We start from the raw sequence: 61,071 nt of genomic DNA, 5'->3' as shown, positions 1-61,071 counted from the left end.
CAGACCAATCAGGAGATTAACATGTAACAATCGAATTCTTCACAAAGCCCCTGTGAATGCAAAAACACTTTGAGTGTAAAAATACTTCTGATTGAAAAGGTAGAATCGTGCAACCCATATCTATAGGCTATATAATGTTTTTCATTATGTGTGCATACCATCAAGAGACACACATATATTTTCTACCTTGGGTGTGGAAGTATTTACCAAGGGAGTTTATATCGCACTTCTTTATTCACGGTTGATTACTCAAGAAGGGTGTTTGTGTGGTATATTGTGTGCTGGGTAAGCAGCTAAAGTTATGAAGGAAACTGTCAGCAAACATAGGATGAGCAAAAAATGTGTCAAATGTGGCAATGGTAAGGAATGAAGTGATTATACTGCTTTATAGCAGAGGTACAACGTACAGTAGGAGCCGGCAGCATACGGATTCATGTTAAACATTTACAGAGTCCCTGAAAGTGATTCGTTAACAATGGAGTAAGAAAGAAACTGTGCTGAAGCCTGACATATATATCACTTCTGGATTATCCAAATATCTCGGAAAATGGCTTTTGTAAACAGCCTTACTCAACAGCACCAAAGTAAATACATAGTTATTTATTAAGTCTGTGAATATTTTCAAGCTTAATCATGACGCTGCCTGGTCGGTATCAGATAGGAAGGGTCAGATGAGGGTGTAGCTGATCGGACAAACATGGAGACTTGGCCAATAATTATAAATCAAAATGCTCCGCTCGCATTGGTTTATGTTTCGTCAGAGGAATCCAAACACTTTTTTAATGTTTCATAATGTTTTTTTGCTTGCCAGACCCACACAGAAAACATTTGTAAATTCTTTGTTGTAGTTTGGAAATGTGTTATCAGCCCTAATAGAGGGAATTTTTGGAGACCGACCGCCCCCTGCCCTTTATTCTACTGTTAACATTTGTAAAAAAAAAAAAGAAAAAATTATGTTTGCCAGTTTGTTCCCAAATGTTTAGCATAATTGCATTTATTTCATTTAAAAAAAGGGACGATTCAGTAGGGAATCGAATATTGGATTTAATACTTTATACTGGAACAAACTGTCATTTTCACTGTAATAAACACATAAAGAGCACAGAATCAATGAACAATAATAACAATAAAAAGTTTCAATGTACTAAAGTGAAATGCACATGGCCCAAAAGCTAAACATGAAACTTGATAAAAAACCATTTATTTAACACATAGCTACCAAATAAGACCGTCACTCAGTGGATCAGGACCAATGCGTATCGACATCTACTGGACAATTATAGTAATGTAGCTTTTCATGGTAAGTTAATTACAATTATTAACAGAGAATAAAATGACATCGGGCAAATTATGTTTGGAAATGTCCTCATTTTTGAAAGCTGTACAGAGTTAAGCCACATCAACGACAGCTTTATAAACATATCATTTACCTTGTATGTCAGTCAAGCAGATTTTGGGTTATCTACAGTAATTATTGACATATGCAATTGTGTCATTTCAGAATTTATAATGATCATTTCATTAATGCTTTAATCAATCCTTTATAGCTTGAGTTTTCACTTGACCATTTTGAAAGAAGGAAGATCCATGAATGTATCGGCAATGGCTGGTCAGGACAAAATGTTAAGAGAGTGCCTCATGCAGCAGGAGACAGAAAGTGATGAGGAAAATATATAAATAACTTCATAAATTCTATGTTTGTGTATAAGTATTTAAGGAAACATGTTTGATTTTTTGAAAAAGTCACGGCAAGATTGGCATTTTATGGCTACTTTTCATAGTTACACATAAACCATCTAATAGTGTACTTTTAAATAGCTGGAAGGCTGGAGCATGTGGCATGAAATACATATTCACATTATCATAAAATGATGCTCAAATTCAGAAATACCATACATAAAGTCATATGTCATTCACTATTTATCAATTAAATCATTTTTATACAAATTAAGAGATGTTGCACCAAGCAACAAATGACCATGACAATGTATGTAAAACCTTTGAATGTCAGCGGCTCAAATGGAAAGTCTCCAGGATCAATGGAACACAAATGTTTACTCCTGTCACATGTGAATCAAATAAACCCTTTTGCTGCGCGTAGTGTCTGTCAATAGTTGGAGATCAACACCGACGGATAGATAAGCTTCTGAGATTGAAAGGGAATTGCTTTTGGGTCAAAAGTTGCAAATCACATAAAAGAAGGAAACAGTAGTATTCATTCATTCATTCATTTTCCAACCGCTTATTCCGTCACCGGGTCGCAGGCCAAGCTGGAGCCAATCTCAGCAGTCAATGGGCGAGAGGCGGAGCACACCCTGGACAAGCCGCCAGTTCATCGCAGGGCACAGTAGTATACAAAATCAGTAAATGTCCTAAAATCTAAGTCCCCCCCCCCCCCCCCCCCCTAAATAATGTTATTTAGGTAAATAACATTATTTACCTAAATAATAAAGATTTATTTTTGAATAATAACATTTATCTGACTGCTGCTCCTTGCTTGATCAGGGCTAATAATTACGGCCAACATAAATATGACCACAGTCTGTGTTATTACTTGAAATTACTGAAATAATGTCATGATTTGTGCTCGAAAGGAAGATGATTAAGATGCGGAGGCCATTCCTCCTGACTGTGAGCTGACAAACAGTTCAGAGGTCAGGGGTAATTAAATAGGTTCAAGTGTTTCCACGTCTGAAAATAAGCAAGGATCTATAATCAGAATATTTATACATAGCTTTAGGGAGACAGCTGCTTAAATACGATTTTCTTCTGATCACGATGCTAAGAGCCACAGAATAGAATATGACACAGTTGAATGCACCACGCATGTGTCTCTGCATCATCATCATCATCATCATCATCATGATTCAGAAGGTGGAATGGCCTCAGCAGGTAACCCAATCATATGTCCTAATAAACAAATACTATACCAGAAAGGTTAATCATATGGGGAGGGTGAGGCAAAAGCCATACGTCACTTTCACAGTAATTTAGGTTACTGTTTTTGTTACTGTTTTTTGCAGCGCTCCTCAATGTAATTATTCATAGCAATATCAGTCTCACTGACACAACTACATTTAGATTTAAATGTAAATCTAAATTTACATTTGCAAATCCTGCCTCCCCGTGTCATCAAGGTCTAAAACTGTCGATTCCTAAAAATCTAAAAATCGAAATACAAAAGCGCTTATCCTGAGGCTTAAGTCACGCCCACTTCGACACGTGTTACTCAAACCAGAGCTGAGAGGTTTGTGTCTTAACGGCTTCCGTAGTTGTTAGTGTTGTCGGTGAAACGGCAAGTAGCATATGTCAGACGTATTTAAGCGAGCTGTCGGATAATCAGGAGAATAAATACTTTGATAAATGATTGTTTGATAGGTAAACTTTAGCTTGATTTGTTTATTTAAAGGACACATTGTCTCATTGAGCAGGCTGGTGCCAAGGCTCGGATTTGCTAGCTAGTAAGCTAACGAAAAGAACATCACAAACAAGCGGCCGGTGGGTGATAGAACGCATACCGCTGTTTACCGACGTCTGGGATTGGGAAATTAACGAGAAAGTCACAGAATGAACGTCCCTAAAAGTGGCTATCGTGTATTTTCTGCGAACTCCTCTGTAGCATCCACAGAGTTGGCCAAGAAGATCACAGAGTGAGTGGAACGTTGTCTCGTGTTGTTCTCGTGCTGGCGCTAGTCGCTGCATGCTGATTGTAATACACGAGGCATATAGAGACATTTAAACTGTTAACCTTCATATATATATAGTTAAGCAGCAGCATCCCAAAGTTTGTTCTTGAAGGGTTATATATACACATATTTAGCTTACTAGCCAAATGACGCGGACAGCAGAACCGTCGTACAAGTTAGAAGAGTGTAATCATCCATCCATTTAGTGTGGGATGTGGACTTCATGTTCTCCAATCTGAATTTCGGGAAGCAGTGACTTTCACTGCAGAATTATTTCTGTTTTTAATGCAATGGCGTCCATTATTGGTTTTTGGCCTTGTAATGTTTTTGTCACTGTAGGTAAGGATTGTTGTTTGATATGTTGAAACAAAGTTCTAATATACAGGAGAGGTTTATTAATCCTGCCTCCAGCTGTACGTCTCTAGGTGGTTAGACTATGTTTGAAATGGTATGCTCTTGTTTTACAGAAGGCTGGGAGTTGAACTGGGCAAGTCGGTGGTCTTTCAGGAGTCTAATGGAGGTGAGTAGCTTGTCATTTTAGAGGCTCAGTAAAAGTGTTAATTTTACTGTTTAAGACGGTGATGTGCGGTCAGGGGCTGGACTTTATTTACAAGTAAAAGCAAGGCCATAACGTTTTTTTTTATTTATAATTCAATGTGTTTTTTATGTGTGCTTGCTATGAATAAAGAATGCTGATGTGAGATTTTTAATCCAAACTGTTAATTGCTGCCAATCAAATGGAGTGTGAAATACTCTGTAGGGTTCATCAGTTTGTAAATCTAATTGTGATGAAGCCAGTGCCTCCCCAGCCATGAAGTGAACCGCACGCCACTGGTCCAGAATTAGTGTACAAGTTCTATAATACGCAATGTATTACAAACGGCAGGAAATGACTCAAAATGTGGTAATTTTAATGTACCTAGGTAACTTTAAAAAATTGAGATTCTGAATGTTAAATCTACAAAAAGCCACAAAGATAGTATTCTATTGTTCACATTGCTTTGTTGACACTAATATTTGCTCAGATGTGTGTTGACTCGATGTTCAAAGTCACAGAAAACAAAGAAAAAGCCTTCAAGATATGAAGTTGAAATTGCAAAATTAACAGAATGCATCATTTGTTTCCTCACAATAGAAACTAGAGTGGATGTAAAAGAATCTGTTCGTGGACAAACCATCTTCATCATCCAGACAATACCTCGGTGAGTAAATGATAGTCCCGCATTTCTGTTTAGTCAAGTATACAAACGTCTTATTCAAATTAAAGCGCCACTATCTTGAATAATGAGAAAAGAATCCTTGGTCCAACCTTTTCACTGGATCCGTATTATAATTTATTGGGTCTTTGTTGCAACATGCCAAGCTCTCCCGCCACGTTTCATTTGGTTGTGTGTGTGTGTGTGTGTGTGTGTGGTGGGGGGGGGGGGGCTACTTTCCGGTACTTTACCACATTTTCTTCCACTAGATTGTTTTGGTTACTCATTGTTTTGTAGATTTAGATTATTCGTGCGAAGTATAAATATTTATATCTGTGGCCAGTTCTGGAAATCCTTTGCAACTGATACTCAAGTCTTTTATTTATTTTTTGCCACAGAGATGTCAACACAGCCATCATGGAGCTGCTGGTTATGGCCTACGCCCTCAAGACATCTTGCGCCAAGAATATCATTGGAGTCATTCCTTACTTTCCCTACAGCAAACAGTGCAAGATGAGAAAGAGGGGCTCAATCGTGAGCAAGTTGCTGGCGTCGATGTTGGCGAAAGCAGGTGAGGAAACCAAAAAATAAAGGCACCATTAAGTCTCTTTATCCATCGCCATCATGTTCACACAGAATATTAATGTCATAGTAGTAAGATGCAGCAAATCTATGCTTTGTTTCTGCCTCCCCCCCCCCCAAAGGAATAACACACATCATCACCATGGACTTGCATCAGAAGGAAATCCAGGGATTCTTCAGCTTTCCAGTGGACAACTTGCGTGCCTCCCCTTTCTTGATTCAGTACATCCAGGAAGAGGTAATAATTCTCTTTGGTCTGTCTGGCTTGGTAATCGCACCTTAAAAGCACATCTGCCTGACTGAAACAACGACATCTGTCCTGCTTTTTTGTTGTTAGATTCCTGATTACAGAAATGCCATCATCGTAGCAAAGTCCCCATCAGCAGCTAAGAGGTAACTGTTGAGAAACGAATCACACAACCTCTCTCTCCCCAACATTTAGTAATGACATTTGTTTTGCCCATCAAAGTTGAATGATTTATTTGCAATGATGGTGACTAACTGTGCTTTCATTATTCCCAGGGCTCAGTCCTACGCTGAACGTCTGCGTTTGGGTCTGGCTGTGATTCATGGCGAGGCTCAGTGTGCAGAGTCTGACATGGCCGATGGAAGACACTCCCCACCCTGCGTACGCAACTCCACCGGACACACTGGACTGGAGCTCCCTTGTAAGGAGACCTTTCAAAGCTCGATAGAAAACATAACCTTGTTGAAATGTATTCAGTTAGGTGCCTTTTTTATTTGCCACACCGTCATCAAATATAACTAGAAATGACCTAGTTGCTTAAATCCCGTATTAGAACTCCTGCAGACAATCCAAGTGCAGCTCTCATTTGTGCGAACGTGTTTCGTGCTGTCGATTCTGCTGTTTCTCACTCCCACCATCAACCATACCCCCCCAGGAAACTGATTTTTGTGTTACTGCATGTTTTATGTCCACAGATACGCTACCTCTACTCATGCTGCATCCTCTGACAGCTGCAACCCCCTAACTTACAAAAAAGTGATGTGCTCAATATCCTGAGAAGCATAGCCTGTTTGTTGGCGCGCACTTTGAGTTAGAATATCTATTTTTTTAAGATAATTACTAACATGATTGTGGCATATAGCATCCAACATATTTACAGCATTAATTCATGTTAAGGTCATAATAGTCTAATAATATTAATCCTAAGTATTTGTGTCCAGTATTCACTGGGAGGATCAGTCAAAAATATTTCTGGTCTTCTATTCTCACCCTTGATTTAAACTATTTTAACCATTTAACAGACTCACATTTTAAAGTAAATCTAAACGGCACGAGTCTCATGTGTTGATGTGATTATGTTTAAAGTTTATGTCAAACTAGCGAGAGGATTTTCAAAGTCTAGACAATCATGTCTTTGTCATGTCCGATATTTGTGCATTTGTGTTAACGTGGTGTTTATTTGTTGCTAATAGCAGGCAAACAACAAGCTCCGTTCCCTGGCATAGAGCTCCCAAGTACGACCGTAAACATATCTTACATCTGACTATAAAAGATTCCTCTTCGACTGGTTCCCTCGAATCGTGCATGTCTAGATGAAAGGGTTTGTGCTGCATCTTGTGAAAATACAGTCTGGATTCAGGAGGGAGTGTCAGTGAATGCACAAACTGCACAATTCGCATTGACAACCCCCGTTGAGGCCAATCCACGTCAGTGTGCTCTGTACCTAATACTACTTGCATGGCATGCTTTACTTGAAACAAGCAGCGCTGCTCCATACCGCGCCTTCCTAAGACTCCAGACAGCTAGTTCTACAAGATGGCCAAAGTCCTCTTTGTTTTGTGTTCTGATTTTATTTTGAAATTCACAAATCAAACCAGAACCATTCCAAACTTTGTTTTGTTTTGTTTTGTTTCCCTTTTCACCAAAGTATCTGGACTCATCTTGCCAATTAACACATGGGTGTACCTGTTTGAAACCCGCTTTTAAAAATCTGATTAACCTTTGGTCATAAATGCATGTGAAGACAAAAATAAGCATGTTTTGAAACCTAACATTGATGATTGGGAAGAAGAGCATTCTGAAAGAAATTAGTGATGCATCTATGCATAAGTTTGACCTTAAACCAAAACCCTTAGAGCTTTAACATTTTGCAACTATTGGCATTTAGTTACTATTACCTCTGCAGTGCCAGTCATTAGAAATTTCCCTTCAAAGTATATAAAAAAAAAAAACGTTCAGGTTTATTGGAGGGTTCATAATAAATAATTTAACTGACCAAACATTTCTCAGGAAGCGTGTTGCAGTATCTGGACAAGCTACAACACTTATTTTGGGGAGGTGTGTGTACCGTGGTGATGGATGGGCGAATCCTTGTGAAAGCCTTTGTGCATCTTGGGGCTTTAAATTCAGTAAACAGTGACATCTAGTGGTCAGTATAATTTATAGCAGAACCCTGAGGTTCAATCTTTTTTTTTTTTTTTATCTGTGCAGTCCAAGTCCAAGAAGCCTGAATGACTTTAAACTTCCTTACTTTAAAATATGGATCTGCATTATCTTATGCAGGAATAATGATAATAATTTTTCAACAGCTGGAATGTTACACAACGTTTTTTTTATTGCTAATTATTTTTTGGTGAAACATTAACATGTCTAGTTTGGTTTGTGTGTCCCTGTGAGCGCTTGCATATAGACTAAAAGTTTTATATTTGCAGAGCACTTTGAGTGAAGTTAGCCTTATCTGTGTTCAGAAATGTGTTCATACTTTGGGTTATGAAGGGCTTAAAAAAAAAGCATCAGGTTCAAGTTGTGTGTTATTCTTTGTTCAACACAAGCAACAGCACAATGTGTAGAAGCTTTGCGCTACACAGAAACGAAACAAGCTCTACGGCACTTCAGTATCATCCAACCGTCTGTAGTGTGCATCTAACAACGTGGCTTTTTGCTGTTTGGGATGAGTAGCATTCACCGTATGAATGCGACACTGCCAGGTTTTCCGATGCTGTGGGGACTCGCGATACTCGGCGAAGTGTTTTGCAAGGCATGCTTCTCCTTTTTCTGCTTCTCTGTACTTTTTCCTTCACAATCGGCTTGGATGGCCGATTGTTTACCAGGTCGTTGTTTCCTTTGAATGGACCACATTTACATGCACAACAATGCACCAGATGCAGCTGTGTTTCGTAAGATCAACACATCTAATGGGCAGTTGTCGAGAATTTACGGCATTGAATCTTGTAGCTGCAATGCTTTGAACGTGCGGTGAATTATTTTAGTCCGTCAGAGATGAAATCACTTTCATCTGGTTTTGCTTGCTGTTGCAACCATTTATAAAGCCTACCAGGTTTTTATATGCAGAAATTTAGAAAAACACTTTTATGCTGACAGTTTGTCAGGAAAAGCGCTCGGAACGAATGAAGCCACCCAGATGTGAATAATAAATACAGCTGCTGCATCTCCAGCTGCATGCGAGAGATGCCGTCTGGTTCTTGTGTGCCTGTAAAAGCGGTCTCTGGCAGCCGTGATGTTCGACTGCGGACTGACCCCTGAACATCGGCAAGTGTGTATGAAGAAACCCTCATCGGTGCTTGTCAGCCACTGTTGTCCTGTGGGAAATAAGACTGTGTGGTGCGCGTCATGTGGCTCACATGCAGACTGTAAGCCTGCCACGGTCGGGGGGCCTGAAGTTGTGTGTTTGTGTGTGTGTGTGTGTGTGTCCAGGTGGTTATACGTTCCTTTTCTGATTGGGTATCCTGGGCAGAAAACCCTGTCATTTGATTTTGCATGGCATGTGCACTACTAAGTTTGGGATTTCAGTTTAATCTCATGGGTAGGTGGGGTACAATGGGGGGAAATATTATGATTTTTTTTATTATCAGCTTTTTAAATTGACCACATGACAGAATAATGCACTTCATCCGATTAAAGACCCCATAATTTGGGGTGCAGACTTTCCCAAATCACACAAGCCCAAAAATCTTTCAACCCATTTTACCCAATCTACTGAGATTCACTGTTGATGGAGTGAAATGCAGCACAAGCAACCTCCTCTCCCCCGCACGGCTAACGGGTTCTGCTTTCCTTTGCAGTGATGATGGCCAAGGAGAAACCTCCCATTACTGTGGTCGGAGATGTGGGAGGAAGAATTGCTATCATTGTGGTAAGATGCTGGGAGTTCACCATCTGTGGTCTCTGTGGTTGAATTTAGCCATTTTCAATTTCCATTCATGGTGTTTGCAGATAATTTCTTAGTTTCAAAGGTCATTTCTAGCGAACTGACATGATAATGGTGTGATTGATAGTATTTGGTTTGTCTGTAATTGTTTTTATATGAATCATGGCTCCTTACATACATTGACCATAAGTATTTATGCCTTTTGATATCCTGGACTTTATACAAATTTAACTTTGTGTGATTTCTGTGAATAGCTGATTTTGTGGCATATTTTATAACACATGGATCTTGGCCCAGTAAAGAGGCTATTAGGTTTTGAGATTTATCCTGTCGTAAAGAGGAGGCTCGATCACTTTTTCACTGTCCTCAACATTCTGCTACTTGACTTTATTTACATTCAACCAATACTATGAGAAATAAAAATGAGTCCTATCAAAATAAAATACACAAGCATGGACAACTCATGCTTTCTCTGTCTCTTGCTGTTGTCAGAACAACCAGATCCATGAGATCAAAATCTACGTATTTGGAGGGGTTAGTATTTACGGGTCATTACCACCAGTATGTGGCTGCAATAAATAGATTTCAGATCCACAAAATGGAATTCCAGTGTCTGTGAAAGGTGAGAAGTTAAATCTAGAAGAAGACCAAGCTATGCCCTCAATGTTAAAATGATGTGCTTTGTTCTTCTCGTCCGCGACCACGTCGGCTGCATCATGCTGCACGTTGTGTTTCTGCCATTATCCAAAGATTGTACTTGTCTTCTTCCAGGATGACATCATAGACGATGTCGGAGACTTTGTGGCTGCTGCAGAGATCCTGAAAGAAAGGGGCGCCTATAAGATTTACATCATGGCCACGCACGGCTTACTGTCTGCCGATGCTCCACGCCTCATAGAGGAGTCTGCTATCGATGAGGTGAGGACTCCTAAACCATGTTGGCTGCTGTCGTGTTGAAGTTAAACCACTAACTCTTGCTGAGGGTAGATGGAACGGCGTCGTCTCCTCTGACTCGTGTCCATCGGGAAGCTTCAGGAGAAGTAACAGTGGAATTCAAAAAAATAACAAAACCAAAGAACTAGACAGGAACTAGCATACTTCCTTTTCTGCTGAACTGTTATGGCGTGAAATTAGTCCGTAACCAGAATAAGGAAAGGATTGCTATATCCAGAAGTTGCGTTTCTGTTTTCAGTTCCCCCTGAAGTTACCGGTTTGATTCAGCTCCAGTATTTATTTATTTTTTTAAGTGTATTCAGGATCATGATTTGTGTTTTATGTATAACTTATAATGAGTAACGGTTAGTTTATCGTAGGCACTGGGCAGACGTTTGTAAAAGTAATTAACTATTCTGTCCTGCCATGTTGGAAAAGCCATCAGAGGTTCCTCGACTTTCATTTCAAGCATATTAATCTGTTGAAATCTTTGTCAAAAACAAATAAGCAGCTCGAAACTGCTTCTCTATTCAAATGGGAAACGAACAGTATCATTAGTGTCTTTAATGTCATTTGGCCCCCAGGTGGTGGTGACCAACACGGTCCCCCATGAAGTACAGAAGCTTCAGTGTCCCAAAATCAAGACTGTGGATGTCAGCATGATACTGGCTGAAGCCATCCGCCGCATCCACAACGGAGAGTCCATGGCCTACTTGTTCCGCAACATCACTGTCGACGACTAGGGGGGGGGTGCCAGGGAGGCGCGCTGCGGCGGAGACGGAGGCAGATTCCTCACAGCGCTGTAACGACATTCCCGTCACAACGATCTGACAGTTTACATTTATCCTAATTCATTTACAGATTGATTTTAAAGTTTTGGGAATCACCCCCCCCCCCCCCCCCCATGTAATTTGACTAAGCCTGAAAGTGTGAAACTGAAAACCATTAAAAAGCTGCAGAGCAGACTTCCAGTGAAAAGCTTGCACTCTTATTGATTGGACCTCAATCCAAGCATTAATTTCACTAATAGCAGTCATATAGCAAAGATACTTGAGGTATGAAACCGATCCTTCTGAAACAGAAACCACACACATTTCAAAACGGACATCAATTAAAAACAGGGCTCATAATTACAGCATTCATTTAAAATCATGGTTCTTGATATTCTTACATGTGTTCAATACCGATGTCCTGTTTTTCATGCAATCAAGGTCTGGGTGATAAAGCAAGTCAAAGCCGCTTTAACGCTAACATGTGCTGAGGCAGTGGCTAAGTGTCAGCCGTGCAGCAAAGCAGGTTGAAGCTTTCTGACAGAGATGCTGCTCGGTGTCGTCCAGCCGGAGGTGCGCTGGAACTCGGGCGCGTTCATTAGCATCCTGCACCCGGCTGACCAGGAAGAGCTCCTCAGCATCTGAGGCTTCAAGTCACGTAAAGTCAGCTGAGAAGCGGGCTGAGTCGGGATGACGGCGACCCGGCCTGTCGGATCCTGCATGTGTTGGTGTGTTGTTCCTGCCAGGATGTCCGTCTGTTTCTCACTCAATGGGAATCAGAGTCATTTGATTTTGAACCGATGCCGAGTCCCGATCCAACAATAATTCACACACACGCTCACACGTATGGACAATTTAGTGTAACCAATTTTTAGCATTTTGTGAAGTGTGAAATATAATAAAATACCATTTTCTTTTGCCTCTTAATATTCTCTGCATGCCAACGTAAATGCCCTCGCATGTCAGCCAAGACATCTTAGGTTGTAGCCCCCCGCAGAGCGTCACAGCAGATGTACACGATGCATGTTTGTTATGATAACAGCGCTGACCACTGTGCCACCGTATGTTTATATTATGTGGTTTAGTTGTTGCCTTTGGTTTGTTTTGTTTTTATTTGTGCTAATGTTTTGGTGTATTTTTTTGATTTTAATGAAGAATTAAAACACACAAACACACAGTCTCAGAACTGTCGTGTTTCAGTCAAAAAGAAACAAAATACCAAAGAATCTGATGGAGTACATTTGTTCCTAAATTTAGCTAAAATTTCGAGGAATTGTGTTCCCCGATTTTTTCCGTCCCTGTTGGAATAAGTGGAAGTTGATGTTCCTTTCTATTCTATTCCACCAGCTGCAGCGGAAGGAGAATTCCTAGTCGGACGTTGCTCTGGGGGACAACCGGAAGTTAGCAAACACTTTTAGTAGCGTCAGTTTGAAGTGAGTGAAGCCAGTGCAAGTCGATATTAAATTAGTTTCTCAAGTATTTAGTTGAGATAAGAAAAATGTTTTCGTTTGACTCTTTGAGAGACTTTGTTAAGAAGCGATTAGCAGCTGCTGATGAGGATGTTGTCGGAACCTTTAGAAAGACTGCCGTCAAGAAGGGAGCCAGCCTGCAACCCGAATTGAAGCTACACAGGATCGGTAAGCTAAGCGTCACCTTAATGAACAAGACGGAACATTTGACCATCAGCTAATCCATACTTTATCAAGCGGTAACTTTAGGGTGGCCAGTCGTCCCGTATTTGGACGCAGGCATCGGAAGTGACCTCAATTCTATGCATAGTTCCCATAGTAACCCCCCTCCTCTTTTTACATTGGTTGATTCTGTTTAGCTAATTTGAACTTGAGGGGAGGATTTTTATACAAGCCCTTTTGGCTTCTTTTCCTCTCCTGCACTATTATTTGCCTTTGTAATGTTTTTATTATTATTATTATTATTATTGTGCGTATGAATAAATGAAATGAAATGAAACGAGAGCCAAAATAGGCGGAAGCCAGTTTTACATTGATTTCTTATCGGCCGATGCCGATATATGTCAAAATGCCGAATATCGGCAGATATAACTGGCCCGGACGATTATCGGCCGATCCCTACTCATGTCGTCGTATGTCTTACGTTTGTATTGTCACAGCAGCGTCATCCTCCTTTCGTTGCCCCTCCAGATCGCCCACAGCCTCGTGTCTGTAAGATGGAGTACAGCATGGACCAAGAGGACCCAGAGCTTCTACACCCGAAAGAGGAACCGGAGGAACTCCGCAGCATTCAGGAGGGAGAGCAGCTTGTACTGAAGCAGGAGACTGACGTCGTCATGTTGACTCCTACTCATGAGGAAAACGACCAGAGTGACGGTCAGGCTCTCTACGTGAAAGCTGAAGATGGTGCAGCACCGACAGAGTCTCTTGTCAGCATGCCGGTTATAAGCTCTGTAGTAGGAGCAGCAGACATTGACCTGCTGATCTCTAACAGTTCTCACCTGTCTGTCAACCATGATGAAACAGGTGAGACAAGCAGAAACGATGTTCCGATTGAGCCCCAGTTCCAAACCCCGAGAACAAATAACACCAGTGAGAAGCCACATGCTGGCTCAGTATGTAACCAGAGTTACAAACCACGTGGGAAGTTGAAAGTCCACATGGGAATCCACACAGGAGAGAAACCGTACGTTTGTGAAATGTGTGGAAAAGCTTTTACAAGAAATGGTAATTTGAAAGTCCACATGAGAATCCACACAGGAGAGAAGCCTTACGTTTGTGAAATGTGTGGAAAAGCTTTTGTGGAAAAGGGCAAGTTGAAAAGGCACATGAGAATCTACGCAGGAGAGAAGCCTTACGTTTGTGAAATGTGTGGAAAAGCTTTTACAGAAAATGGCTCTTTGAGAAAACACATCAGAATCCACACGGGAGAGAAGCCTTACATTTGTAAAACATGTGGAAAAGCTTTTATACAAAATGGCTCTTTGAGAAAACACATGAGAATCCACACAGGAGAGAAGCCTTACATTTGTGAAATGTGTGGAAAAGCTTTTGTGGAAAAGGGCAAGTTGAAAATGCACATGAGAATCCACACAGGAGAGAAGCCTTACGTTTGTGAAATGTGTGGAAAAGCTTTTACAGAAAATTTCTCTTTGAGAAAACACATCAGAATCCACACGGGAGAGAAGCCTTACATTTGTAAAACATGTGGAAAAGCTTTTATACAAAATGGCTCTTTGAGAAAACACATGAGAATCCACACAGGAGAGAAGCCTTACATTTGTAAAACATGTGGAAAAGCTTTTACAGAAAATGGCTCTTTGAGAAAACACATGAGAATCCACACAGGAGAGAAGCCTTACATTTGTAAAACATGTGGAAAAGCTTTTACAGAAAATGGCTCTTTGAGAAAACACATAAGAATCCACACAGGAGAGAAGCCTTACATTTGTAAAACATGTGGAAAAGCTTTTACAGACTATGGCTCTGTGAGAAAACACATGAGAATCCACACGGGAGTGAAACCGTAGGCTTGTAAAACATGCGGAAAAGCTCATATCCAAAATGGCTCTTTGAGAAAGGATAGAAGGGCAAACGAGACTATGAGCAGGTCGTGTTTTGAACCCTTCACTAGTGTTTCTGCTCTCTGAACGTTGCTGAGGGCCGTTTTGTCTGAAGGTTTTTTCATATCACCCTCAGCAAAAGTTGTGATTGGTTTCATCGTCTCCCTGCATGCAGCCTTTGGTTACAGGCAGCCAGTAAGTCCACACTCCAGCCTGTCCAGCCGGTAGAAAGGCTGCAGACGGACAAAAGACTCCTTGATTGTTCTTGGGCTTGCGGCGTAGCCATGGTAACAACCCCGTTCTGGTTGTGTGATGTGACATGGATGCCAGGTTTACTGTTGTCTAGCAGGAGGAGACAAACTCCTTCACCTTTTCACACCTGTTTTTGTGCGTTCCCATGTGGCACAATGAGATTTGAAATATATGTGTGTTTTGGCATTTTATAATGGGGGGGGGGGGGGTTCAACTAAGTTGTAATAGAAGCTATTTTCTTAGGTTTTCTGAGCTGTAAAGATTCCTTGTGATGGATGCTGAGAGTTTAAAGGGTTGTACGTTTCTCAGCGCGTCGGTTCAGTTGAGTTTCTAAACTGAAATGTAAGGCTCGATATATTAAATATACAAATATTTCACCTCTTGTCCATTAGGGTTCCCATTATCTTGCAGCTGGATCTCATTTATAGCCAAAAGCAACTTTGTTTTTGATAATTAACATGAGGTGAGGAGAAGAAACTGACATTGTCAAACTTTAGATTTATTATTTTAAATGAAGGTAGTTTAACAAATTGGCAAATGATACAAATAAACGCAGAACCATCACTATAATCTGGATGCATGTAGCTTCAGATGTTGGCTGCGTTTCTTCATGAAAGAACCCCCCTTTTTTTTACCGTGCACTTTGTTTTGCTCTTGGGTCTAAGCTTAAGGAAACAGAATGGTTATTTTTAGGCTTTGCTTCTGTTTCACATTTTGTAAGAAGCTTGTTGAATGTCTTCCAGACATCAGGGATGTACGTCTTGGCATTTTAGCGCTGCATCTTGATGTAGATATTGCATTTCTCCCATTGTCCAACTGTCTGGGGAATTATTCACGATAATTGCACGAAGTTAGTTATCTGTTCCGTCTGGTGTGGCTGTTCCTGCTCACACTGCATCGCTACTGTTATTCCACGTTGGCTTCTACTGTATTAACTGTTCTAACCTTCTGTCCAGCAGTATGGCGTCTGTCAATGAGTGTGAGAATAAAAACATTTGCTTCTCCTTGTGTGTTGTCCTTACAATATTGAAGGAAATCTCTTATATGAAAGAATCCTGTTCTTATGAATAGAAAGCCGAGTTGGGACAGTTTTTGCTGCTTTACTGAACTTAATGATGTGTTTAGTTAGTGATATGGATTTTTGTATAATGTGTATATTAATAGGAATTGTATATTAAACTAGTTTAAAAATTCAATGCAAACTTTGTTTTGTCCCAATTTGAGGGCGCATCTCTATTTTGAATTTTGCTCATAAATGAGGCAGGTTTTGTTATAATTCTCAGAAGTTTTGGACACGTGCAGAAAGCTATGTTTATCCATCTAATCCCAATTATTCATTTCTATTTTTTATTGAAAAAAAGGCTCGTAGAAACATGAATTATATGTAAAATTTGGAAGTAAACAGGAAAACCTTTACTTATATTACAATCCATCATTTGATTGTGCTTCATTTTTGTTCCTTTCGCATGATAAAAAAAACCTAATTTCTGCAAAATGTTCGATTTAGCTGAAAAGCAAAGCGGAAAGTTAAAAGAAAGTAGACATCGTGGTTTAAGGCTTGTTTGAAGCTGCTACAGTCGATCCTGTTGCCGTGAGGAGTCAGAGATCCTGCACTTGTTCACGACTTCTCAGGCATCTAAACAACACTGAGGAGCTTTGACCAAGTCTAGGAGCAGAGATCAGCACAGAAACAAACAAGCATGCACAATTTAATAGATTACAGGAACATTAAGAAAAGCACCTCTATTGCAGAATCCTATCCCCAGTTTATCTCTGATGAAGGACGGCTCACCTCGCTGGGCGCCTCTGTGTGCTGAAAAGCTTTGGACAGCTGCTATTCTAACAAGAAAAGGAACTGCTGAGATGATAATCAGGCCACTTCCTCGTCTGACAAAGCGCCTTGTATCGAAGTGGGTTCTTTTTAAAGAGGAAGTTTAATTTATTTCCCTCCCACTGACCTTTTTTAAAAATCAGTGCATTCTATTTTCTGTACATACAAAGAGGATCTTAGAGAACAACAAAATGTCCAGGACACAAACACATCTATTACTCCTGTATTATGGCAGGAGGGTAGAATTATACTAAATATTATCTTAACTGAATTTTAAAGGTAAATTCTCCCGACATTAAATCCCCATTGAGTAGCTAATTCCACCGCGAGTTAACCAAAGTTTATGGCAATGAAGAGAAGAGTCAGAAGACCCTTTCGCAAGGCACAGACGATGCCGTTGTGCACAAAAAGGCAAAAATAATAGGGACATGTCAGGTAAGGTAAATCATGTTTATTAATTGACTCAACAATTTTAAATAAAACCACAATATTCAATAGACCTCTACAATATTTATCTTGTGCAGTTTATACATACAATACCAGTGAAAGCAATAATCAGCTGTCATTAAACCTGCGTGGAAAGACTGCCTCCCTCTGGCAAGGTCAAAATAATATATATATATATATATATTCAAACGTTTGTGCCATGGGTTATAAAATATACTTTGAGATCAAATAAAGAAAGACAGAATTCTGCTTCTCCACTTGCATTTTAATGAATTTGTGCAATATTTTGGGATTTTGCAGCATGCAAACTGAAAAATTCTGGACTTTTCAGAACAGACGGTTTTCCCTAGGCCAAATAAAATGCACCTTTGTACAAAAACAAACATACAAAAGACACGGCATGCAGGAGGTTGGAGAAAGACACAGTGTGATACATGCAAATCTTAATGGTGCCATTAATATTGTATTTACACATTTCAACCTTTGCAGAAACATTGATTGTTGTTAATTGACTCTACAACATGAATGACGTATTAGGATTAAACTAATTCAGGCTGTTCAGTCCTGACCTGCAGGAGCAGGAGCAGGAGCAGGAACAGGAACAGGAACAGGAACAGGAACAGGAACAGGAACAGGAACAGGAACAGGAACAGGAACAGGAACAGGAACAGGAACAGGAACAGGAACAGGAACAGGAACAGGAACAGGAACAGGAACAGGAACAGGAACAGGAACAGGAACAGGAACAGGAACAGGAACAGGAACAGGAACAGGAGCAGGAGCAGGAGCAGGAGCAGGAACTGATCTTTTCTTAATTCCTTTGAGTTTCTTTATATCACAAATGTTACCATAAATATTTCCACCAGTATAATGCTCCACTGCAGGCTGACCAGGTCTCCTGATGATTTCTGTGCATCAGTCATGTATAGCTTCAAACTGTCGAGATACTTCCCGACAGACGGGATCCACAGGGAGCATACGTAAGGCTGGCTCAGATTTTCTTTCTGCACATCGATGGTGCTGAAGCCTTTGTGCCGTCCATAGTGGTCCTCCTCTTCCCACGTCCTGGCAGAAGCCGTCAAGTTCACCTCATTCCGGTGCCAGTGGACGATGCCACTGGGATAAACCCCGCCGAACCAACAGTTAGCACGGGACTCATTGATGGTGTAGTAAAAGGCATCCAAGCAGTCTGTAAAGATCAAGGGATTTTAGAAAAGTAAAAGAAGGCAAGGACCAAATCGGCTAAGAACCCACGTCGGCTCACCTCGCACGGCAACGACAGTTGTGCGTGAGTCGGTTCCCTGTATGGCGTGCAGCTTGCAGTAGTATTTCCCCTGGTTGAGTGGCGTCACGTTGAGGAGCGTCATGGTGAGTCTGTACTGATTAGTCTCGGCCTTACTTCCGCACGCCACCTCAGAGTCAGCGTGGCGGTGTCCATAGCTACACGTTTTGTTGTTGCCGTGCCAGGTGAATAGTTTCATATCCAGCTGGAGGGATGAGGTGTCACAAGTCAGGGTCACGTTCTCTCCACACCGCGCCGTCACCTCGGAAACAGCCTGGAGCTCCACACTTTGACGGGCTGAATTGTGAGAGGAATGTCTGGGTTAAATGCTGACACGGCGTGACGTGGCGCGATGAGAAGTTCATACAGTTTGAATGATTTTATATAGTATTCATTTTCATGCCGCTTTTCCGCTTTGAGGGTCACGGGAGTTGCTGGAGCCTGTCCCAGCTTGCTATGGGCGAGAGGCGGGGTACACCTCGGATGTGTCGCCAGCGCATCACGGGGCCACACAGAGACACACAGACATTCACACACACACTCACACACACTCACACACACACACTGCGGACAACTTGAAGTAATCGGTGGAACTAATTTGCATGGTTTTGGAGGACACGGGAAGAACATGCAAACTCTGATAGGATTCAAACCCGGGACCTTCTTGATGTGAGGTGACAGCGCTAAGCGCTAACAACTACGCCACCGTGTCACCCTAAATTATTTTATATTATATATAATTCTATTATCACTTCTTACTCTAATGGAAATATATGAGATTATGATATATTTTTTTTTACAATTATGGAAATTAAGAGGCAGTTTTAAAGCACAGGAGGGGGAATCAGCATAGAATGCTGGAAGAGCGGTGCGACCAGGGAATGGTAGCGGCTCTGGCTTCAGGGAAAGTAAAAACATGGCGTGTTCAGGCAGGGAATTAGGAGGCGTGAGAGGGCGTGAGTCCATTCAGCAGGAAGAAGGATAGCAGGATTTAAACTTTTACACTATTTAAAAATTCTTGCACCACAATAGAGTTACCATATATACAATAAATCTGTATTTTTGTACATTTTGTAGGCATATCCTCCACGATCTGTAAAACGTTGGTGTCATTTTACAAATAGTCTGATAAACATGTCTTTTCACGCACAACAAAAAAAGAAGCCTCACCTGCGATGCTGACTGCTGAAGTGAACCAGAAGAAGGAAAACCAGCCATAAGCATGTTGTATTCTCACATCGGCAAGGAAACGCATCACTGTTATCTGTTGTGAACATATGCATTTATCTTATTAGATGAGCCTCAAACAGAGGAGTAACGTGTCCAGTGCTCACCACAGCACTCTCCTGAAATGCAGCAATACGAGATGTTTAGATGTTTTGCGGGGAGGTAAAATCCACTCAGCCTCACCTTTTTAAGAGAAACTCCGTATGGTGTCATGTTTTCACTTCAGCAAGATAAAACCTGCCCTGGAATGTGTGATTGAGAAACATGAGGAGGAGTGAAGGTTTCAGCTTTGGCCTCATGGGGGGGAAAAAAAGCAAAACACCACTGGCCTTTAAATAGACAGACAACATGAAAAACAGAAAATAAAAAAATACATTTTCTTCCGGAATTAAATCTGGATAATATACATCCATTAAACGGCCGAAGGGGTTTTGGTTGAAAGGCCCTTGAAACCACAGTTTCCCCCCAATCATTCTGAGAGTGCTTCCTTGTTACTGTGAATCCTTAATTTGGTTTTTGGACTGAATGCAATTCTGTAATGGCCCAGTTATTACAAGGGCCATCCTCAATCTGATTATGGGGTGCAGAATAATTCTAATATTTATATTTGAAGCGACACAAGCTGCGAAAAGACGAAGGAATATGGGATATTTACGCTGACACTTGTATGAGTCGCATGGTAAACAAACTGTTGCTCACAGTTTATTTATTTATCACTTAGAAGAGACATCTAAAAAATATTGACTTAACTGTGACTCATTCAAGGCATTTATGTTTGTCTCGCATCTCTGGAGGAAGATTCCAGCGAGTTGCAACGTTATCAAGGCATGCTGGGGAATCTGAGTCTCACGCTGACTGAATAACACTTTGTGCATTTAAGCAACATGATGTTTGAGTCGGTCGAATAAACTTTTTACAACAATAGATGTTCCTAGAATATGTTTTTGGGGTTTCTTCAGTGAAGGCTGGAGCAAAATTTAGAATATGCAAGAAGAACGGTGTAGCTATCGGCAGTTTCTTCATTTTAAAGTAACTATTCAAACATTCGGTTCAAACAGAGATTGGCCCTGGCAACACACTTTTTTCATTTTCAGCTGATGTGAGTGAAACTCGGCAAATAAAGAATGTTATGTGGGCAGACATGTGAGCTGCCCTGTTTTGGATTCAGTCCAAGATTTCTCCCACATTTTTGGCACACAAACAAGAATAAAAGTGTCATAAAGATTGAGTAGAACTGGGATTTATTTCTGCTATTTTCAAAGCCGTGGTGCCCCATGAATTTTAATTTTCCTTCCGTGAGCCTATATTTCCACTCCTGCTTTTCCCAGATGTATATTCTCCCATAGTAAATACAATTGGATGCTAAGTGTAAAAGCAATGCTTCTTTGTCCTTGGGCTTCTGCCTCTGAGAAGGTTCAGTAAAGCAAGAGGGGGGAGTCCAAATGAAATAGTGGGAGGGAGAAACTCAAGAAGACAGATGGAGAGAGACTAAAACGGTGAGGCTGCACATGACAGTGAGATAACAAATATTGTAGATAGCAGAGGAGTGATGAGGAAGAATTATTCAATGCATAAATGCAATGAAAAAAAGGTCATGAAAGAGACAAGAAGATAAAGCTTGAGAAATGTCCTGATAGGAGGAGGAGACCGGCATTATTGTCCTTAATCAAACTCTATACAGTGGCTTGCAAAAATATTCACCCCCCTTGAACTTTTCCACATTTGATAATCTTAAAACCACAAACATAAATATATTTTTATTGCAATTTTATGTGAAAGACCAATGCAAAGTGGCACTCAAAGTTTGAAGTGCAAAGAAAAGTATACATGATCATGATTTTGATTTTGTTTTACAAATACAAATCTGAAAAGTGAAATGGGCAAAAGCATCCTGCCCCCTTTTCTCCGAGTGCAACCAGTTGCCTTCAGAAGTTGCCTGACGATTGCCAAATGATCCAATGGACTGAATAGAGTCCGCCTGTCTGTAATCTCGTCTCTGCACAAATACAACTGCTCTGTGAGCCTCAGAGATTTGTTCAGAGAATGCAGTTCAGGGAACATACCAGACAGGGCAGGGATTTAGTTGTGGATAAGTTTTAAAGTGGAGTTAGGCTACAAAAAGATTTCCAAAGCTTTGGACATCTCACGGAACATTTTTCAATCCGTCATTTGGGAATGGGAAGAGTATGGCACAACTAAAATCCTAAACTCACAGGCCAAATTCTGGTGGCATGAGCTGTTTTGCAAAGAAGAAGCAACAAACATTCCCAACTCTACAAGTATAAAGCTGGTAGAGACACACCCCAAAAGACTTGCAGCTGTTGCAGCAAAAAGCAGTTCCACAAAGTAATGACTCTACATTTGTTATACTAAAGTAAATCACACTTTTTACTTAGCTGTTAGTCTAATTAATATTTCCAATTTTACACACAAGTGCGGTGGCCTTTAATTCCAACAGGCCGGCTCACGCAGACTGAAATAGTGAACATGTTGTTGGGACTGAACCAATCCATAAATAACTAGAATGCCAAGGCCCACCAGTCCCCTTTAATTCAATCAATCCTAATCTACACCCTGTGAAAACATATATTTAAATATGGTTAACGTAATCCTAGATACCAACACCTGAACATGTTGTAGTAAAAGTTTATAGTAAAATAAAGATTCCATTATGAACGGCTAAAAGTGCGTATTTTTACCCAAGCATTATTTTACCGTCAGGATCACGAAAATCTGTTCGTAGCTTTTTTTTTGGACGACCAAACTGAAGCGCATGTAAACACACACACGTCCTTGGTCACCCAGCATTCCGGGATCCGTCCGCTGGGTGTCGCTGTCGCTCTGCTGCCAGTCTACAGTGGGAGCTGTCCATGGTGCTGAAATTATATTTCCTCACACTTTAGGGCGGCAGAAAAATGAATGAACAATATTACATGTTAAAATGTATTTACCAGGTCAGTATGTGTGTATGTATATCAATTATACTGATTGATTTATATCGAGATATATTATTTTAATCATATAACAATTAAATTATATTTCCATTGCCCCAAACCGTTCTTGTACATTATTGAGATGCGTATTGTTTAATTGCTCGATTCTCTTTACCATTATTTTCGTTTACCAGTTTGAGACATTAGATGGCGCTGCCAGTAAAACATCAGCAGCTAAAGACCCGTTCATGAAGCGAGTCAATCAGAGTCTCCAGGACTCAAACAGCCCCGCATTACTGCGCACGCTGCCGCCACTGTGCTTCCAGGACTTTAAACAGGGACATGTGATGAAAACGCATTATTCGTCTGCGCATTCTGGAAGAGGACAATCGAGCCGTTGCTGCAGGACGCACGGGCGCGATTTCTGCAGAAGTGGTTCGCAACAAACACGCAGCACAAGAGAGAGCTGTCCGCGTGGAAGTTACGCGTTTTCACCACAGTCACATCGCATCAGCCAAAGTTCCGTTTTTGTTGCTGGCTCACGCACAGTCTTGCACGATGTTCAGGACACCCGGCGCTTTCTCCGTGCGCGCGAAATGATCGCAACCGGCAGCGACCTTTTCATTATGATGAGGAGATGCCTTCTCACTTTCAAACCATTCAGGTAAGGAAGCATGAAAAACCTTCCGCCGTTTACCGACGTGCACAAATCAAGTACTTTGGGTAATATGCTCCGGTTCAATCCCACGCGTCGCGACAATTTTCGTGAAGTGGAATAAAAATGAATGTTATACAGAAAACAACATTGATCGGTGATCAGTCGCCAAGCGAGCGTTTTTATTTCGACGCATTTAAGGGATGTCGCGGTGCAGCGGATGTTTACTGAAAGTCCTGCTGGTTCGGATCGTCGCTATTAATTGGGAATAATTGGATCTCGCTGTGCAGCGGCTAATTATCGACTGCTTACTCAGCAAAAACTTTCAGCAGCAGCAGCAGCAGCTGGAGACGAAGGAAATCAAGCTCGGTAAAACGGAGCACGTTCGGCCAGGTAGATGGACGGATGTAAGTAGGTCGATAGAGAACAGATGCAAGTCGAGTTATTCCCATCATGTTTACTTGGAGGATCATTGCATCAAACAAACGAGAGTTTAATTTGATCGATACGAAACAAGACATGTAGCCCCCCCTCCCCAATTAAAATAATATTCATAATAATAACAAAATGCTCCTTTCATTGACACTACATTCTCTAAATCATTTTGCACATGAATTACAAGTATTTCTGGTCTTTTTTCCTGTGACACTTTTAGCTGAGCAGCTTTTTTTTTTTTTTCCTGCTGTAAACATGATGTACATCCAGATTCCACACATCAGTTTCTGGCAGTATTCTTGAGGAATCTTAGCCCATTCCTCTTTGAGGCATTCAGTTCTGTAATATTCTTTGCTTTCCTGCTGCAACCGCCCTCTCGAAATCCCACCGGAGATTTTCATTTTGGGATTAAACGCGAGTGTGATAGCCACTCATGAATGATGCAGAATTCCTTCTCCAAACCAATGGGAATATTGGAATAACCGGTCACACTCAGGCTTCAGCCTCTTCTCAGATGTGAGATTTGGGGTGACGGTGGCGCGTGTCGTCCTATAATCGAGAAGTTGGCGGTTCGATTCCCGGCTCCAGTACATGTGTACACTGTTGTGTCTTTTCGGGCAAGACTGTGTGACTGTCGGAAGTGGTCAGGAGGGCCGATGGATCTCGCTCTGGTCAGTCTGCCCCAGGGCAGCTGTGGCTACAATAGTAGCTTCACCACCACCAAGTATAGAGTGAATGAATAATGCACAATGTAAAGTGTCCAGAAAAGCGCTATATAAGAACGATGCATTATTATTATTTCTTTTCAGGGATTTCCTGACGTTGGATTGGGATTCATGTTACCTCTCGGAGCAAATCACTGCAGTGTCGAGTGTGTATGTGACGTCTTGGTATTTGGAAACGGAACCAAGATATAAATTTAGGCCTTGACAGGAAAAACACACCGACCCTGCTGCTCGACAAAATCTGTGCCGGCTGGCACGGTGTTTCGTCGGATTTGCAATGCTGTTCTCTGAAAGCGATATTTAGGGGATTAGATCATTTTTAGACTGGTAGTTAGTAACAGGAACATTTTGAGCAGGAAGAAAATATAAATCGGTTGCACTGACTCATTTAAACCTATTTCAAACAGCTGATAAATATTACATTTAGAAAAGTGAAATACAGTTCAGGTTGATTAATTTTGCTTCTATCTCGGCTCGAGGCTTCTTTCAAATGAAGGACTCGGTAGCAGCAGTTGTGATGACGTCCAGTTCAGCCATAGACTTCCCTCATGCTTCACAGCTGCATTACGCTCAGCCAGGACTCCAGATGGGATTTAACATCCCAATGAACAGCTCACTTGCTCATTCTGTACAGTTCACTGGATGGCACCTGGCACGCTTTGTGCTGAATCACTGTTACGTTTCTTCCATGCTCCGTCTCCAACTCTGCCTTACATGCTGCATAGTGATATGGTGCCATCAGTTAATTGTCTGCAGCCCTTTCCGTTGTTGGCTTTCTGCCTTACAAATCCAATAAAGGAAGCTGATGTGTACAGAATGAACGCATCGCAATCCATCCCACAGTGCGATACCTCAGCATCGCTCCCGCGGTGTGCAGACAAGTCCGTTTTTAGAGCAGAGCGGCTCTGTTCAAGGCCGATGAAGTCGAGCGATGCTCAAAGGCTCTTTGCAAAGCGAAGCCGCTCGTCTGTAATTGCATGCTTTTGTTTCAGATGCTGCGTGCTCAAGCGAGCGCAGCGCTGAGCACAGTGTTATTCAGAAAGCTCATCCATGCTACGGTTCATTCCACTTGGCACGGCGACATGAGTACACAAAGCCTTTCTGGCTTTCTGTGGGTTTATTGCTGTAAGCTGCTTGGGAGGGCATGTCCGACGTCCATGAAAACTCCCAGAGACGTTTTGTGGCCTTACCTCAAAGAGTGGACTCTCTGCACAACACGCCTCCTTTTTAATAATTCATTCTGTTATAGCGCTCTCGCGTTTTTGTCTCTCCCTCGAGCTGTGACTTTGTCACGCAATCACCATCTTTGTCTTTCTGTCTGCAGGATTTTTGTGGTGGGGATCGGCTTCTTCAGCCTGTGCTTCCTAATGACCTCTCTCGGGGGCCAGTTCTCAGCCAAAAGGCCGGGCGATTCCCCGTTCACAGTGCGAGCAGAAGGTAAGCGTGCGGTCGCATGTCATTGCTGCTTGGTTGCCTGTGACAACAGCGGCTGTGCCCTGCGCTGGCGACGAACAGACCGGGAGCACGCTGAGAGCTCTGTCGGGCGTCCTTGATAGCCTCCGACGGGCTGGCAGACCTGCTCATTGGGAGGGGCTGCCGACCGGTGAAGCTCCTCTCGCCTCTGGTCGACGCTTGAATCTCTTTTCCTTCACTATTTCTTTCATTGTGCTCAGCGCACCACGCGACCCGTTGACTCACGCTCATTCATCTCTATTAGCTTGTTTCCGGCTTTTGGGGTTCTTGTTATCTGAGTGGAGTCTTGTGGAGTGATGTTGACCTTTGCTCTTTGCCCTATCAGAGATCAGTAATCAAAAGCCATGGCATAAAAAAAAAAAAATCTGAATTCTGTGGAATCAACTTATCTTTCCCTGCACGTCCTGTTTGTGCCTCTGCATATAATCCCCCCCCCCAGAAATTCCCAGAGATTCACCTTTTTTTTCTTTTTAATCTCCGCTTGGCACAATGTTGACACTGTGTGTCATCCTCTGTGATGGGTACCAGCTGGCATGTAGTGAAGCAGCCCATCCAAGGACAGCGGCTGTTTGTGGTTTGTGTTTTATTCTACGCTGATCCCACTTCATTTCAAATGAGGGGGCACAAATCAGATAATCCCCTTCCAAACAATGGGCCAATCGGTGAGCAGCATCTTGCCGCGTTCGCTTGTTGTTGATGCAAAGACGGTGTTGAGATGTTGGCCGACTCGTCTTGAACGCCATTGTGCTTTCATCCTGGCTCGTAGTTGGAGCACCTCTTCAGGGAGATGAGTGTGTTAATGCCGGGAGACAATTTCAAGGATTTCACCCATTTATGAATTAGTGTGCGTGCAGCTTGTTCAGGGAGAAGGAGAGACAGAGACAGAGAGTGGGTGGGTGGGTGGGTGGCGAGGGGGGGGGGGGGGGGCTGTCTGGTTAATTAGCCACTCATAGTCCAAGCGAAGGCGTCCAACCTCTGGCTAATTAAACGCTGCCTCTCCGCGTCAGGCTGTGCAAATGCTCGCCCTCTGTGTGTGTGTGTGTGCGCTGCGCTTGTGCTCACAGCATAATATCCCCTGACCTGGCTTTATCTCACCAGTGGACCTTGTTGGAAATAATAGTCCACACCAATCCAGCCTCGACTGCAGGACATCCGTGTCTTCACGCTAACACGTGTGCGACATCTATTCACGCAGGAAAGGACTCAGCAGTCTGAGTCTTGCAGGATGAATAAAACGGGAAGGCTGGCGGTGAGAGGAACGGGCGCCTCGCTCATCTCGTCATGGCAACAATTGATTGAAGAGCAAATTGTGAAAAGGAAAAGTATCTCCTTTTTGCCTTTCAGGTTTCCACAGACTTTGTTTTCTGCTGAATTATGACTCTTTGACACCGACGGCATCGGCACAGATCGCCAACGCGTCTTTCTTTTTACTGTAGTACAACCTTCAGTGTTCCGTAGTTATGACGACCCACACACGTACTTTGCTGTCATTTCCAACGCCACACACAGCAGGCAGCATGCTGCCAAACAAGGCGTCATCCTCTCCTCCTCCAGTGACCATTGCATGCTGCCGTAACAAACCATGTGTATGTTAAAATAAGAACTTTGGAACGTCGCTACATCATTTAATTTGACAGTGCCCATATGCAGCAGGAAGAATCGCATGCTTAAAGTAATTAATCCGAGCCGCTAATATGAAGCTGGCATCGTGTTGTGGTCTGATTATTTTTTAAGTGAATGAGGTGGGCAGGCTGATTCCAGCTGTGGAACATCAGTATTATTGATTTATGGCTTCCAAGTGAGTCAGGAATTTCACAAGAATTAGTTTTAAATATTTAAATATTATTTATGTTGTGCAAATATTTTCTTCTGAGTGAAAACAGGAAATATATTAATTCAAATGATCCTTTTTTATGCATGGAGGAGCAACGGTCATGCGCTCGCGGGAAGGTTGGTGGTTTGGCCCTGCAGCCGTCATGTTAGTGCGCCCTCCCGACTCCTCTGGCGAATAATTATCACTCCTCTGCATTTTAAATTGTATGAAATGCAGAGGAACAATAACTTTCCTATTTAATGTCAAAGAGAGTAAAAGACCAAACCTCCCTTCCTGGATGAGAGCGTGTGGAGTTCACTTGTGTTTCTGAATAAACAGTACTGCCAAAGTAATAAAGGCATCGTGGAAGACATTTGCATATTCTTCATCTTTACAGTTGACAGTTGTGATTAGATTACCCCCCCCCACCCCCCCCCCCCCCACCGGGAACAGATAACACGAATTGAGAATTTAGTTTATAGCTATTGGTAAATCAATAAATCAAAGGCCGCGTTTGTTCGGAGTAGCAGCAGGCGGCGTAAGTAAACATTGCAGAACATGTTGATGGCGAGACGGTTAGAGGAGGTAACAGAGGGAAAAAAAGTCTGTTTTTAATTTAAACTACAGAGAGACTCGTTTTAAAGACGGCTGCATTGAGAATAATTGACCTTCAATGACAAAGGAGAGAAGCTCCGCCTGGTCTGTAATACATGTTTGAATTAGGGGGGTGAAAGGGTAGAGGCTAATCCATCTGTGCTGCAGTGTGTGTGTGTGTGTGTGTGTGTGGGGGGGTGTCTGAGTTTATGAGTTTATCCTGGTGACAGGTGGAGAAAGCTAATCCAGCAGCATGTTACATTATGTCAAGCCAAACACAACATGTGAGCTGCAGACGTTCAAGGCTTTGGGCTACTAATGAGAAAAGCTGCGTGCGCACACTCTGCTTATTACGACGCGGTGAACTTCAATGGGACTCTCAGAATGTAACGACGAACGGAAGATGGTCTGTTGCTGCCTGAGAGTTGTGGACAGCTTAGTCTTTCAGGGGCCGCATAGGAATGAATCATAGATCAACCAATCGATGAAGGCGGTGCCACGTCTCGCTCTTTGGCTTCTCATTTCCTGTGCCGGGTAATTGGTTCAGGTGGAGGCTCTCCGAGCTTTACACACACACAACTGGATGTGAACTTTTGAAACGCAGCGAAACACTAATCTACCAGAAGTTTGACGCTTTTATTACAAGGCACTTTTAATAGAAATGGTGTGAAGACGAAAAAGCAGGCAGAGCTGATAGAGGAAGGACTTCTTTGCCATTTCCAGATTTCAAAGACTTTAATATAGCAGAATTATTGCTTTATTGGTGACGCTGTAGCCCTGCCGGACTTAGCCGAAAGCTAAATGAACATTGTGGACAGTCAGGATTACAGTGAGACTGTAGGAACATGTTTTTTGTTTTACTTATTTTGGCAATATTTAAACAAAACGAGAGCATTTCTGGCCCAGTTTCAAATCGAATCTCTTTGTGTAGGCTGCAAACACGTACAGTATCACACGACTGCTCAATTGCTAGTAGGAGAGTAATTGGCTCAAAGCTGCTGAAGAGGTAAGCTCAGCTCGCAGAACGTAGCCTTGGAAAAATACTGTCTGTTCACAGCGATTTAAAATGCTGTTGAAATTCTTATTTTAAGTAATTCCTCCTTGCCGGCGCATCTCAGTGGCGTAGCCAGTGAGCCTGCCAAAGGGCAGCTGCTATTACTGGCTGATCAGTGTCCAGTCCAAATGGTGAGGTGACGGGAACCTGTTCATAATATCGATTTTTGCTGTGGCACTTCCAAAATTGAGTCATTAAGTGAGATTAGCTGCTGCTAAATCGGCCCTTTTTATTAACCAGCAGATGAGGAATGACCGATAGGAGTCTCACATTAACTCCTGCTGCACCGCTGGCGGAGTTCCGGACCGAGCAATGGAAGGACACGCATTAGCCAATATTTCCTGAGAGCAAACATGTACAAGGCAAGCTAATTGCAAACATGTACAAGGATCAGTTCTAAAACAAACAATGGGGGGAAAAAACTGCACTGTTTCGGCTCAGTAACGGCGATCTACAGGCGCAATGTCTGGAGGAGGAACATTGCTGTGATGAAATGTGCTCTTCTGAGACTTGAGCCCAAAGGGGTTAAGAAATAGTGCAGCGAGTTCACTGCAGCCGATCGGAGTTCTTGGAACACAGCAAATAGTCTATAATTATTGTGTCTATAATAAATAGATTCTTATTCTTTTTATAGAATTAGATGATTGAGACGTTGTTTACTTGGACAGTATCTTCATTGAGCAGCACGGAGGACTTTATTCCGTCTTAAATCACGTCTCCTTTTTCATGATTCTTTTATAACGTAATCATCTGATATAAAGTCTGAAAGGGGATTCCTATAATTTGCCTCATGCTGCCTGCAGCAGGAAGAATTGTTGTATCACTTCTGAATTATTCAACGGGAGACGTCTTTTGGCCAGTGTAACTGAAGACATTCGAGAAACTGCCGAGGCAAATCAGAAAATATGGAAAGGCAATAAAAGGACGAGATCTGGGTGGATATCTGGGTTCTCCTTCGCAAATTCTATTTTGGTGCTGGAATATTGCAAATTGTGTTTTTTTATGTTTTCTGATGCAGCTTAACTTTCTGTATACCTCAACAACACATACATACACCCACACACATGCACGCACACACAAACCAAGAAGATTCCTCTTTGCCCTTATTTTATTTACCGGTAGTCTAATAGAATGTCTTGACGGAGAAAGGTGGCTTTCACCCCAGGATGTGATGAATGAACTTTGACAGGAGAAGTGAGGTTGCACTCGATGCAGTTTCTAAACACTAATGCAAGTGATGAGAGAACAGTGAGAGGTCAGGCTTTATTTTCACTCCGTGTGCCCACGATCAAAATGAGGCTGCTGCAGTTTTTCTCCAGGTTCCATCCTAAATTTTCACTCGCAGGTCCCGAGAGTGGACTAATTTTTCTTGATTATTTGAATTGCCCTCATCAAAAATTGCTTTTTTTTTTTTTTTATAGCAAATACCTTTTTTCTGAGCTCTTTGGTCTTTTATGTTTAGTGATGCAATTGCATGTTAATGATTCCTTGTATGCGTTGCATGTGGCGCTTTTACACAATAGAGGGATCGAGATTAAACTGGACTGTAGTGATGCAGTGTGTTGACCTTAATGCTTGTATCTGGGTTTTTTTTTTCTTTTTAATTAACTAGGTGTTTGCTAACAGCATTATTGTTCCTTGCCATGAGTCGGGCCTGTAATAATTTGATCAAACCAATATCGTCATTGCCCATTTCTGTGCTTTGCTGGAAAGCTGGCCCCGGGAGATCTGTTCATATTGTCGTGAACAAAAAACAAAACAAAACAAACAAACTGACAAATCAGACGTAAAATAAATTGGTTTCAAATGTGACCTTTTCACAGGTTTGTAATATGGAGTGCGTTTGTGCACTGGCATGGCTGGTAGAGTAAATCACATGAGACTAAGGCAAATATTTGAAATTAGAGGAACAGATTGTTTTGTTCTGTTGACCTTTATGTAAGACTTGCACAGAAATGCACTGTACCATACCGCAACGGCTTCAGACTCGCATCGACACATTTTCATTTAGTCAGCTCCTCCATCCTCCATCTTCTCTGTAAATTGACTTCTTTCCCATTTTAGTCTTCATCTTACCCGACCTTGGTGAAAAGGAGAATTACATTGAACATTCACTGAATAATATTTAAAAAATGTGTCTTTTATTAAATTGTCTTTTAAAACTGCCCGTGTCTTTTCCAGTGCTCGGTGGTCAAGAGTCTCGTGGGGTACTGAGAAAAATCAGCGACATGCTGGAGGTCATTATGAAAAGGATGGATGCTCTCTCCAAGCTGGGCAACACGAGTGAAACCCACAGGCTGGATGAGCTCATCTCCGCCCTGGACAGGTATAAAATATGGGTTCCTAATGCCCTTTTTCCAATTCTTATGCCTGTCAGGCGTGTTTTTATGTCGGGTACCAGCTAGTGTTACCTGCTGCCTTGTAAGGTTGATGTCTGAGGAAGGAATCGCATCACCTGCACAATAGCAGAGAATTGCAGCCAACTGGTGGAGGCACTACACTGTCCTTCTCCTTCTTTATGATTAAAGATTATTGTCAAAAACAAGATGTCAGGCATGGTAAGTTAAAGAGGTACACTCGAGGTGGAGTGTGTTTGAATGGCAATAATATTTTTATTTTTATTTACAAAAGCGGATGAAAAATAATCTCACTTTGTTCAATTAGAAGCTGTTCTTTCTATTGTTGGAAAATCAAAAGGGCTCTAATTTAAATAATGAATATCAGAAGATTTACAACTTTCTATCGGCAACATTGAAACGTGTTGCAGGCGATGACTTCAGTATCGCCAGTGGTGATGAAACGATACTGAAAATCCTGGTTAAATGGCAGCAGCTAAAAGTTCTCGAGGCTGAATTTGAAGCAGACGGCAAAATAACCCGACACACTCTCCAACCAAGAAAGTAGGCTAAGGGTAAACCTATTTAGCATATTAGTAGATAAAAAAAAATAAACATGAAGGGGACCGAGTATAGCCCCCTGAGGCATCCCAGTAGAGCAGGTGCTTGCTACGGAAACCTGATGTTGAAGAAGAAGAAGATGTGTGTTAGAATAAACCTCATTCCTTTCCTCGGGCATTTAGAGAAATAAAAGAGACTGTCGAATAAAAACATAAGATGTTGCTGGACAAGTTGAAGCTGCCAGACCTGAGATGTGGGTGCTCTGCGGTTGTCTTGGCAACAGACCTTGCTCTCATGCCCCCATCGGCTTCTGGTTTGCAGAAAGGAAGCTCCCCCCTGTTTCTGCATTTGCTGTTCATTTCCCTTGTGAACTTCATCATGCTCTTCCTCACTCTTCATCAGAACCGGCTCAGAACCGTCACCCTGCCTGACACTTTTTTTTTTGTACTTTTAATTTGTACTTTTCCTAAAACTGAGGCCCTGAACTGAATACAGTTTCGATTAAAAGCTCTTTTTCCTCTTAGCCATAACTGACTATTTTCAGGGCTTTTCATCTGCTACGTGTTTTTCTTCTTTGTAAATATTAGTTACTCATTCTTCAAAAGCTTTTGGGCCACAGAGGTCAAATTCAATAAAACACATTTTCCAGCAACCTTCTATTTTTATTTTCCCTCTGGACCTGCTGGAAAATGTGTCCTTTATTTAAATCTAAACAAATAAATGATGTGTCAGTTTAAAAGCCCTTTCTATTTCATGCCTCATTCTACACAATTAGCATTTCTCCCACAACTTTGCTCTTACTGTGAAATATGGAAGGACAACAAGATACGCTGACTGACGAATTAAAGAGGTAAAGTACTCCGGCTTCTTTAGAAAGCGCTTGATGACACTGAGGACATGTTTGTTATATTTGTTATGAATATTTTTAGCTTCCCTCTTCCTGTTTGTGTGCACTCCTGTCTATGTGTGACGTACGTAATCAGGATCCAGCCCATTGGACTGGTGGAGCGAATTCAGGCCATAGCCCAGAACATGTCTGATATGGCAGTGAGAGTAGAGCAGATCCTGCAGCGCAGCTTGGCCAACAACCGAGGTATGATTCATTAATTGATTTGTTTTTCTTAAATACACACAGCCTCCATGCTACCCACTCAAAGACCTTGAATATACCAAATACAGACATTTCAGATCCATCTGTTCTGGCGTGATCACTTCTCTCCTCCCACTTAAGTCAAGCTGTCCAACCTGGATCTAGTTTAACACTTGAATGTGGTTCATGTCTTACAGCATATGCACCTCCTGGTTGATGGCATAGAAGATGACAGACATTATTCACGCCACATTACCCGTTCAAATAATCAGCTGTGTCTGTCAGGGTGGGAAAACTCCTCTGAGACATAGTGCTCCTTTGTTGTTGACACATTTTAACCAGATGACTGCAGGATATCTAAATCATTAGGATGGATTACTGCCTTGGTAATGCCCCCCCCCCCCCCAGGCCTGTCTGCTCCCTTTATTACCCTTCATTCGCAAGTCCCTCTTTTGGGCACCCAATAGAAATTAGACAATGCAATTTAATTCGCAATTCCATCCCTCTCCTGTGTCGAGCAAGTTGTACTTTATGACTGAAAATGAAGCCTACTGTTTTATTTAAATGTCGTCATATAATTTACTGTCATAAGGTATTTATATAAGGTTTGATCTGACCTAGCAGCACTTTTCATAAAAAGAGGTCTGTCATTATTATCATACTAATCAGACCAAATGGTTGTTTATTATTTGCGTGATTGTTCTACTCGATGCGTGGCAGGATGCTTGTGGATGAGCTCCTTTAATTCAAGTAGAATGAAAGAGGGAATGAAATAAATGGGGAAAGAAAGCAAAAAAGAAGAAGAAAAGATGGAAAGGGAAGCAAAAATGGAGCAATGAATGGAGGCTTTGTTGGTGAGCTCTAACGTGTGCTGCTCATCCCATAGGCAGGGGGATTTTATGCTTTAACGTAAAGGACAGGTAGACAAAGGGGGGGGGGGGGGGGGGGGGGGGGGGGGAAATGCTGTTAAGATCTGTTTGATCAATGATCAATCAGGAGACCTAAAGCTACAGAACATAAATGTAAATACAAGTCAGATGGAGCTGGGTGTTTAAAGCAAAATTAAACTAGACTTACAGTTAATTAGACAATATTATGATTAGTTTTTAATCAATCAAATGTAAAACCCATTTGTGTCCATGTTTTGACTGAACAAATCCAAACCACCTTTCTGCTGTGTTTCTCTGTATGTGCAGGTTTTGATAAACGCCTTGCATCTTTCTTTTCTTCAGTTAAGGATGGCGCATTCGGACAATGTGAGACTCCTAAAGACCCCCGTTATCCGGATTGTCTCAGCAAGATGGATGTAAGTCCCTCGTATCGCACGTAGGCACATATCAGCAAATTCCACAGACGGAACAAGCATCCCATCTTCCTCTCCCGGTGCAACATAAATTCTATTGACGATAACGGGATGTATGAAGAGTCCTTGTGGAGGAACCGGGCTGTGTGAGCGACAAATCTTACTGGTGACGACACTGAATGGCAAACCATAGAAACGCATTGTGCAAATGCAGTGAGTGTGTACAATGAAAGTTAAAATTAGCTTCTTTCTGGTATGATGTCTGGAAATAAGTGAGGGAATATAAGAAAAACTGGATTTTTCAATGCAAAATGTCATGAGCCATCTTTTCAGTATACGCATGGCGTACCATTGCAGTGGATGCGTGCTCGTTGGACATCAGACCCTTGCTACTCTTTTTACGGCGTGGATGGCTCAGACTGCTCCTTTCTCATCTACCTGAGCGAGGTGGAGTGGTTCTGCCCCCCACTGGCCTGGAGGAATCAAACTGCCACACCCACCTTGAAGCCTCCGCCTAAGAGACAGGTAACCTGATATGCCCTTTTCCAGTCATTTAGATTTCAAATCCAACCAAATTTACTAGCCGCTGGCATTTTTTGCTAGGATTTGGTGACTGGCTGGTGTTCAGTTCATGTCCTGCTTGGAGGTAAAGCTGCAGAGACTTTGGGGCAATGCCAAAGATGCTGTTAAAAAAAAAAATAATCACTTCGTGACTCAAGTAAACGTTTTTTTTTTTTTTTACATGGCAACAATTGTGCATTTAACAGCATAACAACAACGGCTCTGAGTTGCTTCCCAGCAATTAAACCCTTAACCGGATCGTTTCAAAAAATATTTATAACATTTTGAGTCAGAATAAAAAGGCTTTTACGTCTTTTTACAGATTGAAAGAATAGTACCACTGAATAATAAAAATCTTTCCTCATCTGTATTGAGTGTGATCCGTTTCTGCACACTGCGTCTAGCTTGGAGAGACCCTCGCTTTCACTCTTAGTGTTTACATGCAAGACGCTGTCTGTGTGGATTGTCTATTTTTCTGTACAGTATTTGCATATCCTCTGTGCTCCTTGCAGTTCCGTACATTGATTAATACTTGCAGAGCCGATACTGCGCTGTGATCCGGTGATTATGGTTTCCACAGTGAAATGAAAGCAGACTATTTATCAGGATGATCCAGGAATCCCACAGGCAGCCTGTCTTCTAACAGCAGATAACAGGATATTACAGGCTCACTGAGCTTTAGTCAGTCTTAACTGCTTACAGTCTTAAATGGAGAAAACAGCAGTTTTCATACGGTTTTATTCAAGTCTAATCTGAATTCTAAATTTGCAGCCTTTATATTTGCAGGTGTGGAACCTTTGCCTCAGAGCCAAATAAATGAAAAACTGACATGAAAATGTCACGTCACCTGTTTGGCATTTCAACGTGATTATTTCTTCTTGCTGCTTCCTGTCCTTGTTTCTTCTTCTTACATTTTCCACCTTCTTTATTGCCACCTAATTTCCTTCTTGCTTCTCCCTCTTCTGTTTATTCCCATCATCCCTTCTTATTGCTTCATCATTTTGTTGCATTGCCATCGCTCTTGTTTTGGCTTCTTTTGCTTCTTCCTTCATCGTCGCCTTGCTGCCGCTTCCTCTTCTTCATTTTCTTCCTCTTTCTGCTGCTCCTGTCATGCAGGCTGTTTTCCAGTCTGACATTGGGATGCTGCTGGAGCAGGTGGGCACTGGGAAGGAATCGTTGAGCTTCATGAAGAGACGCATACGCAGGCTGGCGGCTCAGTGGGCATCTGCCGCTCAACGCCTGGATGACAAGTTCCGCAACCACTGGAGAGAGCAGAAAAGGGTGAATATGAAGCCTTCTGCATGGGCTGGAGGATGAAAGCGTTGGATGAGAGGACAAATATGTACTTGCTTGTTTTTTCATTGTTGTGGCTGCAGATGACGGACCAGTGGAATGTCCTTTATTAGATTTCAACAGATTTTCTTGGTTTTTAATCCGGCGTTGCGAACCTGCCCAAATTCTTTAATGAAATAACATTTTTATCATAATTAAACCTCATTCATTTGACCTTTTCCCTTTAATTTCTACAATGATTCGTGCATATTCATGCTTTGCTACCTGGAAAAGGCCAAATCCTTTCATGTATTGTCTTTTACATGTCATTTATAATAGTTCACACAAACACTCACTCCTCTTCCTGGGCCGGCGCCTCTGTCAAATTTTAGAACCCATTGTGGCTCACGAGTCTAAAGGTTTGCCCACCCCTGTGTGCCAGTCGAAGTTACCAGAACAGCGGTGACATTTTGGAGTAACATTTTTGGCTTTCATTTTCAGCTTCTCCGTGTGAATTGCAGAATGTTAAAGTGACTCAGCGAGACCCAAATAGATAACGATGCAGAGGAAGTTGCAGGTGTTGATTTGCTTTGGTGCACTTTCCTCTCTGACATTTAAAGGGACATTTCCACAAAGTCTTAAAGAGCACCTCCTGCTGGAGTAGAGCATACGTATGATGAAAGTGCAGTGACATTAGAACCCTCCTGGTACACATGTTAAAACATTTATATAACATTTATATGATATTGCACCATCCATGTACTGCATCGTCCTACAAATAGACAGACACGTGTCCTCCAGATGATGTCGGCAAGGCAGGGTAAATGATCAGTGTGTATCAGGACCACTCCACACTCAGGGAAGGTCACACACTGCCAAACCTGTGGTTGTTGTAAAGTATGCAGGCGTACATTTCACAGTGACGTGTCTACGCTTTGTTTTGTCGATGTCAGTTTCTCCTAATCGCTTTACACATGTGGGCAGCTGGATCCTCCAGAAGCTGAAGTGACACACAAAAAGAATCAAAGCGCGTCGTTTGTAGCGTTTTGCTTTTTGCAAATGAGCCAACAACATCCTGGTGTTCATCTGCCTGCGTGTTTCATCACTTCCTTTCATCAGCCAGGCTGGCTAAATCACAGCCTGTTCTGTAAATAACATTATACGCTTCTTCCCAAATGCCTGCCTCTTCCCCGCTGCGAGAGAGTTTTTTTTTTATAGTAATGGAGTGTTTGACAGTTATGGTTACTGTCCATTTAACAGACCCTGCAGGCTTGGCTTCCATTGCTTAAATATGAGTGCTGTTGAGAAAACAGAGTGGCGAGAGAGATGACTTTTGGAACGTCTCTGCTTCCTGTCTTGCTGGGGTTTTTTTTTGTTTCTTTGAGTTACTGTTTACCTTTTCCTGGATCCCCCTGCACGTACTGTCGCCATGGTGGGGAGACCCTGGGTATTTCACGCCTGTTTAATTTGTTTAATTTGATCCTGCGTGAGGGTGCTAACGCCAAAGCATCTGCTTATTTCAGTCCATTAATTCGTCCCTATTTCCACCAAATGAAGACATCTGCCTGGCCACATTTGGCATTTGTGTTGCTGCCGTTCTTTCTGACGTGTGGCTCTTCCACATGCCGGGTGCTGCAGGCCGCAGTGTTGCGCCTCATGCAGGGGAAATCCCTTCATAGATTAATTTTTAGATTTAATTAGTGTAAGGCATTTAGCCACTTCTAGCAAGAAGAATGAAAAGCATGCTTGAGCACCCGTTTGGCTCATGCAGATGCATGCTGGTGTAATCAGCGGAGAGATTAGTTTTTGAGGATTTGAAGTGATGCCTCTCAAAGCCTCCCCACATTTTATAAAACGAAGATTTTCTGGCAAATAACATGAATCAGCCAAATTCAAGAGAAAGCTGTCAGCATTTCTAAATTCCCTGTTAGACTATGAACAGGAAGTTTGTCCGAACATCGCAAGGGTTCATTTTAATCTCTACTGCGAGAGCGTCAGATTACGGATATTTACTGTGCAGGGCTGGACAAGGGGCTGAAACTAAATGTCTCAAATGACTGGATATAAAAAACAATCTAGTGTTTCACAATAAATGTGCATTTTGCATGAACTATACACACGAGGCAGTCTTGTACTCCATTTGTCTTTTGTCTTTACTTCCTCTTTCTTCGGCGTCCAGATTCTAGTTCATGTGGGCTTCCTGACGGAGGAGTCTGGAGACGTCTTCAGTCCCAAGGTGCTGAAGGGGGGTCCTCTGGGTGAGATGGTGCAATGGGCTGACATCGTCACATCCCTCCATGTGCTGGGACACAACCTCAAGATCTCATTTTCTCTCAAGGAGCTGCACGGGTAAGTTTTGACTCAACGTACTCCTCTTTGATCCACTTTTAAGCTGGAGGCAGAACGGCTGTCATTATTGCGCAATAAAAATATTTTTGCAACATCTCTGCAAGAATCATCCGTCATTTCATGAACGTGCAAACAATTGTCGCAAGCCTGTTTTGAGCACAAATGCTTTTCTGCCTCGACTGAATGCGCTGCAAGTGAAGAGCAGTCCAATCGTGGCTCTGCCGGCCTTCGCGTTGTTTTCAATCGCCTTTGCCCACTTTGAGATAAGCTATCTGTCCTTCCTGCAAAGCGCTGCTTCGGCCTGAGGGCTTGACGGCATCGCTCCAGTTTTCCCGCCTCCTTCCTGCCTCGGCTTGCCGACTGCAGAGTGATAACATTCTCCCTGCACATAATCACAATCATAAGTTGTTATCCTGATGGATACCTGCATATATTATGTTGTCTTCCTGTCAGACAGATGGTTTCATCTGAAAATTATGATTGATTGTCGCTCTGGCCTCTCTGTGACATCGCAATCTTCCTGAACTGCTTCAGCTTCAAGCAGGCTGGTCAACGAAACGAACGTTGGATTAAGATTTACTATTGATGCTTTCCTGTCAGTGAGCGATATAAAGGTGGAGAAGACAGACTGGCAATCATCTTGCGCTTGTTATTGAGGATTCTCTGTGTTCATTGCTGTAAAGAAAGAGGTAAGACGATGCTGCGTTGGAGCTGCGCTTTGATCTTAACGTTTCAAGTGGTGAAGAAAAGCTTCTTTGATTATGAACAGACTGGGCAGATCAGCGAGGTGGAGAAGACGGTGCAGTGGGAAGGCTTTTGCCAGGCACACTATTATTTACCCACTAATTGGTGTCATGGTGTATTGAATCGCTGCATCCTGTCTCCAGAGTGAAAGCCATTAGAAGTATAAAAAAAAACGACAACATGCAAGCTCTGACAGACTCAAAAGTTCTGAAGCCGTTACAGTACATGTGATTGTAGTTATTTATTTGGGTTGATTATCCACATTTAGAACAGTGCGTCGAGGTCTTCTCTCAGGGCTGGTCATACAATTCTTACCTTGAGAAATAATGACAGAGGGCTGAAATTGAAGTCAAGCATCTTTTTTCCGGCTCCTTCCATATTCCCTCTTTGCTCGCAGCCCTGAAAACACACAATCCTATGTGTATATATTACACTTTTGATGGTATTTTCAAATTGGCCTGGTAATGGCAGATTCAAAACATCCATAAATCTCCCTTAGAGTTGCTATTAATGAATATAAAAGGGCAGCGTTGTCTTCATTCCTTACTCTCCCACATGCTATTAAATTGACAAATCATTATGTAGGTTGTGCTTGAGCAGATTCCCCCAGGCTTGTATCTATTTACACTTCCTACTCTTCACTTTCCCACCCAGGCTTTTTAAAGGAGCTTAATATTGCAAGATGGTCTCCTGTGGTTCTCATGTGTGGACAGGATTGGTGATAAATTAAACCCCAGATTAGCCACACTTGAACGCTCAGTAAAACTGGGAGTAGAGAGGTCTGGGTTTGCATCACATAATTGCCTCTAATTGCCAACATTTGTGCTCTCCGGTGGCTTCTTGGAGTCATCGCTTTGGCTGGCATCCTCCCTTTGCTGTGCGGCTTTGACAAATCACGTCTCCTCGCACACCTTTCTCTACAGCAGAATCTCAGTCTTGCCCCCCCCCCCCCCCCTGCAGATGTTCCGCTAAGGTGCAGTATCTAAACAGTACATTTCTTCCACATTTAAACCTTGCTTGAGAAAAGCAGCTATCAAACATTGTTAATTAAAAGTAGGCTTGAAACCATAATAATCATGCAAAGTGTGTCGACAATGAATTACCAATCCCTCGCGAAGACAAAAACTAAAGATGAATCCACGTGAAATGGAAGCGCCATCCTTCCTGGGTTTTGTCTGTAGCTGAGGTGGAGACGGAGATGTTGTAGCATCATTCCTGTCACTAACACCGGCCCCTGGAAAACAGAGCATCAAAGACAACTGTCACTTCTGCTCAGGGATCTCCCCCTAATCTCCTCCTAGAGCGACACGAGTAATTACCCGGCGACGGAGCATCGTGCATCAGCACCTGTGGGTGGAGATGGGGTAGGATGGAGCGAGAAAAAGGAGAAGGGAGAGAAGCGGTGTTGCTTCATTGGGTTGAAGAACATCCACGCTGACATTCAGGAGTGCTGTGATCCAGAGATGGACAAAAAAAAAGCAGCATCAATGTTTTAACAGCCGCGTCACACAGGATGGGCCCGTATGCCACTCATAATCGCTCCACCTTTATAGTTCTCACATGAAAATAAAATGTTTTTTTCGCATAATTTTGTATCTCAGGCATTCCCCCTTGACTTTAACTCTGACTTGTGCTGCTATGCATAGACATTTGTCAGCTGCGCCTCTGTGGAGCAGCCGGAAGAGTGCATTAAGACAACCAGCAGGTAATTTCATCATGTTTCTGCCCTATAAATACGAAAGCTGCCCGGAGAGTGGGATCATTTCAGCTGAGAAATGTTTTACGGTTGTTAAACCAGGGGTTATTTTTTTTCTCTATAGTCCACCAGCCTAAGCCCGGGAGCTGGATATAATGACAGGAATAAAACACACACACACACACATGCTGTTATGTTTGATCATAACAACATCTTTTTTTATTTTATTCTGCTGTCCTGCCTTCTCCAGTGGTCGGTTAACATTCCAGACCCGATTCCATCTGATTCACTAACAGCGCCGCACCAACCTCCCGCCTCGCTGCCCGTTCCCCTCACACTGCAAGCCCTCAGCCGCTACACATCTTCATCCTCCCTGCTGAACATATGCACTCTTCCTCTTCACAATAATGCTTTGTGCCTGTGGAACCACTTGCATTGATTCATGAGGTGAAACTGGGAAAGTGCCATTTTTGCCAGTGGAAGGCAGCAAATGAGTGTTTTTTACAGTCTTTCTCCCACAACTTATTTCTACTCTGCTGTTCAAGCAGGTCCTTAAAGTGACTCTCAGTGTTTTTGCTCATGTGTGTCTTTATTTTATCTTTTTATTGAGCAAAGTTATTGAATTTGCCTCATCTAACTCTCTTCTGTACGAGCCTGCTGAAGCATAGGCCTGTTTGCCAACCGATGCAAAACCTTTTAGAAAACACCTTCAGAACCATAAAGTCAGACACAGTGCCACATGTTATTAATGTGATGGATGCGGGCAGTCTGATTCATTCTCAGGCGAGTCTCTAACTCCATGTCTAATATATGAAGAGAGGCTTTGCGTCTGGTCGGCACTGAGCCTCCTCACAGATGCCTTTATTCTGTTGAGAGGAACAAAACGACATTTGCCATATTCATTATATTAAATGAAACCATTACGCAATAGCATGGTTTTCTGACTGTTGAAGTTATGGATGCTGTATCAGATGTCGTCTGCACGCGGCAACTAGCAGGATATATTCAGTGTTGGTTTTCGCCATTTCATGGGGTTTATTGATAAAGAAACTAGAAACTAGAGGCACACATGAAAGGCAGGATAAAATGCCTTTTCATGTGTGCATACTGTACATACACGTGTGCTCATGTGTTATAGTGTAGTGTGTGAGAATGCACTACAAATGTGCACACTCCCAGCTCCTTAATGCACTTTACGCTTCCCTTAAAGTTTGCCTAGATTTGCATATATCCAATTACATCTCTGAACAGCGGCAGCTTCAGCGGATCTGAGCGCAGCCGAGTCACACGCACACTTTCTGCACTGATTCACTGTAATACGTCCCATTAATGAACGCCGGCATGAAACTATTGAGGGTCCATACAGGACATGCGTCACGCTTGAACTCACACAGTGAAACTGCACGTGCACACAGACACACTGAAAACACACATGTGTGCATACTGTACATACACGTGTGCTCATGTGTTATAGTGTAGTGTGTGAGAATGCACTACAAATGTGCACACTCCCAGCTCCTTAATGCACTTTACGCTTCCCTTAAAGTTTGCCTAGATTTGCATATATCCAATTACATCTCTGAACAGCGGCAGCTTCAGCGGATCTGAGCGCAGCCGAGTCACACGCACACTTTCTGCACTGATTCACTGTAATACGTCCCATTAATGAACGCCGGCATGAAACTATTGAGGGTCCATACAGGACATGCGTCACGCTTGAACTCACACAGTGAAACTGCACGTGCACACAGACACACTGAAAACACACATTCCTGCTACATGCACACCACCGGCTATTGATTGAAATATCTCTCTCTCTCTCACCCACACACACACACACATATACAGAAACAAAGTTTACCCTGCAGCTTCAGAGCTGGTGAATGTTTGGCAAATGCAATATCTCAACTGAACACATCATGCTCTGAAGCTGTACAGTATTCTCTTATTGCAGACACCAGATTGATCTCTTTGCTGTTTTTTACTAACATGGGTTTGTTTTGTAGCTGTTGTTGTCTGCTTTTATTCATGCTATATTCCTGTCATTATTATCTATAGTGATCGATGCACCAGTTCACAAATGTAAGCGTTGATTATGCAAGAGGCAAGGGGATGTGAGAGCAAGGAATTTCAAATCAAGAGAGTGCTGTTCACGTGAGCATGCCAACGTCAATACGGAATGAGAGGGTTTGAGGGACTACACTACAGAGACCCATTCAAAATGAAAATCTGTATTAGAAAAACAAAGCACTGAGCGTGAAGCCATAAGAGATTAAATGACACAGCATAAAATGAAGCTATGAAATATGATTGTATTGTAAAGCTATTTCAAGCAAAGTATTAAAAAATGTGTTTTGAAATTCAAAAGACCAAACCTCAGTGCAGTCTATGCTCGGATGCTACAACACATCCACCAGACGGGCCTCCTCCGGCAGTCTGGCACTCTGCTGCACTAATTCAGAAACAAAAAAAAACTTCAAGTAATTTATTCAAAGTAATACCATTTGGCTCCACTGTACTCCACACATTTACAGCTACTGTACCCTAAAGAGGCAAAGCAGCAGCAGGGAAAGGTTCATTAATGGGAAGACGGACACGATGAACCAGCAGGCTGAAGTCTAATCATAATAATAATAATAATATAGCTCCTTCTAACAATAAAATATCCACCTACACACATCTAATCGCCGAGACCAAGGCAGGAAGGACAGAGCGCAAACATGTGTCTTACATAATCGGGCCTGAGGCTGTGTTCGCCATTCGTCATTGTGTTGGCACGGTAACACCAGCTATTGGCAGAAACCATAATGTTCAGCAACCAATACAAAGTTGTGTCTGACGGTGGTGCTTGAGTAAAAGTTTTCTGCTCCCCTCATCACAGTGGATAAGACAGCAGAGGGCCTTAAGAGCAGCTCTCCTTCATAATGATGATATTTTTGTATTTAATATACAGTTTAAAGCAATCTTACAGTACATGCAGTATAAAATGAGAAGTATTGAAAAATTACTTCAAGTTTCATTAAAAACTATCCATTTCTAGCAAACACGGAGATTAACGCCAATTTAAATCCGCCAAATGGGAATTTAAGTCTATTTAAGATTCAAGGTTCTTTATTGATATTATGCTAACATAACAAAATTGTGTTAAAAATGGCAGTACAACTTTACTGTAAATCCATCCAGTACTTGTTGAGAGAATTCAATGCAAGTAAATAAATGTTAATTTCCTGCTCCGGCTGCAGCGAGTCAAAAAGTCATTGTCCGGCTGATTCATCGGTCTAGGGGTCACTTTAAATTCCCAGCCATCCATCCAGCTGCTGTCCATACAGTGCAGACAGATGAATAGTGCCATCCGTAGCGTTGCGTGGAATGGATAAGAAGTCCAAGAGTGCTTACAATGGAAAAGGAAAGAATTAGGAGGATTTGCTGTGGCTTTCTTGAAGCTGCCATTTATGTTGTAAGTCCTTGGCTGGTATCCTGACAAAAGGAGACTCAGCAAGTAAAATGTGCATTAAAAGCAACCATACTGGTGCTCAAAGTCTTGTTCGCCCTCTCTTTTCCACTGTCGCACGTACACGCACACACTCTCCTGGAGATATGAAGTAAATTGCACAGAACAGCTGCAATAAAAAGTAGGACAGTCCCATAGAAACTGGATATTCACCTGTTTAAAGTCTTGCCTGACTTGATTCATCCAGACTTTTTTTTATTTCAGCAGTTTAATAATTATTTCAGGGGGGATGATTCATCGCGCCTCGTCTATCATATCTGTCCACGTTAATATTCCCCCAGTGCAGCGTTGGGAGTCTGCTCTGTGAGGTGTCTCATTTCTGCTGGGGTAACAACGCTGGAGTGTTGTAAAGAAATGACTGCAGCTCTCCTGGAGCCGGTTGAAACGCTTGTCACTGCCAATCCTTCCTCTCCGATCTGACCCTGTCTTCAGGTTTCTGGGGGTCCCTCCTGGTAGAGGAAGCTGCCCTTTGACCGGACCGCTGCCCTTCGACATCATCTACACGGACTACCATGGCCTGCAGCAAATGAAGCAGCACATGGGTCTGTCACTGAGGAAGCACAAGTCAGTCTTTTGCTCTCTCTCTTTGTGTGTCATGTCTGTTTGTTCACCAGCTCAGTGCGGACTTGTTTGTTCTCTGAATCAGATTCTGTTCCCAACAAACTGGCTTCTGGTGGAAATGCTCTGGTATTGACTTATTGGGTGGCTGCTGTTGCAGGCCAGGAACTCCACTGTGCAGCAGCAGAATTCTCTATTTAAGGGGATCCAATTTGGCTCTTTTGCACAGTGATCAATCAAGCAGCTGCTCTTTATACGCATCGCATTGGAGCCTTGGTTGCTTGTCTGCTAAAATGAATGAGGCACCTTTTTACAGTGTGTCAGGATGTTCAAGCTCATTCTATGTTATTTAGAAATAGTTTTTTTTATAACTGAGCAGGACTGGAGCGGTCCCATTTTACAAGTAAAATCCTTCCTCATTGCATTTAGTAGAACGGATCATTTAATCCAATCAGTCCTGATGCAAAATCAAGCCATGATTTAGGTATTCCTTCTAAATCTTGTGTGGATTCTGATTTTTTTCACACTGACAGAATATACTTATCATATGGTGTACAATTAAGTAGATTGATTTGTATAATTTACACGAAAGGAGAAACGAGCTGCATTCATGAACGGCAGAGCTTCATATTTCACATTATTCATAAACCTCCTGCATTTTAAATTGTAAAATGGGGCTCTGGCACGGATCCAGTTAAAACCTCGACTGATTTGATCCAAGGGCAGCAATCCACCATTACTCCATCTTCCTGTAGGTTGCAGAGCCAGAGTATCATTTTTCCTCTCCTGCCCTCACAGTCATGAGAGTCACAGACTTTTATTAATCATCTCAGATTTGATTGCATCAATTGTTTTTTCTATTTCTTTTTTTTCCAGCTCTTCAGTGTGTACAGTATTCACTGCTCATTGTAAACTCATAACATCCTAAGCCTTTTTTTTTTAAATAAGCATTTCCGATGTGATTACATCATCTCAGTGATCAGCACTGGTGTCAGGTGTTTGTCAGGACCTGTTAACAGAACCAATGGTGACTGTACGTGAAGTCTCACCTTGAGGCCGGTGCAAACACTGCTCCGCGGGGTGTGGCGCTGACAGTGGGGACATGGGTACTTATCACGATTGACAGATTTACAAACCGAGACGAGACAGTTATTGTGCAGAGAGAGAGAAGCTGCTATAGGTCAGAATGAGAAGAATGTTCTCTCCTGCATTGATTTTCTCATTCTCATGTTGTAATTATGCCATTATTGGCCCGTGCATGCCTTACATTAAAATTACTTCTCACTTCCTGCTGTTTCACTTCCAGCCTACTTCTTATTTCTTTCCAGGTGCCACATCCGAGTGATTGACACCTTCGGCACCGAGCCTGCTTATAACCACGAGGAGTATGCCACCCTGCACGGCTACAGGACCAACTGGGGGTACTGGAACCTTCACGGGCAGCAGTACATGACCATGTTCCGTATGTGTTTTTTTCTTTTTCTCTTTCCTCTGAAGATGTGCTCTTGTTGTAATACATGGTTGTGTGTGTGTGTGTGTGTTGTTGCAATGAGCAGACTGTGCACCTTCATAAAGTCCTCAGGCTGCAGCATGCGAAGCATCGATGACACAAACGGAGCAGAGAACCTGCTTTGAACAGCTGTGCTTGTGCAGGCGCCTAAAGCCACTGACCAAGTCAAGCACCATTAGCGACGCTCGCACAGAAATGTTCAAAAAACACAAGCAGACACGCACACTCACACACACTCGTGGCAGATTTGGTTAAGTCGGTGGTAGAACGAGCTTGAGCAGGGGCAGCCCCTCTCTCTAGCATGCTGGGAGCCATGTCTGCTTTAATCGCAGGTTTAAACATGCCCTATAAATGCAGTCGCTCCCTCCCCGTCCCTCTTGACATTACTGTATTCCAATGTGCAATATGTTGTGTTTTTTTTGTTGTGCTGTCATTGCTTTGTGTCCACAACTCACAACTTTGGGAAAATACAACCCTGTGCATTGCATTAGTTCAGTACTGAAATAAGCAGTGAATATTTATTGCTCTTATTGTTCTGTGTGGATCCACAACAGCTCCTTCGGTTTAATCACTTTTCCCCCCCCTAGACACGAAATTGGACTCGTAACCTCGCATTGCTTTGTTTCTCCTCGGCAGCGCACACTCCTGATAACTCTTTTATGGGCTTCGTGGCAGAAGAGCTGAATGAGACGGAGAGACTGAACATTCAGCACAACAAGCTTAACAATATGGCCGTTGTGTACGGCAAAGAAGCGAACATGTGGAAGGTCAGTCATCGCACGGTACCTCATGGAATGTACTGTCGTTCAATTTGCAGCCTCATTTGCAGCACGTTCTTAATCTCTTGCGAGGGCAAAGTGGTTTTGCAGAGATTAGATTTATGTCCGTACCAAACGGAATTGTGCTTTCGTAATTGTTCTTCAAGACTGTATCGGCATGCCGTTCCCAAAGGTTGAGCTACACATCGAACCTGTGATTATATTCTGTTGGTGAACACCTTGCCTTTACAATGAACATATAAAAAGAAGAGATTATTGTCCCAGACACGATGAACCTGACCCAGAGTTTTTAAGTGAGGCCGTTTTATGAATCTAAAATGATCTACTGTATGACCCGGACAGAGCTTCCGATTTGACAGGGCATTTCAGCGGCTTCCTATCACCCCTGGGCTTGTTCCCCATGAGTCTGACTCTATTAAAGCTGTGCTCCCACCATCCCTTCTAAAATGAAAGGTTTCCAACACTACACAGCGGTTCCTAATCACCCCCCCCCCCCCCCCCATCGAAGAGTTCTAATATGTAATGCCTCGTATGTCTTTCAATTCAGCGCCTCATTTGGGGCACTCATACCTGTACACATGACAGACAGATTTAAGGCCAATGTTTTATTTAATATGCTTTTAGCATTCATAACTGTCTGAGTGAATCAGATTAAATCAGAATAGATTTCTTTTCTCAGGGAACCTTCACCTCAGACAAAGTGAAACAGCCAGTAGATGCTGCAAGCTGCTCCTCTGGGAATGTGGCCTGAGGTGTGATGGTATAGGAACAACAGCTTTTTTTTGTTTGGAGGAAATCATCCCTTCCAGCCACTGGCAAGGTTCCTCTCTCTTACTGTACCTTTTTGAAGTGTGCTGCAGCCTTCCCTGAGGTTGGCCTCGCTTGAATCCGACTGGCTCTTTGTTCCTAAGCTGCCACAGCATTTCTCCGTCTCTTAGCTGCAGCGTTGCACTGAGAGTCTGAAAACGTGGCGCTGTAGAAGCCGGCAGCATCTCGGTCTCTCCAGACAATGAACTACCGCTCGTTGAGCGCAGCGTGTTCTTCCATTTCATTTTGCCGTTCACAAGAGAGCTTCTGGCGCTTTTAAGCTCCCATGACAGGAAAGAAAGACAAATACTAGATGTCATATTTTCTCTCTTCTTTTCTGTCTGTCTCTGCCCACCTTCCTCCTCCTCAATCTCTGCTCTCACCCCATTAACATTCTGTATTCCTCACCCTGTAATGCATCATTGATGGCTCCGTACAGCTCCAAGTAAGTACACCTACCTGTCATGGGCATCATCAAACCAAGATTCTTCCTCCGCTCTGTCCAAAACTGTTTGTCAGTTGTGTTCGTATGAATCCTTAAAAATATCAGACTTGTTCACTGTGGCTTAACATGTGAAATGCTCTCTGACTGACTCTGATGTTTCTATGACTGACAATATGAGATTTTTGTAGAAAAGAGACTTCAATATGTTCACAATATTGAAAGGAACAATTTAAGCAGAAGAAGTAGGAGCACTGCCATAGGAAATGGAAAATAAACCCCAACTAGAAAATCACCCAGAGACAGTAGACCCCCTCCCAATTAGATTTACACCGTCCACATGGTGATCTGGATCATCACCAAAAGATTCTAAATTATTCTTGGTATCTTTACACGCCAACCATGAAAAGTAAAAGTGAATCGAAGTATTTTGAACGGATTTTTGAATCCATAAATGGGGTTTTCAATGTTAAAATAAAATAAAAAAACATTCCTGACCTCATTCTGGATCAGATCCAGAAGACATTTTGCATGCTAGTGTAGCCCTTTATGGCTGTGACTTTAGGTGAGTGAATTGAATGCATATTTTAAAAGATATGCTTTTTTTGGAAAAAGCCTCCATTATAAGTAAATGGGAAAATCCGGATTTTTTTTTGTATCCAGACGGGTATCCGTATTGTTCTCAAAATTTGATGGAATCTAAGTTAGACCAAGACACATCTTCAGATTTTTGTTTCAGCAAGAGCCATTCAGCGGTTTTTCTGTAATCCTGCTAAATGCAATGTCTACCCTTATATTTGGAAAAATTGCGACAGTATCCAGAGTTTGCACGGACTAAAAGCTAATTTCTTTATACTTCCTCCTATTATTTCCTTATTAACTCGGTGTATGTTTCAAAGGGAAAGGAGAAGTTCTTGTCCATTTTGCATCGCTACATGGAGATCCACGGGACGGTGTACTATGAGACGCAGCGTCCGCCGGAGGTACCTGCCTTCGTCAAGAACCATGGTCTGCTGCCTCAGCAGGAGCTGCAGCAGCTCCTCAGGAAGGCCAAGGTGGGAGGTGCACAACTGGAGAAAAGGGTGGCTTCATTTTAAACACTTGAATGGTTCATCTCATGTCATTGAACTCTATCTCCTTTTTCATTTTCATGTCAAGCTCTTCATTGGCTTTGGCTTCCCCTACGAAGGCCCCGCCCCTTTAGAGGCTATAGCCAATGGCTGCATCTTCCTACAGCCCAGGTTTGATCCTCCACACAGCTCTCTCAATCATGCATTCTTCAGGGGGAAGCCCACGTCCAGGAAGGTAGGATGATCATGTTTTTCTTAGCCTGTGCTTTTACCATTATTATCACTTTCAGAGAGCAACCACATAACCTATCCCCCCCGCCCCCTCCCCCCAGGTGGCCTCTCAGCATCCATATGCAGAGCAGTATATTGGCAGACCGCATGTCATCACGATCGACTTCAATAACTCTGCAGAGTTTGACACGACCATCCGGGAGATCATGGGAATGAATGTACGTTAAGTTTCTGGTGCTTTCTTGCAAACTCATAAAAAAAAAAAAAACGGACTTTCTAATAGTGTACCATATTAAACTTTACACTGCAGTTTGATAATGATGATCATTTTCTCTTGCACAATGCATAGTGTGGTTTGGCCTACTTTTAATGCTCCCAGCCTTTAATAGAGCTCTTAATCATGCATCTGACATATAGAAAATGCTTAGCTGGTTCCCTCTCTGCTGCCTACCCTGCTAATTACTGGAGATATTGAACTTAGGTAAAGTGTGCATACGCCTGTGTATGCGTGGCAGCTTTCCAGAGGCCAGTCCCACAGGCAGTATAAGCATTATCTACAGCAGATCACAGTAATCAATCACGCTGTGCTCAATCTGTCACCTCAACAACTTCAAGCTCTCAACCAAGCCTCTCGCAGCACCAGGTGTGCTAACCAGGCAAAATAATATTATAGGTTCCTGTGGGAAGGAAGAATTAAATGAATGTAATTACACTGACTGTTTAGGCTAATCTAATAATTTCACCTTTCATTTGAAAGATTATATTAAAAACAATCTTTATTTTCTGCACTCTTGACAATTATAAGTGATTAATGGCTGTATAATTGATTCAAATTATTCTAAAAAAAATGTTTTAAGTGTCTCTTTATTGTCATTTGCAAACCTGGTTGGTTAGTTAATGTGGACACTAGCTCACTTGTCTAGTTTTGAAAAATGTCTACTCACTGAGACTAATGGTCTCTAATATACAAATGAAATGTTAAAAAAAAAAGAAGATATGTATCTTGATTGGAGGTTTTAGATATTTTGCTCTAAATGTAAAGCTATCAAAAAGCATCTGACTAACGTATTTCATCCTACATTAGCAAAAAGCATTGGAAATGGAATGGCTGAGGTGAGGAGAGAGAGAGGGATCCCTGATAATAACTGCTATTTTTATTATGGTTCTGTATTTTGCTGGTTGTATCTCAGAGTACAAATTGTAAAAATCCACCTTTGAACACCGATTAAGATCAGAATTAAAATGTTCATTCGAATTTATTTCATCCAAAATGGGGGTGAAGGCGAGGTCATAGTTCTTATAGGAATATATTAAGATAAGGTTTTTCTGCTGTTCTGGTGTTAATGTTCCTGAAACACTGCTGCCCCAGAGTTTAATGGAACCATGGCAACCGTGCATAATGGAAATGAGGAAATGAGAACCTGAACATAAAAAAAAGCCCTAAATTGTTCTCACCGGCTGTGTTTGTGTCTTTTTCTGGACACGACTGCTCACAGCGGGACCCCACCTCAGGAAGTTCCACTTCAATTTTATGTCACCCATGATGGGTTTTTTTTTTTTGTTGCCAAGCAATACAATCTGTTTTGGTATACGTGAAATGTACCATTGTTTAAAAAAATGCTGTGAAACATCTTTTTCTCCCTCTCTTTATCTGATTCTATGATATAAAGATGCCCATAAGGCAAATTGTATCACAGACTAGCCGATAAAGTGCCAGACACATTTCATTAAATGAGTGCTGAAAGGAAAACGAGACTAAAAGAAACCATTTATCAATTTAAAAGCCGCGGCGCTTGGGAGGCCTGATGGTAAACAAAGAAATCTCCCTCTTGCTGCCATCGAGGACGTCCAGGGAGGATTCTGCTCTAGGAATTTGGACTAAATCTATCCCTGGCTTCTGTATTTCGTGCCCACTTATGTCAAGAAAGCCAGAATTGGTTTCAAAACACTTGAAAGAAAAGGATACGCTATTGATTAGTGCCCTTTCAGCGAATTTGAATCTTGCTGCCAAAAGAAGCCAGACAATGAGTGACGGGCCCAAACAGAAGCGCCACCACCTGGCCTCCGCAGCGCTGGCTGACCAGAGATCAGCTGTCGGTTCAATCCATTGTTTGACATATTGATTTAGTCACGACTAAAAATAACGCAATCAGTTTTCCGAGCTGCCACCTGTGATGTATGAGGCCATTGATTTTAATGTGTGGCTCGTGGCATGATATAAGCCTTTTACAATTACACTAATGAATATGTCAGCTTTGATTAACTATTGGAAGTCAAGGTCCTTTGATTACGATGGCTCTGTGGACACACACACACACACACACAGACTCACACCCCTCTGTTGCTTCATCTCTGTGCACATCTGTGTTTGCAGGTGGAGCCTTTCCTGCCTTATGAGTACACCTGTGAGGGGATGCTTGAACGAGTTGATGCATACATTCAGAATCAGGTGGGCCTCGAACTCAACAGGTCAGAATTGATTTGAAGGAGGCCATTGCAGCATGTAAAACCGGGAACATTAGCAAACTGGCGCTGCCGGAGGGAAGCGTCTGCCTCATGCTTACGACGGTGGTGGGTGTCGGAACAAAGCCTTCCTCTGCCGGACTGAGACGTGGGATGTTTCCAGACCCACCTTTGAAACTGTCATGCATTGGGGTTGGGATCATATTATAGCTTCTACACTGAATATTCATTGAAGTCCTTTGACTAAGGCGATCTGCATGTTCAAGCGTAGAAGGCTGTACCTTCTCAAAACACTCGCATCTTTCATCTTCATGCCTGCGCCTAACTCATGTAGCAGTAAGACTGATTCATTTGCTTCTAATTTAAAGTCGCCGCTCACTTGTCAAACGTGTCACTTACCAAACAGCGACTTTTCGAACTGCTCAAAGTCTCTCTATTTCACATCTGCTGACATCTGTAAAAGACGCGGCGCGAGAATGTGGGGAGGAGGTGTGACATCTCTACATTAGAATGGAAAGCGTGTTCACCTGTGCTCATTAGAGCAGCATTCATTGTGAGGCATCTCATCGCGCTGTTGACGGGAGCAGGATAATTAATTGGCTCTTTTCTGAAGCCGGAAACGGTTTGTCGGTGCTTCTTGTGTGTGTGTGTTTGTTCCTCGTTCCTGAGACAATTCATTATTTGAGATTCTAGATAAGTTTAGTCAAAATTCTTCAATATTGTAGAGGTCAGTGAATGCATCATCATCATTTGTATTTGAAACTTTCATCTTCCTACTGGTGCAGCGATGTGTAGCGATTGACTGCAGTCATTTCAACATGTTTGCACCATTTATTAAAAACATTATTTTACAAGTTCCTTGAAGTATTGTGTAAGTAAGATCTCTCCTTGAAACTTTCAGATGTCCATCATTTTGCTGCGCTGCCAGGGTCAGCTATTAAAGTCTTTGCAGGCTCCACTTGCAAGCTTAATAGATAAACGCAATGCCTAATTTTTCTCAATGATTTTCCTTAAGGACTGTAAATATGAAGATATTATCCACTTTAACAAGCATCAAGATGGGAAATGATAATTAGCACATCTTAGTGTGTGGTTTACAGTAATCTGTGTTGAGGTATAACCAATGATAATGCTGCATCCCACAAGAAATAAGATAACGATAATCTGAGTAAATGCATTATGAAGACTTTAAATGATAATTACATTTCTTAAGGGAGAAAACTATCGAAACCTACCTGGCCCTGTGTGAAAATGTAATTGCCCCACATTCTTTGGAAATCTAATTTCACGATCAATTTCACGGACTTGCTGCCAAACCTGCTAAATCGAGAAACGCTGTTTGAAAGCAAAACCAATGTCTATTATGGTCCATTCCATAGGAAGAAGTCAAAGAAATAATAAAGGCACTCATTCCCACACTTTAAACCGTTCCACCTACCGATATATCCATTTGACTCGGTCTTCCCATCCCATACCTCATATTCTGTTGTGTGTGTGTGTGTGTGTGTTCATCACAGTAAGGCCTGTGTCTAGGAGGAAGCCTAGTTATTGCCTGTGTGCACTATGAGCCTATCTAATAAACAGGTTTGAGTGGCAGTGGGACGTGTCCAGAGATATAATTACCTGGCCGTTATGAATTGCCCCAGCTACAGGGGGGAATCCGATCAGGGAACCTAATGCTGCCTCTAAACAGCCATTGGCTGCAAAAACTTCATTTGCATCATCTCCTGGAGGATGGATGAGGACTTTACACCTCTCATAAACGTCTTTTTTCATAGTGTAATGGTTCTTTCATTAGTGTCTGGAAGTTGGATGTTTTGTTGTATGTCTAATCTATGTGACTATGTATTTTCTAGTATATGCTATCTTGCACGACAGGTTAATGCGTCAGTAATTTCACGCTTATCTCTGTCATTTTATCTTCTGTCCCTGCAGGACTTTTGCTCCCCTGAAGCTCCGTTTCCACCCATCAACTTGTCCGCTGCCTGGCTGGGTAGCCCTCCCAGTCCTTTCATCCTCCTGCCCAATTCCAGCATCCTTGCCTGGGCATCCAACGTCAGCTACTACAGATCGTGGCCACCCTTAAGCGCGCTGCGCCTACTGGCTTCGCTGGAGGACCAGTCGTGCGTGGAGGCGTGCCAGAGCGTGGGGCTAATCTGCGAGCCGGCCTTGTATCGCTTCATCAACATTAAGGAGGCCTTCAACGCGTAAGATGTTTCCTCAATAGAATAATATGTGAATTGACCAATTCGTCTGAAAAACTTTTTTTTTTTTTGCATTAGTGGAATAAAAGTGTTTTTAAATGCTTCCAGGCTGGACCTTCAGTGTGAGGGAGTGGAGTCTGAGAAGAACCACCTCTTCCCTGCCTTCTCAGCAGAACACGCTGAATGCGGCATGCAGCACGACCCGCTGCTGTTCAGCTGTGCTGGCTCCAGCCCCAAATACCAGCGTCTTTGCCCCTGCAGAGACTATCGTAGTGGCCAGGTGGCGCTGTGCAGGGACTGCCTATGACCAGAGGACACTGTAGATGGAGACTCCTTTAAAAGATGAGGTCTTGTCTCTCCTGTTGGACTCTCTCTTCTGCGGTAAAATGCTGTAACGCATCAGCGGTGACTTTACTCCCTTACCTCTGACCAGGCTGCCAAAGCAGGGAAGATGGATTAACCTCTCAGGGAACTGCATGATTGTACTACTTCTCTTTAGCGGTTTGAAGCCTGTATAAAGGTTTACATGGCCCCACCAGGAGAAACTGTCTTTGCAGAAGTCATGATGAAATGTGTCATGTGACGGATCTGTCAAATTAATCCTGAAATAATGAAGAATCGAATGGAAATCTTTTTCAAAACTCTTGAATTTCACAAGTGTGTTTACTCGGTGTTGTGTGAATACTGTATGCACAGTATCATAGTGGAGCTTAGATATTTGTACTAGATGCACACAAAGCCATTTACACCATGTTGAGATGTCCTATTTTAATGTCCTGTAATTAATATATTTGTACATAAGTGTTTAATAAAATACTTGGTAAAGATGCTGAAATAACTTTATGATGGGATATGGATTGAATTCAATCGACCTAATTTTGTTTTTAAGCGGATAATATATTTTTTTTATCATCACTCTTATCTGCTTAATTTCACTATGTGTGTGCATACACTAATTATTTTTTCTTTTTTTTTGCCCGTTTGTGATTTATATGCTAATGACGCCAATGCAGACGCTTTAGTTTACAGAGCAGCCTTCAAATACAGGCTGACAGTAGGGTTTCCACAGGGGGTGTATATCTGCATTCTTCATTTCGATTTTATGTTTGCTCCGTCTTACTGAAGCAAAGGTTTATTGTCCGGCTGTTTTTGTGCTCTCCCACTCACAGAAACCCACCATGTGGTATCTTTGTCTAGATAAACATGAGCCCAGTTTAATAGCGGAGCCATTATGAGAATTGCAGAGGCAGTCATCAACCTTCTATCTGTACAGAGACGAGCTACAAAATGACTGTACAGTGACTGCATTGGAAAACGGCAGCATTATGTTGGTGTGAGACATCAGTATTGATTGGATTGGTTCTCTTTGAGCCCTTACTTCATCCTTCTAATGGTTCATTAGAAATGTTCATGGGTGTCTGACTTGTGCTTTGGGTGAAATAGCAAGTAGCTTCATTCAGCCTTTTCTGACCTGTAGATGTATTTCACTCAGAGGTAGCACGGGCAGTGTCTCCCTTGAGCCGGACCCAAGCCCGGATAAATGCAGAGGGTTGCAGCAGGAATGGCATCCGGCGTAAAACTTTGCCAGAATTAAGCGTGCAATCGAGTAGAAGGTTGATTTGCTGTGGCGACGCCTGACGGGACAAGCCGGAAGAGGAAGAGGAAGAAGATGTATTTCCTGTCGAGACTTTATTGTTCCCCATCTCAGACAGAGTGAGTGCGCTGGTTGTGTGGTTTGGTTGATTGGTCAGTCAGCTGGTTGGGTAGTTTATTTAGAACCACTGGTCTGACTTTCTCATGGCTTAGTGCAGGATCATGCAAGGAACAGGCAAGAACTATTACAATTATAATGAAGATCCAGATCGAGAGGCAGATCCAGGATTTTTTTTAATCCCCTTCATTAACACATGATTTTTTTCCAAAACTCCCGAGTAGCTACTGAACTGATCTGATTTCCATAACGCGTTGTAGAGAGCTGGGACATGGGCCAGCCAGATGAAAAGCAAGCTCTCTAGAGAGTTGCATTCTAGTTGAGAACTTTATAGGTTCTGCTCGGCCAACTTCATTCACTTCATACAAAACCAAGATATGCCCTTTTCCAGTCTTTGTGCCAGTTTAACCAAGCTAACATGCTGCTAACTGGCTGTGTTCAATAGATATGAGACTGTTGTTAACTGTTTTAACAAGTGGGTGACGACAGTCACAAAATCATTTCATTATTCCTCAAAGTTTTGCCAGCAGCAAAGCTTAGCTTGAAAGCAAGAGAGGGTGCTTTTTTTGTGCAAATATATTCTGTGACAGTTCCACTTAAGTTCATTTTTTCCTCAAGTGAGAGGAGAGTGAAAATTACGAGTCCTGGGAAACCTTTTTTCATGGGTTCCATGACCAGCCTCCAGACAGTGGCTGGATATTTCACTTTTTCACATTCAACCTATAAGCATCTATTTTTAAAGTAATGCATATTCTGGATGACAAAGTAGAGCACAACGACAAGTCCAGAGGCTACTCTGCAGTCCCTCTGATATCGTTGCCCATGTGTTCCTCTGCTCCAGCATGCAATCACCCAGACTGTAGCTGTTACCTGCCTCACTGTCAGTCCCGATGCAACTGCAAAGGCCACTCCGTTTCTCAATCTATGGAGTGTGTCACACAGTAGACCAATCCTGCACGGTCTCCTGTGGAAACAAACAAGAAAGGATTGCTGTCTGCAGAAAAGCTTTTAGGGAGGTCTGAGAAGCTCGGTGACTACGGTACCTGACTAATAAGTCAGGGACAGTCCGCATGCCCTGGTGACTGGTGTGCGAGCAGAATGTCAAGCCGTAATAAAAACGATTAAGAGGATGTGAGAGGCGTATGGAAGAGAAGTGGCATCTGCAGCGAAACTAAAATAGAGATTAGAAGACAAACGATTGAAAAGTAGGAAATAGATTCAGGTCAGATGACTGTGAGTTCGGGGGGTTACCTTCAGACATACTAGAAGACAGGAGGAAAGAGCTGCATGTGTACACGTAACATTTTATAGGCTGTCTTTGGGAAACTTCAAAGTCATCTCTTATAATCTCCATACAAAGGATGCACAGTAATGGGGCAGGGTCTCAAATGGGAATCACTAAGAAACATATTTTCTTGGTGCAGTGTTGTCAGGGCCTTGATGTGTTTCTGTTTTTTTAAGAAAGGTCAGAGGTATCCTGCAGTTTTACAGTAAAAAAGAAAAACAAAGTATGACTTTCTGGAGGAAGGCTTGTCTGAGGGAGGTTGCAAGAGACTGAATGTGGGTTCTGTCCGCTACACTTTAAATCCATTTAGCTAAACATGAAAGGAGCATCCAAACCAATTGGACAAGAAACTTATAGTACAATGAAATGAGCAATGTACATTGTAAAATGCTCATCTCGTACGGTGTACTTACACTTAACCGTAAATATAAAACCCTCTATCTACTTGACACTTTAGACGTACTAGTATAGCCCAACTTTAAACAGCAAAATAATTTCAAATTATTATTAAATAAATGGTACGTAGTCCAAATTTGTGCATAAGGCCTGCTTTTGTACAAGCGTTACAATGATCAATGAAACACGGGTAGCTGCTGCGGGGCAGCAGAACAAACCAACACAACACAGTATTTTCAGTTAATGTCCCAACACACCTAAATTCACCTCACATTTCCTTCAAGTCTCCGTTAAGGCTGACGTCTTTCTCCCGCGTTAAAATACATGGTCGCTCACCCACCGGTCGCTTGCTCCCAGAAATGAATGTGAATAAATATCTATCCAAAGCAATATAATTTGAATATCAGTGTAAATATGTTGAATTTTAAACCCTCCTCTGCGCCCCCCCCCCCCTCATGAAGATGTTTACTCGTGATTAAATATGTTATTTCACCCTGAAAAACTTCAGAAGCGAACCTCAGCATGTTTGCAGGCATAAAACGATATCGGATAAATGATTGAACACTCGACCCATCAGTCGCCTTGACTTTTGTATTTGCTGTTATAGATTAATCCTCGACTCTGTTAAGGATTATATTAAACTGAACTGACATCGGCTTGCTTCTGATCCCTCCCAATGAGAGGACAGTAACGGCAGAGATCATTCACAGGAAATCTTGGGTACTGCTTCTGGTTTCTCCAGACAGCTATTGCATTTTCTGTCAGTAATAATTATTCCTTTAAGAGAGAATTAATTGTCTCGCCAGTTGTCGTAGAAATCATCTCCACGGCGCAGCAGCTATTTCGAGAGCTCTAATGAAAGAAGCTGCAGGAGTTGCTCGTTCCAATCTCTTGAGCAGCATGCAAAAGGAAGTCATTTGATACAGGTTGACAATGTAATTACGGAGAGCTGTTTCCGCAGCTACTAGGTCTTCATAATAGTCCCATAATTACTCTTTAATGCAAGGCCCAGTGGCACTAAAATGATGCAAGGGTTAATGGCTTAAATAAGTTTGTGTGTGCGATAACAGACAGTGCCATCAGAGATTGGTGCATCATTAGAGTGAACAAATAAATCCAAGTTATGTTCCTGTCACATCTCCCTGCACTTATCCCCCTGTGATCGGCTTTAATTGACCTAATTTTAGGTGGTGAAGGCTTCTCCCCACACTGATGGACAAACACTGACTAATTACATGTCACCACTATCATGAAGTGACATCAAATTACCTCTGATAACAAAGCATGACCTCACAGCAAAGCTTTCTGCACGCCAGATGATTTGTGTCCCGTCTTTCTAGCGGTCATGTTAGCATAATGGCAGAACATGGCTTTAAATCATCTCTCACACGTTTTGTCATTCAGAAGAAGAATCCATTCAGTAGAATTCTTGTTGGTGCATGTTTAAGAGTGGATGATGGCTGTTTTTGCAAAACAAAATAAAATAAATAAGGCCAAGGCCAAGAGCCATCATGTCGGAGGCATCGTGGAGGGAAGCAATGCTTGCCATTTTGACCTAGAGGGGTCTGTCGGGAAGCTAAAGAGACATTATTTTTTATTAATTTATCTTCGTATGCTGCAGAGCATATATTATTCATGCTCTGCATACAAAAAAAATATTTTGACTTAAATTTAAATCAGCTAAATCGCTGTTCAAATCCATTTTACCCTGCAGACCAACAGAACTTCCTGTTTTTGTGTAACTGAATTACGGCTTATGTCAGTGTTTCCCAAACCTCCCTCAGATATGAAGCAAACACCTTTGTTTTTTTATAAAGGCTCCAAACTAACATGCACACACTGTACACATCCTCTATGTACAATGTTCTGAAAAACATCAAGTGCTTGTGAGAGAGAGTTCACGAGATGGGTTTGCTGAAGAGGATCCCCATAATGCTGCAATGTTGGGCTGAATTTAAGCAAGTCTGAGTGATAAATCCGTTTCCACACACAGCCTGTGCCTGTATTTTGTTTTCCTGCTTGTCAAAACTGGGGAGCATCTCCAAGAAAAAATATGAGGTGGCAAAGCACATCAGACTCCCGACAGTATGACCGGCCCATGCGTGGCACCGTGTGTGCAATTCTTATCCAGGAATCAGGCAGAGGCTTCTGAAGGAAATCAGTTTTGATGGATCCACTGGTTGCAACTTTGGCGAGGCTCTCCTGCTCCGATGCCTGGAAGGAAGCAGGCGCATCCGAAAATGGATAATGATAACGAATCCAACTGTACATCTCACCAGATTCATTGAAGCACCAGCCCGCTTGCTGCATTGTTATGCCATGTCTGACACCGTATGCCACAGCTTTTGGTTTACATTGTACATTGAAGAGATAAAAGATCTTGTAATTGTTGGTGGAGATTCTCATTCATCCTGGTCCTGCTAATTCTAATGATTTAAACTGATGCTAAGATGGACTATTTTTTAAAGGCATTTTGAAGAACACACCTTTGTAGCATTAGACATTATGTCCCCTCCTTGGCTTGTGGTCTAGCTCTACATAGGCCAGTGTATTTTGAGTCTTATTTAGGACGTGGTGGACGACGACTTCTCATCTATGACCATGAGGCTGCTAGAGCAGGGAGGAGGCATCATCTG

The 61,071-nt window shown here is 42.3% G+C and overlaps 3 protein-coding genes across 4 annotated transcripts; all 3 read left to right on the top strand.

Moving 5' to 3' along the window:
- The first annotated feature begins 3,357 nt into the window (after positions 1 to 3,357).
- Positions 3,358 to 11,474, top strand: LOC137906010 (phosphoribosyl pyrophosphate synthase-associated protein 1). 2 transcript variants are annotated; one of them, XM_068750299.1, is made up of 11 exons: positions 3,358 to 3,650; positions 4,154 to 4,206; positions 4,822 to 4,888; positions 5,281 to 5,453; positions 5,587 to 5,702; positions 5,802 to 5,857; positions 5,987 to 6,132; positions 6,905 to 6,946; positions 9,515 to 9,585; positions 10,372 to 10,518; positions 11,118 to 11,474. In XM_068750299.1, exons 1-11 carry the CDS (start codon positions 3,568 to 3,570, stop codon positions 11,274 to 11,276), a joined length of 1,113 nt encoding a protein of 370 aa, XP_068606400.1. In that variant the 5' UTR covers positions 3,358 to 3,567; the 3' UTR covers positions 11,277 to 11,474. The 2 variants fall into 2 exon arrangements, with proteins under 2 accessions (XP_068606400.1, XP_068606401.1); XM_068750300.1 differs by lacking the exon at positions 6,905 to 6,946 and having other exon boundaries at positions 3,360 to 3,650.
- A 2,233-nt stretch (positions 11,475 to 13,707) lies between these two features.
- On the top strand, positions 13,708 to 14,802 carry LOC137906012 (zinc finger protein 345-like). Its single transcript, XM_068750301.1, has one exon. It carries the CDS (start codon positions 13,708 to 13,710, stop codon positions 14,800 to 14,802), a length of 1,095 nt encoding a protein of 364 aa, XP_068606402.1.
- Positions 14,803 to 23,403: 8,601 nt separating this feature from the next.
- Positions 23,404 to 55,350, top strand: LOC137905727 (alpha-1,6-mannosylglycoprotein 6-beta-N-acetylglucosaminyltransferase B-like). Its single transcript, XM_068749979.1, has 18 exons — positions 23,404 to 23,471; positions 25,947 to 26,059; positions 31,738 to 31,882; positions 33,437 to 33,546; positions 34,776 to 34,849; positions 35,204 to 35,371; positions 36,524 to 36,688; positions 38,859 to 39,028; positions 45,412 to 45,543; positions 46,866 to 46,999; positions 47,684 to 47,814; positions 49,073 to 49,078; positions 49,975 to 50,130; positions 50,234 to 50,380; positions 50,478 to 50,594; positions 52,751 to 52,825; positions 54,775 to 55,046; positions 55,152 to 55,350. Exons 1-18 carry the CDS (start codon positions 23,404 to 23,406, stop codon positions 55,348 to 55,350), a joined length of 2,382 nt encoding a protein of 793 aa, XP_068606080.1.
- The last annotated feature ends 5,721 nt before the right edge of the window (positions 55,351 to 61,071 follow it).

This window comes from Brachionichthys hirsutus, chromosome 16 (assembly GCF_040956055.1).
Source record: "Brachionichthys hirsutus isolate HB-005 chromosome 16, CSIRO-AGI_Bhir_v1, whole genome shotgun sequence".
Classification (NCBI taxonomy): Eukaryota; Metazoa; Chordata; class Actinopteri; order Lophiiformes; family Brachionichthyidae; genus Brachionichthys; species Brachionichthys hirsutus.
This window is presented reverse-complemented; position numbering and strand designations above follow the sequence as displayed.

Bases quoted from the DNA above. Each gene is read 5' to 3' on its own strand.
- LOC137906010 (XM_068750299.1), top strand. From the start codon at position 3,568: ATGAACGTCCCTAAAAGTGGCTATCGTGTATTTTCTGCGAACTCCTCT. The intron at 5,454-5,586 runs GTGAGGAAACCA...CCCCCCCCAAAG, and splicing joins GTCGATGTTGGCGAAAGCAG to GAATAACACACATCATCACC. The intron at 10,519-11,117 runs GTGAGGACTCCT...TTTGGCCCCCAG, and splicing joins AGGAGTCTGCTATCGATGAG to GTGGTGGTGACCAACACGGT.
- LOC137906012 (XM_068750301.1), top strand. From the start codon at position 13,708: ATGCCGGTTATAAGCTCTGTAGTAGGAGCAGCAGACATTGACCTGCTG.
- LOC137905727 (XM_068749979.1), top strand. From the start codon at position 23,404: ATGATCGCAACCGGCAGCGACCTTTTCATTATGATGAGGAGATGCCTT. The intron at 34,850-35,203 runs GTAAGTCCCTCG...GTACCATTGCAG, and splicing joins ATTGTCTCAGCAAGATGGAT to TGGATGCGTGCTCGTTGGAC. The intron at 50,381-50,477 runs GTAGGATGATCA...CCCTCCCCCCAG, and splicing joins GGAAGCCCACGTCCAGGAAG to GTGGCCTCTCAGCATCCATA.